We start from the raw sequence: 71927 nt of genomic DNA, 5'->3' as shown, positions 1-71927 counted from the left end.
TTGTCCGCGCATTAATGCACCCCATTTTCTGAACCGAACAATGCACATACTTTCCTGACGCAGCTCTCGGGTGCTGGGGATCCCTTCGGGTGCTGGGGATCCCGGCGTGAGTGGCTGATCTGATCCTTCAAAGGGTACAATAGAAAGGGTGTGCTGGAGGGCCCGGCAGAAGCACCCCCTTCCCCCCCCCGCCCATCTTCTGTCACTCTCTGGTCTGAAGCCATCAACGGGACCCTCCACCCCCACTCAGTCACCCAAGCCAGACTTCCATAAGTCACCCTAGAAGATGCCCCAAGAGTCCGATGGCTTTGGCCATCATGCTGCCCCATCCAGCCACATTGTCACACGGTTCTGCTACACAGAGCTGTTCTCCTTGAAAACAAGCTATTATAATTTGAAAATGCCCTTGTTGATTTTAGTAAGTTTGCTTAAAGTTGGAGGTGACCCTGTCATTTCGTTTTCTTCATTTTTAAAAATAGCAGTTTTATTGAGATCTCATTCATATACAGTAAAATTCACCTTGTTAATGTGTGCAGTTTTTGAAGTATATCCGGAGTTGTGCAACCACTACTAATTTTACACCACTATCTAATTTTACATTTTCATCACTTGTAAAAGCAAGTACTCATTAGCAGTTAACTTTCTTCTCCATACTTCCAGCTCTAGGCAACCACAAATCTACCTTCTATCTCTGCCGACTTGCCTATTCAAAGTCCTATATTAACGCAATCCTATCCAATAGGTGAACTTTTGGTGGCAAACTTTTTCACTTAGCATAATGGTTTTGAGGTTCACCTATGCTATAGCATGGGTCAGAATGTCATTCCTTGTTATAGCGGAATAATATTCCATTATTTTATTATTTTATTTATTTATATATTTTACTTAGCCATTCATCAGTTGAAAGACACTTGGTTGCTTCCACATTTTGGTTATTATGAATAATGCGGCTATGAACATTTGTGTGCAGGGTTTGATATGGACATAGGTTTTCAGTTCTCTTGGGCATATAGGTAGGAGTGGAATTGCTGGGGCTCAAAATATCTATGTTTACGGTTTTGAGTAATTGCCAGACTATTTCTTCTAAAGTGGCTACGTTATTTTACAATTGCATTTATTTTTAAAGTTATGACTGCTTTTGGCCATGAAACACAATTTGTCAGACATTGTCAGGCTAGGAGCGGGAACATGTTTTTGAGAAAACCAGACAAGTTCCTGCCTTCACTGAGCTTACAGTCCAGTAGGAGAGTGAGTGACAGTACACAAGCAAAGGAGCAAGTGAAGGTAAAATTAAAATAAATTACTCAACAAAAGGATCCAAATTAAAATATAAAAAGGATTATGATAAAGTGATATAAAGTGAATACCCACTAAGATAAGACTGGAAGATTAAGATAAAAGGGAAAAATACAGTAGTAGCCAAGTGTCTCCTAGACAATAACCAAATGCCCACAGTCTCAAGTCCCTGCCTGCTGATTCTTTGTGGGTTCTTCTAGTTGACCGGTGGACCCTGGCCTGTGACTGCCTGGCTCCCAGGTTCCTCTGGCGACGTTGCCTACCTACCTGCAGTTCCGGGGAGATAACCCATCGTACTATCTCGCTGAAATGAGGACATACCTTCCCCATTTTGTGTCACCCTCTCCCCAGGCCCTAAGGAGGGTTACCTTATGCTTCGTTTTGTTGAGACTTGAAGAGACCACTATTTAATTTGATTCACTTCTTATTATGATTTCCCTCCCCCTCAGGCTCAGTTTGAGTCCTTGGAGGCTGGGCCCAATTTAAAAATTGCTTCATTAGAAGGCGCCTGGGTGGCTCAGTCAGGTAAACATCCATCTTCGGCTCAGGTCATGATCTTGTGGTTAGTGAGTTCAAGCCCCGCATTGGGCTCTCTGCTTCCTATTCTCTATCCCCCTCTCCCTGCCCGTCCTCCACACATGCTCTCTCTTTCTCTCCTTCAAAAATAAACATTAAAACACAAAATAAAGTAAAAAGTGCTTCATTCCTCCCCACCACACCCTGGACCAGGTTTACACACCTCAACAGCTTTTCCTCAGAGTGGTTAGTTCTCAGCCTTTTTGGTGAACTCAAAGAATTTGAGGAAGACCTCATCCCTGAAAAATATGAACATGTATGCATGCCTGTGCAGTGTTCATACAATCCTAAAGAATTTATAGTCTTTGAAATTCAACTATGGATTTTGTGAATGACTAGACCCCAGACTAAAACCCCCTAGTCTAAGGGTTTAAGTCCTGAGCCTCCTCCCAGAGCGGTTGTGTGTCTGTAGGGTGGGGGTTGGTCCATAGATTGTAGGTATCAGGGTCAGTCTGACTGCCTGTCAAAAAACCAGCCTGACTTGGGGCGCCTGGGTGGCTCAGTCAGTTGAGTGTCTGACCTCAGGTCAGGTCATGATCTCACGGTTTGTGAGTTTGAGCCCCAAGTTGGGCTCTGTGCTGGCAGCTCGGAGCCTGGAGCCTGCTTCTGATTCTGTGTCTCCCTTTCTCTCTGCTCCTCCCCAACTCATGCTCTGTCTCTCTCTCTCAAAAACAAATAATCATTAAAAAATTGTTTTTAATTAAAAAAAAAAACCAGCCCGACTAAATCCAACTCTCTGGGCATGTGTCCTTCGAATCTGCACGGATTCATTTCCTGTGGCTGCTCTAACAAATTACCACAAACTTAATGGCATAAAATAACAGAAATGTATTCCCTTCCTATTCTGAAATCGGGTTCACTGGGCCATGGTCAAGGTGGCAACAAGGCTGCCCCCCGCCCGGGGAACTCTGGAAGGGGAAACTCTGTCTCCCTTCACCCAGCGTCTGGTGGCTTCCAGCACTCCCAGCCTTGCGGCCGCGTCACTTAATCTCTTCCTCCTCGTGGTCACATTTCCCTCTTGTCATGTGCGTGTGTGAAATCTCCCTCTGCCTCTTTGCTATAAAGATTGCCCTGTGACCCACTCGGATAATCTACATTACCCTCCCCATCTCAAGATCCTTATTCATGTCTGTGAACTCTCCCCACAGAAGGTGACAGTTACAGGTTCCAGGGATTAGGACCTGGTATTTTGGGGGGCCATTATTCAGTCCCCTAAACTGCCTTCCTAGAAGCTTCCTGTGTGTTTCTTATGAGAAGCACGGGCTTATGGAGATGGCTCTTGGTGGGCGTGGACAAGCGTGGGGAGCTGTTGCCAGTCACTGGACACACTGGCTTATAGAAAAATGCAACGGGAAGAATGTGGGCTTCGGAGCCCACAAGTGGGACTGCAGTTCTCACTCTGCCTCCTTGCAGCTGTGACTTGGGGCAAAGCACGGACCCTCTGCAACTCCCTCAGGGCTTCTGTGATTAGTAGAAACCCTGGGGACGAGGCATCTGGAAGTTACTATTGCTATTGCCTTTCCTAGGAAGAACCTCAGATGGACTTAAAAAAACAACAATGGTTCAAAGAAAGTATGAATAGCTAATGGTGTGGAGACACAGAGCTCGGTTCTTGGTTCTCTTCTCTTTCCTGGATGCTGGAAGCATGTGAACCTCTAGCTTTAAATGCTGCCCCCATGCCTGTGCCTCCCAAGTGAGCATCTCCAGATCAGACCTCCGTCCCAGGCTGTGGACTCACACACGCCGCTGCCTATCCGATGTCTCCACTCGCGTGTCCGATTGAACATGTCCACAACCAAACTCGTGATCTGCCCTCCTGAGGCGCCGCCACCTGCCGTTTTCCTGCCCAGACGGTGGCTGTGTCCTGGGCCTGCCAGGGGCAGGCACAGTCCCCTGGGCCCGTGCCTCTCCTCAACTAGGGCACCCTCACAGTGTGACAGGTGTTGTCTTGCGACTGGGCTGTGAGCACCTTCAGCCAGGGCCGTTGAGTTCAGATCTGTACCCAGGCACCGACTCCGTGCCTAGCACGTAATAAGGAAAATAGTTACCGACTGAATTGATTTTTAAATAGGCCATAAAAACAGTACTTATCTGTAGTGAGGGCATGTTTACAGTGCTTTGGTGGCCTCTGCCATTGTATGTTGGGAGGGCTTTCGAGAACCCCACGAGCTGGGCTTTGGAGAACAAGTTTGCTTTTGGCAATTAGCGTGGCAGCAATCTTGGGAAGCCGTCCTGGTGAATGGAAGACACTGGCCCGCAGATACCTGCAAATGACAGAGGTCCTGCAGCAAGGGAGGAGATGGGGCGACAGAGGCCGGCAGTCAGCACCCGCCGGGTCTTCACCCTGTGGGGGGCGCTCAGGACGCTGTGTGCTAACCTACTCCCCTCCCTCCTGTTGTTAGGACCCCTCCCTAGTTCTGCCAGGACCTTCCAAAGGGCTTTTTCCATGCAGGCCCTCAGGAAGCGAATCAGTTCCTTTACCAGGCTCCTCTGAGGCCCGGCGGCTGCCCCTCCCAAAAACTAAAGCTAATGTTTCTTTGGCCATAGTCCAGAGTTTGCCCAAAAGAAAAGCTAACAAGAGGACCCCGGCTCATAGGCATTTCCTGTTGGCAGAGGCACTGCACCCGCAGGCATTGTCCCCAAGAAGGAAGGGCTTGGATCAGCCTGGGCTGGGGCTGGCAGGCCAGTTGTGGCCCCAAGTCCTGGCCACCTGGTGGCACAGGCTGGCAGCTCAACAGCTTTCGCTTCTGAGGACATGCTGCCTCCTGCCAACGTTCTTAGAAAATGTGTTATTTAGAGGAAGGGCTTGTGGCCACTAGTCAGTTGGTAACATTAAAAAAGGCTCTATGCCAGTTTGATTTACCTGCTATAAGTAGAGAGAAATCAATTCCTTGAGAATGCATTTTGAAATGATGGCATTTCCAAATCTGAATCAATCCCATTTGTGGACATGTTGGAGTATCATGAGAGAACATGTGGTAGGACTGTTGGGATCCTGGGCTCGTTCTATCCATCCATCCATCCAAGTTTTTATTTTGAGAGAGCGAGCGAGCGAGCGAGCACACTCAAGGGGTATAGAGAATCCCAAGCAGGCTCCCTGCTGTCAGCACAGAGGTCCTGGGTTCTATTTAAAAGTATCATCAGCTCACTGTTTGATCTTATGAAAGTTTCTTTACCTTTTTTACCCTCAAGTGCTTCATTAATAACATCCTGTTGCTGAAAGTGACTTATTTCATGATGCTAGAAGCTGGGCAAGGGCTAATGGAACTCACAGATGTTGGAACGTTACATCAAGGAAAGCCCTATTTTGGGGTTTTTTTCCACATGATCCCTGCCTTCAACATGGGGCTGGAATTCAGGACACATAGTTGCATGCTCAACTGGCTGAGCCAGCCAAGAGCACCAGGCTACTCACCTTTTAAAGAGCCAAGTAAATAGAATTCAGTACTTGAATATCTGCATTGAAATAATTACTTAAAAGAAATGTGTATTTGGGGCACCTGGGTGGCTCAGTCAGTTAGGCGTCCGATTTCGGCTCAGGTCATGATCTTGCAGTCTGTGGGTTCACGCCCCGCATCAGGCTCAGTGCTGACAGCTCAGAGCCTGGAGCCTGCTTCAGATTCTGTGTCTCCCTCTCTCTCTACCCCTGCCTCCCACGCCACTCACGCCGTTTCTCTCTCAAAAATAAACAAACTTAAAAAAAAAAAGTGCTCTCACTGCAGTTTACAATTCAGAAGGAAATCAGCATCCCACCAGGTTCCTGCGGGCCAGTACGGGAGCTGGATAACCCCCTTCCCCAAGGCCAGCCGAGACAGAGTAAAGCCAGGAGCTTCGTTTCTGTCCGTTGTGGTCACTCTTCGATTCTAATCTCCCAGTACAGTTCTATTCTCCTGAATGGCTCCTGAGCCCTTATGGAATTTAACTGTCTGCTTCTATGACCCTTCCTCACTCCCCATTGTTTATTTTGAAAAATTTCAAAACTACAAAAAGGTGAAAACTGCCTACGACCTGCCCACCTACCCACCAGTTGCAGACGTTTTGCCTCATTTGTTTCCTGTCTCTTGCTCCAGGGAAACCATTGGAAATTGCAGCTCTGACACCTTACTCCCAGTGCCTCAGCACGTATCCGGCAGTGTTCTCGATGTCACCACCCTTTTGTCACACTGATAAAGTGCTATCTCTCGTGTAATCCATGTTACATCTTCCTTAATTGCACCAAGAATGTCGACCAGAGTGTGTTTCTGGTTCAGGATTCATTCGTTTAGTTGTGTCTCTTTAGTCCCAGTCTCTTGTGTTCTAGAATGTCCCAAATCTGGAATCGTCTGATTGGTTTCTTGTGATTAGATTGAGCTGAAATGTTTCTGCCAAGGCAGCACAGGGTTATCCTGTGGACTTCCTGTCTCACCACATCGGGGGGTGGAGAACATATTGGCACAGCACTGGCAACAGAGTTTGGTCACTTGTTTAAGGTGGGGTCTGCCGGATCGCGCCACTGTAAAAAGCACTTTCCCTTTGCGGTTAGAAAGCGGTGGGTGGTACTTTAAAAGGGTGCCACTATCCCGCTCCTCAGGGACCTTTCCGTCAGTGGTTTCAGCACTTTGCTGGAACCCATGGTTCTGTTGCTGGTTCCAAAATGGTGGTTCTGTCATCCCTTCTATGTTGTTTCACTTGGGGTGCTTTTGTTTAAAAGTTGCCTTTCCTCTCCTTATTTTGAATACTACTATGGACTCAAGAATCCATTTAAAACAATTTAGTGCCTTATAATACAAATGAAAGATCGTGTTTTGCTACTCTTAGTGACCTGCTTTAGAAGTAGCCAAGATGTAGAAATAATAAATGTGAAATCTACCCCTTTTGTCCCCCACATTCCTGAAATACTTCCCACCATTCTGACCTTTGATTGTTGGGTCAGGCAGGAGTTAAAAGTCATTACTGTTAGCAGTTAACTTCTGAAGTTGTCACTAGCCACATTTAAGTGCTTGGCTGTAGTTATCTACAGGATCACACAGATTATGGCACATTTATTTGCATCACAGCAGAAAGTCCTATTTGACAACACTGTATTATACTATCCATGGAAGCACTATTTTTAAAATTCAAAACCCTTTGGAGAATAATGTGTCAGTGTAGGTTCATTGTTTTCTTAATTTCTTTCGAAGTGTATCCATTTTTGAGAGAGAGACCAGGGGAGGGGCAGAGAGAGGGGAGCCACAGAATCCAAAGCAGCCTCCAGGGTTTGAGTTGTCAGCACAGAGCCCAGGGTGGGGCTCGAACTCACAAACTGTGAGATCCTGACCTGAGCCAAAGTCAGACTCTTAGCCACTTAACCAACTGAGCCCCCCAGGCGCCCAGTGTAGGTTCATTGTTAGCAAACCCACCACTGTGGTGGGGGTTGCGGAGAATGGGGGACGCGGTGCGTGTGTGGAATACAAGAACTCTCTGTACTTTCTGCTTAATTTTGCTGAGAACCTAAAACGGTTCTAAAAAATAAGGTTTAATTAAAAATTAAAACAAACCTGCAAAACACCCACATGGCCATCAATAATGGAACACATGAACTGTGACCTATTCACACCACAGAATATCCTACAGCAATGACAATGACTTGTTGTTTATCATATATGCAAGACTGGATGAATCTCATAATGTTGGATTAAAGAAGCTAGATACAGGAGTACACACTGCAGATTTTTTTTTAAACAATTCTAAGATTTTAGTTTTTAGTAATCTCTACACTCAACATGGGGCTTGAACTCAAATCCTGAGGTCAAAGATTGCACACCCACCTACCAGGCCAGCCAGGCACCCGGTAGATTCTGCGGTGAAAAGGTCAGGATGGCGGCAGCCCTCAGGTGGTCAGTAGCTGCTGGAAGGAAGCAGGAAGTGCAGACCGCGTCTTCTCAGTCCAGGCGCTGGTCACATCGTTGTTCGTGAAAGTCAGTGCTCTCTATTCTGACAGCTGGGTCCCGTGCTGTCTGCTGTGCCCTGCCCACTCTTCGCCTACGTAATGCCCTTCACGTTTAGATTGCTCAAAACTGTTGTTTTCCCTTCACACCAGTCTTCTTGAAAGCAAGATCTTTCCTTTCGGTGTGGCCCTGTCTTCACCCTCAGCTGGTCTGTAGTATGTTGGACACAGCAGACAACAAACTGTTAAGCGTGGATGTGTTGACTGATTTTCCTCACTGCCCCACAGGATTTCGGGGGTGGCATGAGGTAGATTTCTGGCCAGCTGCCACGTTTCCCGGTTTGCCTGCCAAGAAAACCTATATTGCTATTGATGTCTTGACAGAAACCTCCACTTCCTCCTAACTTCCTGAAAAGCAAACAGAGGACAGATGTATAGCGGTACAGTTCTTGTAATAAAATGCTGGGAAAAGTTTTCAAACCAACCAAGCGATAACGCTCATGACCGGAACTTGTAAGTCTGCAGTACTCAGTTCTACAAGGGTGAGGATACTTTAACAAGACACATTCTGGGCAGAAGCAGAGGTGCAAAAGAAACTCCCCTTTCAGCGTGTCCTACTTTGGGTTCTTCAGACTCTAAGCAGAAGACTTTGGTTTAGTTAATTTGGGAGGCAATCCCATGAAGCACAAGTGAGGGTGTGGACAATGAGGGAAGGGAGAAAGACAGCAGGTGAATTAGTGACACGATTTCCACTGAGAATCTAGTGTGGGAAATCTATAGTGCACACACCAAGTGACGGGGGAGCCAGGGCACTGACCATCTAGCCTCTATTCTCAACCAGTTGGGGGGTGCCCTGGGGTGCTGAACCCCAGCCCTTCTGGATTGCCCCGTGAGCGCGGTGAGCAAGCTGCTGTGGTGCAGGAGAGAGGAACGCAGGAAATACGGGGCTTGTGGGAGGAAGGGCTCGCACAGAGACCGTCCACTGGGGCTGCAGGTGAGCTCAAAGCGGGCTGAGGGATGGAGTGGCGTGGGGCATCTGCACAGGAACACATCTTACCAGGAACACTTGCCAGAAGATTGAGTCAGATGCTCTTCACAACTGTTCCACATTCTGGAAGGTTAAATACCAAAGGTATACCTCCAGAAACAAGCCCTGACATTTGCGTTCAATTCCCGACAGAGGCGCTGAAACACTTCAATGGGTAAATACTAGTCTTTTCAACAAACTGTGCTGTGGATACTGGACGCCACATGCAAAAGAATGGAGTTGGTCCATCTTCTACCTCACACCAGATATGAAAACTCAAAATAGACCAGAGACCTAAACATAAGAGGTAAAACTCTAAAACTCTTGGGAGAAAATCTTAATAACCTTGGATCTGTTTCTTAAATTTAACACCAAAAGCACAAGCACCCAAAGAAAACATGGATCTATTGGGACTTCATCAAAATTAAAACTGTGCCTCAAAGGTACTGTAAGAAAATGCAAAGATGACCCACTGAATGGCAGAAACCATTTGCAAATTACCTGATACAGGACCCGTACCTGGAATGTACAAACAACGTTTCTAACTCAGTAACAAGATAAGTAACTCCATTAAGGAGTGGACAAAGAATCTGAGTAGACACTTCCCACCCAAAGATCTACAGGTGGCCAATAAGCACATGAGAAGATGCTCAACATCATTAGCTGTCAAGGGAATGCAAATCAAAACCAGGAGAGACCACTTTCTACCCACTTGTATGGCCAAAACACAAAGACCGTAAGACAGTAACATGTGTTGACAGAATTATGGAGAAACTAAACCCCTACACTGTTGATGGAAAATGCAAAATGGTACAGACATTCTGAAAATCAATCTGGCAGCTACTCAAAGGTTAAATGTATTGCAATTCCACTCCTAGATATGTACCTAAGAATTAAAAACCACACAAAAACTTGTACACAAAGGTTCACTGCAGCATTGTATTCATAATAGACACTAAATGCAAACCAAATGCCTTTTAACTGATGAATGAATAAACAAAATATGGTATGCCCATTCAGTGGAATGTATTATTTGGCAACAAAAAGCAATGAAATACTGAGAGATGTTGGAGCATGGATGAACCTGGAAGACATTAGGCTGGGTGAAAGCCAGTCACGAAAGGTCACATAGCTTATGATTCCTTTATTATGAGCATACAGAATAGGCAAATCCATAGATAAAGTGGATTTGCAGGTGCTTAGGCCCAGTGGGATGGGAGGATTGGGGGCCAATGGCTAACGGGTCCTGGGTTTCTTTTTTGTGGCAGTAATGTAGAACTGGTTGTGGTGATGGTTCTAGAACTCTGAATATGCTAAAAGCCATTGAATTGTATACTTTAAAATTGGTGAACTTGCATGGTATGTATCTCAAAAAATTGTTACAAAAATAATCAGAACTTGGGAGTGTATGTAATTACTTTGTCTAAGAAGTCTCGTGTAAAGCAAACCTTATCCAAAATCGGTACCTGCGCTGTCCACTCAGCATGGCAGTTTCTCCCAGACAACTGTGCCTATTCGGCGGCAAGGAAACAAAGTATGCTTTAACATGCTGATGTCTGTTCCTCTTCTATCATGGGCTTTAGACTGTCCCTTTCCTCAGATCAAAGGGAAGAAGTAGAAGCACACAGTTGCAGATGGACGGACACAACTGCAGAACCTTCTAGCTCTGCCTCAGGCTTGACCTGAAATAACCTTTCATCTGATATTTAAATGAAGACTGAGACCCCTGATTCCTTGCCTGTTTATAAACTCTTCCTTGGCGTGCCCACTGCTTTTGAGCAAACCTCCAGAATCCATCCCCTCAGAGGCGCTAAGGCCGTGTGACGGCTCTTGTTGATTCCTGCATCAGGGCCCTGCTCCTGCGTCACGGTTCTCCAGTGCCCTTCCCGCCACACAGTAGGTGGTCCTTGTTGAAGGGACAAGTGGATGTCTTTATTTTCCAGGGGGGACACATCTTCAAACATCTCTTAAATACACCACAGCTGCCCAGGGCAAGGAAGGCTTAACTGTGAAACCGTGGATGGACCGCAGCTCTGTGATCTTCCCATACATTTCACAAGACTGGGTCCGTGGGCATGGGTGCTTTTCTGGAGAAAGCATCCATAACTTCCATTAGATTTCCAAAAACATCTATCACACAAAACAAGGTAAGTTTCTGAGTTAAATGAATAATGAGGCTCACAGAAAGAGGGAGACAAAAGTAAAGTGAGAGGCTGAAACGCCTCGTGTATTATAAGGAATGGGACTAGAAAAACTACTGCCCATGTCTCCCTCTTGATGGTCTTAAGCACTAAGGAGTTCAGGGATCTACGCCTCAAACAAAACCTGGCCCATTTTCTCACCCCTGTAGTGAGCTATAGAAAAATACATGCTGCCTTCTATAGTAGTGACTCATGCTGACGGGGATTTTCAACAGAAGGTCGGGCTCTCTGAGGCTTTCCAAACTACATACATACACTAGCCCCCTCATTCCAAGACTTGACAGGCCTTCTGCAAAGCCAGCGAGTGCTGGGAATGTGTGTGTATGAGGCTGAGAATCACTAACCTAAATAATGTTCTCAAAGGACTCCATCTAAAACCCCAGTCATGTTTTGGCAAGTTGCAACTGTTTAAAGAATGCAGTGTCCAAATGGCAGTGTATTGACATAAACCAAAAAAAAGTCTCATAGTGACCATTTAATTTTAGTATCTTAAAAAAAACAACCCCAACTTACAAATTATTATGCATGTGCATTTGTCTACACAAACTTCCAGTCAATCATTCATTCCCTTATCTTAAATTCAGCCTTCTAGAGGGCGAGGTTCCTGGGGCTCCGAGATGACTATGCTAGCTCGGTGCTCCAAGGAGCCCCTCCGTCTTGACACTGGCTGGCTGGTGTGGCTGCGTGTCACAAGAAGCAGGGTCCATTCCACAGCATCCGGGCAAGAGCAGCTTCTGGTCTTCTCCAGATGCACGACGCAGATGCCATTTCCGCTGTGGCCCAAGTTCACGTATCCAGGTGCTTATAGAGTCTACGACTCTTCTCTTTTTTATTTCTGTTGCCATGTTTTTTCCAGGCCTTCCCAGCCCTGCTCTCAGAGCTCAGAGCAGCTGCAGTCACCAGGCCACTCCCGGGCTTGTAGCCCATCACAGCCTGGACTCCCTTGGTCAGAGCTCTCACATTTTCCTAGGAAGTGAAGACAGAAGTACGGGAGATGTGAGCACAGTGTTATTTATGCAGAACTCTGAGACAGAGGACTTCCACCTCCTTCACTGCCCCTCTTTCCCCATTCTTAAATAAGTTTCTCCACATTCTGCCTTGAGTGCATTCTCTTTGTCCTCCACTTTGCTTAGTCCCACCACTTCAAATACCATCTGTAACTAGCCACTGAGAGAGCGCTCCCTTTGCTTTCCTCATCTACCACACACAGCCAGCTGCTACTCTCTGTGGGCTGCAGGCTCTCAGATTTTGTGCATCTATCCCCTGCTCTCCACTACCCTGCTCTAACCCCGCTATTCATTAGCTTTCAGTGGACCACCGAAACACTCCACACTTCTACTAGGGTTCAACAATCACGTATCTCTCTTGTCCTCACAGACCTCTGGTGGCTCCCTGTAGCCTGGGGAACCAAGATCATCTTCCCTCAGATGGTGCACAAGGCCACTTGCAGCACGGGCTCCTCACTGAGAGAACCCGCGCTGCCATCACCTTATGCCCTGACTCCCTCTCTGCCTGGAGAATCACCCTCCCCACTCCTTCCAACTGTACGTTCTTATTTGTCCCTTAGAGTCCAGCTTAGATCACCTCCTCTCTGTGGCATTCGCTCACCTACTCACCTCCCAGCCCCAAGGAAGAACTGCTCCCTCCCTGGTCTAGGTTCATAAAGTACTTGACTTATACTTCTGCCCTAGACCTAACATGTCCCGTTACTTGTTAACGTGCCCATCTCCCCTTGGCTAGAATGTGATCTCCCCAAAAACAGCAACTCTGTCTGACTCTTTTTGGTATCCTATGTCCTAGTGCAGAAGCCCAAGTAGTAAGTGCTCAAAAAAGTTTCTGTAAACTTGTGATTTTACTTAAGTAAAGCAAAATGAAACATAAAAACTAAATGACTAAGTTTACTTAGTAAAAATAAAATTAATCCCACGATTCTTATAATTACTATTAGAGACTACAGCTTACATATATGCATTACTGTAATTATAAGTTTCAGCTTTCTTGTATATGACCTTCAAAAACATTTTGTAAACACTGAAAATTACTGTTTATATGTCCTGCACGATAGTAGTAGGCCCAAGAAAGAATCTGTGATCTTTCTGCTTATCAGTAAATTTCCTCCTAAATATTGGCAGACTTGGAAATAATTCAAACCAGAAACCACAACAGTCCAGCTGTATCCCAGTTTTGCCATTTAAGACCTGTGTCCTTAAATTAGTCACTTTGCCTCCCTGAGCCTCAAAGCCCCCAGTGGTGGATAGCACTCTCTGCTTGGCCTCACTGTGTGAAGCACACAAATAAATACAGAAAGTATCACTCTGGATACAGAGGAGCCCCCCCTCCCCCCGGTTTATGGCTGTAATAGTCACAAAAGGATTTAAAAATATATATTTAATACAATTCTAGGATTTAACTGTCTACATATAAATTTTCTTTATTTTCTTAAACTAAAAAAAAGTCTTTTGGAACACCTGGGTGCCTCAGTGGGTTAAGCGTCAGACTTTGGCTCAGGTCATGATTTCATGATTCGTGAGTTTGAGCCCCACGTTGGGCTCTGTGCTAACACCTCAGAGCTGGAGCCTGCTTCAGATTCTGTCTCCCTTTCTCTCTCCTCTTCCCCTGCACATGCTCTGTCTCTCTCAAAAAATAAATACACATTAAAAAAATTAAAAAAAAATCTTTTTATTTAAAACTTTTTTTTAATGTTTTTTATTTATTTTTGAGAGACAGGCAGAGACAACGCAGTCAGGGGAGGGTCAGAGAGAGAGGGAGATACAGAATCCAAGGCAGGCTCCAGGCTCTGAGCTGTCAACACAGAGCCTGACACAGGGCTTGAACCCACAAACTGTGAGATCATGACCTGAGCCGAAGCCGGACGCTTAACCGACTGAGCCACCCAGGCGACCCTAAAAGAAAAATATTTTTAAATGTTTATTTTTGAGACAGAGAGTGCATGGGGGAGGGGCAGAGAGAGAGAGACACACACACATAGACAGACAGACAGAGGATCTGAAGCTGGCTCCTTGCTGATAGCAGAGAGCTTAATGCAGGGCTTAAACTCATGCACTGTGAGATCATAACCTGAGCTGAAGTTGGACAATGAAATGACTGAGCTACCCAGGTACCCCAAAATTTGTGATGTAAACAATGAAAGTTATTAAAATCTATTGGCTCAGAAAACCCACTAAATGGCAGAAAACATTTGCAAGTTGTAAGTATGATAAAGGCTTTTATCAGAATATATAAAGAACTCTAACAACTCAACAATAGATAATTCTCCAAAGATCTACACATGCCAGTGAGCACACAAGATATCAACAACATTAATCCTTAGGGAAATCAAAATCAAAATCATGAGATATCACTTCACATATATTAGGATGATTAAAATAAAGATGGAAAATAAATACTGGCAAGGATATGAAGAAATCAGAACCCTCATACATTGCTGGTGGGAATGTAAAATGGCATAGACACTTCGCAAAGTGTGGAAGTACCTCAAATGTTAAACATGCAGTTAACATATGACCCAGCAATCCCACTCCTGTACCCAAGAGAACTGAAAATCTATGTTCACACAAAAGTCTGTACATGAATATTCATAGCGTTATTGATCATGGAAAGGGGGGCGTGTGGGTGGCTCAGTTGTTAAGTATCCTACTTCAGTTCAGGTCATGCTCTCGTAGTTTGTGAGTTTGAGCCCCGCTTCAGGCACTGTGCTGTGCGCTCAGAGCCTGGAGCCTGCTTCAGACTCTGGGTTTTCCTCTCTTTCTGCCCCTCCATGGCTCATGCTCTGTCTCTGTCTCTCTCAAAAATAAACATTAAAAAAATTTTTTTAAGTCATTTATCTTATAATAGAAAGAGGAAACTACCCAAATTCCATCTATGAGAAATAAACAAAATGTGGCATATCCACTCAATAAAATATTTGGCAATAAAAAGGAATAATGTACTGATAAATGGATGAACCTTGAAGTCACTATACCAAGCTAAAGAGCCAGTCAGAAAAGACCACAGAATGAGTGATTCCATTTATATGAAATGTCCAGAATAGGCAGATCTGTGTAAGAGAAAGCTGATCGGTGGTTGGCAAAGGCTGGGGAGAGAGGGGAACGGTGAGTGACTGCTAATGGGTACAACGTTTCTTTCTGCAGTGATGAAAATGTTCTAAAATTATGGTGATGGCTGCACAACTCTGAATATACTATAAACTACTAAACTATACTTGCAAAGGGTGAATTTTACACTATGTGAATGGTTATTTCAATACAACTACTATGTAAAATGTATGGGATCAGAAATTAAAGAAACACTTTTAAACTTACTTGATGGAAAAAAGTTTTGTCAACTATATTTTCAATCTGTTTTCCTTTTTTATTTCCACCTGGATGTATTTTTAGTTCACCACTATTCGTTTTGTTCTCTAGGAGTCGCTGGTGTTGATGCTGAAAGGTCACAGGGTCTCTTCCAGGAGGAGGATGACAGTACAGAAGTTTACCCTGCGAAGACAAGAAGCATAACAGCACATCAATGTGTCACCTGTGCTATCCCAGAAGAAAGAAAAAGTCCTCATGGAAGACATCTCCACCAAGCACCCTCTGATGTGCTTCCTTTTTTATTAATTAAGAAAAAAAAAAGGTTTATTTATTTACAGAGACAGAGTGTGAACAGAGGAGGGACAGAGACAGAAACACAGAATCCAAAGCAGGCTCCAAGCCCTGAGCTGTCAGCAGAGTGTGATGCAGGGCTCGAACCCATGAACCCTGAGATCATGACCTGAGCGGAAGTCGGCCGCTTAACTGACTGAGCCACTCAGATGCCCCTTCCTGCTTTTCGATTAAATGAGCTCACTTCTGGTCACCTGCAAATGGAGAGTCCTAATGAATACACTGTCATCTTTAAGGGATTCTGGAGCCCAGCCTACCCACAGCCCACAGACCAAAAGGAAATCTTTCTCCTCTGTGCTCCTCTTTACCTTGTTTGCATTTCCACTAGTGTTCTTCAGCACACTTAAGTGACTATACTCAGGATAAGTATTTTCCAAAATGAAAATCAGGACACAACTGCACAGCAGGATTACACCAATGTGGATCTTGGACTCATTGCAGTTGCTCACTGGGTGCAAATTTCCTGCTTCCCACCATAAACTCTATAAACTGGTTTTTAACTCATCTTCTCATCTTCCAGTTTTATAAATGGTAGATGAATAAGTAATTTATCCATACAAATATTCTATTAACTACTCTCTTCCTGAACTGAAGGCAAGAACACAGATACTCAGCTTTACTCCTATGCTTCCAGGAGCCCTGCTCTGTGGCATTCAGAAGAGGGAATAAAGAAAGCCAGATCCTCACAGCCAGTTACTACGGGAGACCCAACAATCTTGTCTGCACAAAGAAATTAAGCTTAATACACAAAAACTATTGGGGGCTAATTATGTGCCAGGCACTGAGTTTAGTGGTGTGTGTGTCTCCACACACGGATTCTCATTTATTTCCCAAAATAATCTCATGAGACAGGTACTGTCAATTCCTATTTTACTGATGACGAAAACCAAAACTTAGCACGTCCTCATTTATTATATGAGGATACTAACCTCACAGACTCGTTATGCAACTGTAACGAAACAAGACACACACAACAGCACTGCTCTCAGCAGGGCTGTGAGCGCGGTTACCAGGGAGGCGCAGGGAGCGAGGCGCACGGCGGCTACGCCACCAGGACTGTGACAGCCGCTGCAGGAGTTGGCGGAAGCAGAGGCACAAATTTATCACTTTTGTTGAGAACGTGCCAACAGCTTTCTCTCTTGTAATTATGCCACGGGGTACATCTATGACTCCTAGGCCGCTAACTCCCCTGGGCCGAGAAGGCCATAGTCCCCTGCCCCAGAAGACCTGGGCAAACCTTGCCAATGCTGGATCTTGCCCATCACAACACACCCGCAACGGGAAACGCCCCCTGGCGTCCAGGCGCTGTGAGAAAGGGGCCGGCTCACTTACACTGACGTAGTCCTTCAGGATGTAGCGAGCCGACCGAGGCTGGTCTGGCTGCCCATGCGCAGTCATGAATCCTCGCATATCTGTGAGGAGAAATGGATCGTGCAAAACTGAAGTTAGAAGACAGAAAATCACAACGAAGACAACTGAGGTGACAGAGGTGAGTTCTGTTACTACACTAACTAGGCATCCTTATTCCCTAGCTTTAAAAAAGCAACTCTCATGGTAGAAGACATTCTGGTAGCGTTATAAAGATATCTGAAATCCAGGTGAACAGACCACACTGTTCCATCGGATATCCTAGCACCAAGCGCTCAGTCTCTCTCAACTCCATTTATTTCTTTCATCTCTTTATTTTAAGCATTTAAACATGGAGGCTACCTATAGAATGCTATGCTGTCACTACAATTAGCAAAACCAAAAGCAATCTATTAATTCTTCTTGTTTAATGATATATCTATGCCTTTTCCAGTTTCCCAAACATACAACAAAGATCCCTCTAATACTAACTCAATTAGAGGGGTAGCAGAGCATAGGAATTAAGAATATGACCTTTGGCAGACAGATTGGGTTAAAAACAGCTCCTTCACCTAGTAGCTGTGTGTTGGCTCCTTCAGTTTAGAAGAAAATAGTTAGAACCCTATATCACATAATACACAAAAATACATTTAGGCAGATTAAAAATCTATAGGTACATAAAAAAAGATATTACAGGAAAATAAAAAGTTTTATCCTTTTAAGATAGGGAAGGCACTCGCAAGTAAAACACCAAACCACATCAAGCCAAAAAGGAGGGGGGGAAGTCTGTTAAAATTGTTAACATATACAGAGCTAAAGAAACCAGAGAAGTTCTATAAATCCTTAAGAGAACAAAAGATGCATAGAAAAAGGTGATTCCCAGAAGAAACAGAAATGTCTAGCATATGCACAGATGTTCCATTTCACTAGTAAAGATATGCAAATTAAGTTATTTAGCAACATCTTATGAAAAGAACTGTCAGAGACTATTCTTTAAAGACCTGCAGATGAGCTTAGAAAATAAACATATGGGGTCAGCCATTTTTATAAACTGGCTTTTTCCTTACTCTGATTTTCACCAGAATTAGATGAAAAATCTTAAAACTATTACTTTTAGTTTTATCTGGAAGTCCAATCAAATGGAAAGTTTGGTGGAAGCCCACCTTTCCCCATCTTTCAGACTATGATACTGGAGAGAAGTCTGGAATATGAAACTTCGGTTCTCATCCAGGGTATCCCACTAATCAGACACTACTGTCGGCAAGTCATTTCACGCTCTGTTTTCAGATTACTCTCTTTAAAAAAGGAAGAGAGAGGCAGGGTGATCTTTAAGGTCTCTTCTATGGTTTTGTGACTATATCAGTCTCATCACAAATGCTTAATATTTATCCTCTTTAAAGTCTCTCAACTAAGTTAAGTTCAAAGTGAGTGTCAAACAAGGTTTCCAAGGGACTAAGGGCAGGGAAGGGAGGGAGGGCTGTTTTATCTCTACCCTGACCAGTCAGCAATGTCCCAATCAGAGGACTTTCCTTTGCAATGCTACCCTCACCACACTCCTACCTGCTCTGACAGCATATTCATTTTCTTCCCAAAATCCCTTTTCTTCCTTGTTTGGGAGAAGACTCCAGAAAGAGCCAAGAGAGCTTTGATCTGAGTCCGTGTCTACACCTGGTTATGTTCTAAACAGTGAATGCCCCATAGCCTTTCCTTAGAAGCTGTGACAGCTGCTGGCTGCCCCCATGCTCTCTGCGCTCTGTGGGAGTTTTCAAGCAGTCTGCACCCAGGCCTCCTACAGGGACGGGCCTTATTACTACAGGGAACACAAAGGGCAGGCCTGAGCAGAGGCAAGGGATTCAAAGGATCCCCTCCTCTAACTCTAGAGAGCGCTTACCACTCTGACATAAAATGCCAGTCCTGGAGCACTCAGCCGCCCCTCCCTTACTGCGGCTCTCTGAACCCACACCAAAGCAGCTACCTGGAGGCCACTCCATAGGCAAGGCTAACAGAGAACAGAAGCATCAACCCTGGAAGATGACATGACAAACGCTTAGGACAAATGAGAATTTCTATCTCTGCAGGAGTAGTTTCTCTCATTAACTATGTTGTTACTTTTTGTTCATTTTTCTCGTTACTATTCTTGTTTTAAAATAAATCACAACTCACATCCATAAGCTGTCAACAGTTCTTCTGATGTTGGAGGTCGATGGGGATCTTCATCCTCTCTAGGCTTTATGATATTGATGCCATAGGTAGCTTCTAAAACATATCTTGGAATATTCTGGCAAACATAAGCTTGTCAAGGAATCCAGTACCTTGAACTGACCTCCCCCCCACCACAGCTTCTGACACATGTCTCAAGTTCTGAGAATATGGTACTTTTAGCACTCCTATGGCCGAAGCTTTTCTATGTCTCCAAAAAAGAAGTACAGTTATTCATTAATTTTCAAATGCTTTCTCTTTCCACACCACTCTACCTTGTGCCGGTTATTCACACACATGTCCCATACGCCCCCACCTCCGACCGAATCCGGAAAGGGCAGGATCCAGGGCCGATTCAGGTTCGTAGCTCTCACAGAACCCAACCTAACCTGGCTTGTAATAGATGCTTAATACACATCTGATTATTAATTCAGAGACAAATGGAAAATATACAAAAAAGCATAAATAATGTCATAGCCATGTTCCCAACTATCCAGGAGGGGTGGCAATTTCACCTGTTAAAAACTGTTATCACAAATGCAAACCCTGCAGACACTGTGCCAGCCTCTCTCGCCACCTGGAGGCAAGCGGTTCGTGTGCGGCAGCCGCCGGTCCACTCCCCCCACTTTCACACTCACTGGTATCTGTTTATGCAAAGTACAGTTCTGTGAGGTGACATTTTTTTTTACAGAAATGGTGTCACCCCATATATGTGATGTTTTGAGATTTACCCAGGTTACCACAGGTAGTCTTAGTGCCATATTTTCAACATTTATATACTATTCTATTTTAGCGGTATACTGTATTTTATGGATCCTGGTAAAAGAATTCTTTCTTATTATTTCTTACAGAAAGAGAAATCAAATTGGGTAAGTAAAATGCTGTGGCCTTCAGGGCAGTCATTAAGAATCTTGTCAAGAACTGTATAGGGCCAGAAATTTTACCTCATAAGTTAACCAAGTGGCGTGCCAGTGTCACGGAGTCTCTGATCCTCCTCTGGCGTCCAGGGGACAGTAACAGACTAACCTGCCGGCTTGTAAGCAGCGTAAGATCTCAAGACACTGTGGTTCGAAACAGGATAGTCTGAGTATGTCAGACACAATCTTCGGTGCTGCACATAAGTTAACTCATTATGCCGGGAGGCAGCAGAGTCCCCAACCCCACACACTTTTTTTTGTAGGTCTACTTGTATACTTTAAAACTTTAAAAGCATGCTGGGATTTTGATTGGGATTGCATTGAAGTTATATATCAACTTGAGGAGAATTGACATTTTAACAATATTAAGTCTTTCAACCATAAACATGTATATCTCTTCAGGTCTTCTTTATCTTAACAATGCTTTGCACTTCTAAGTGTTCAGGAATTACACATTATCAAAGCTATGCCTAGTTGTTTCATTTGTTTAATATTATTATGTTAACAGATTTTAAATTCCAATGTCCTAATTATTGTTGCTAGTAGAGTTCCTAATTAGCTACTTAGTAGCTATTAGATCTTGGCAAATTATTTAACTTCTCGGTGCCTCACTTTCCTCAAGCTTGAAAAAATGGAATAGTAGGACCCACTTCAAGGGTAGTTTTAAGAATTAAATGAGAGATTACTTGATAAGTGTTGTGTAAAGCACACAGTAGGCATGGAGTAAATATTATTAGCTATAACGATTACATTCTCACTATGAATTGTGAAGTAGCTATTGTTACTGGCAATTTTCAGAAAAGAGTGTTTCTGGAAGGTTAAGCAAGCTTATCAAGGTCACACAAATAGCCAAATGGCAGTGTCAGGATTCAGGCATGCAACTAGGGGCTGAGATCCAAGACTGGGCTCTCCCACTGGTACTAGGCGCCGCTGCCGCAGTCAGGACACGAGGGTTTGCAATCCTGACGCTACCTCACGTGTACTTGGGCAGATCACTAGTATTTCAGGTTGTTCTGTTCAACAGCAGACTGACTACATCCAATTCAAAGGAAAGTCCAAAACAAACCTGAAGCCCTAGTATACACATAACAGCCAGTCTTTGCAAAGCAGAAAGGATATTAGTGACACAGGGGGGACATGGTCTCTCATTTGGTCAATTGGGAGGATTCCATTGCAAGTCATCTCTGCCTTGGTAGAGACAAAGGATGGCATCACCAGGCCTGGGCAGTCACATAAGCAGAGGCCAGGTTCCACATAAAGTGTCTGAAAGACAAGTGAGAGGTTTATGTTGGGCACATATCAGAGGAAGGGAAAAAACCGCCACATGAATAGTGAAGCACTTAGATGTAGGAACTGGCCAAGAAGGAAATAGAGAGGCTGATGCTGCAGAAATACCTGAAAATGCTTGGTATGACCAGGTGTAGCCGACACAGATACTTTCTTGTTGCCCATGATGGTGTTGATTGTGGAACTCTTACCAACATTTGGGTAGCCCACCTGCAAAAGACACCCAAGTTACTGGAGAGTCTGACAGTACATCTATCAAACCCAAAGGTAATAAATAAATAGTGCAACCCCAGTGTAGTGTCTGGTTGCCTCAAAAGATTATTTGAACCGATGCTGATCATTGAGTTTTTTCCCCTGCAGTGTGGAGGTACTTATTCGGACATGTCTCCAGTGATGAAGAGTCAAGCTAAGTATATTTTAATTTTTAGAGGTCTTGCTGTAATAGCAGATGATACAGTAAACCTCAGACTCTTGTTCCCAGCTCTCCCCGTGATGTCCTGTCTTACAGCCATTTCAGTTTCTGTTGTATTTTCCACACTGTGGGTGAAGTCCAGCCACAGGTATTTTAATCATCACAACATATAATCACTTTTAATTTCTAAGAACTTACTAGCAAGCTTGTATCTTGGTTAAAAATGTTAACTGGCACATGGACTCGATGTAGGTAATGAGCTACTAAAACTCTTTAATGACTTTTAGCAGGATCATATAAAGGTTTTCAAATAATTGCTCAAATCTTGCCAGCCTTGCTCCAGGCTTTTTCTTAGGCTTTCCCCTGTACCTCTACATCCAATTCCCTCTCACCTATTTCAAAGAATCCTCCATCAGCATGACTGGAAGATTACAAATACTGATTCCATATAACATAAAACCCCAAACCTTCCACCTCTAGTACAGGCCTCGTAACACATCATTTCCATTGCTCCAGTCTTCACTCTTGCCCCTCTCCACGCTTGGCCATACTGCCACCTGCTGGTCCACAGCCATACTGCCATTCCCGGGGCTTGGTTTAAACATTTACATTGTTATGTCTGAAGGTGCTTCCGCTATCACTTTGTCAAAAGCTTACATTATACTTTAAGATGCAACCTCTTAGTAAAGATTTGAGATAACTGCTCATTAATTCCAATATTCTCATGTTTTTTGTTTATCTATATCTTGATTGCATGACATGTCAGGACAATTTGTTGGAGGCAGGGGACTTCTGCTGTCATCTCCCCCACCTCCTGCAGACCAGGCTCATTATACAACTCTTACAGGGCGCTGGATGTCCTCCTCTCTATCAATCCCCACACTTGGAATTAGCAGCTCTGGAGGGTGGAGACTGCGTGTCTGGTCTCCTGAGACACTGTCATGGCCCAGCAGGACGCCTGGCACGTGGCCAGTGATCAGTAAATGTTCACAGAATGAGTAAATTAGCCTCATACTCAAGATTTCTAGAGTAAGACATTCAGAAAGTAGAGAGGCTGCCTAGCTTTTCCATAAATGTGAGAAATAAACTAGCTGTTACGCTTTCTGGTGGCATGTGGAAAACGAATTTTTAGCAATAATATATAGCAATGGAATTGTAAAGCTAAGATGAAATCAGCTACATTTCCCAAGGTTTATAGCAAGTAAATCAGTTCCATCATAAAACTGGGAATTACACTAGATCTGCCTGGCTCGAGGGACAATTCCTCTAACTAGCATTCTAAAGTAAAATACCAATCTGCTATAATAATTTTAAGAATGCTTTGGGAAGGGGACAGTGTTCAAAACAATTAGGATTAGCTCTACTTGGCACGTAACTTAAAAGCTAGAAGGTTTTAAACCTTCCATGATCTACCTTCCTTCACTGTTCTGTTTTCCTGGATGCAAGATCTATAAAACATCTTCTCTAACATCTTACATTTCCTTAGCTAAATAGGGGACTGTCTGGAGCCCTGCACTACACCCCTGAGATCTGGGTTCTTCTCACAGCCACCTCTAGAGTTAGTGTATATGTAGCTAAGGATGTGATCTCCTTTCCCTGTTCTTTTTTGTTTTATTACTTTTATTTTTGAGATTGAGTGCACACATGTGTGCAAGCAGGAGAGGGGCTGAGAGAGGGGACAGAGGATCTTGAAGCAGGTTCCACACCGTAGGCAGTGAGCTGGATATGGGGTTGGAACTCATGAACCTATGAGATCATGACCTGAGCCAAAGTTGGAGGATCAACCAACTGAGCCACCCAGGCGCCCCTCCTTTCCTTGCTTATGCAACCAAAGCACCAGTCACCTTCTGCCTGGCACAAAGATGTTAGGATTCTTTCTAAAATGCATCTGGAACACTTACAGTACAAGTTAGCAAAGATCACATGACAGCAAAAGCCTACAGAAGGTAAGAATATTGACCTGGAAGTGTGAAAACACCTTTACAAGTGCTCTCATCTTAGTTCCTCTTGGGAAGTCACATGACTGGTAGGGCTGAACTGGAAGGAGGTAGGAGAAGATAATTACTCTGAAAAGAGGCATAACCAATATAAGCCTTCAAAGAGCACACTCTTGACTTTTCTTGTCACACTGCCTACTCCCACAATGCCAGTGGGCAACAAGAGGGCAATAATGATCCCAATGATGCCAGAAGCCTGGTTGGTCTCTTAGAGTCCAGTGTAGCCACCACTGGATTAGATATAAAGATACCCATGTGGTAACAATCTAAGGGCCTATTTCTCCTTACCAGTCCAACAGTAAGTTGTCCGTCTTTCACTTTCTTCCCAGTGTGTAGCTGCTTAAAGATCTCCAACAGTTCCTGCCTTGATACCAGGTGGCTAAAATCGCGTGTGTGCGTCTTCTGCAGGGCACTCCTGCCCTGAACCTCGGAATCCACGGCACGGCTTTCCTTCCTGTCCCAGCCACAGGCCTCTTCGTCAGGGCTGCTCTCTTCCTCCGAACACGTCTGCCAAACTTCTTCCTCCTCTTCCTCTTCCTGACAGTCCTCGTACTCACTGTCTTCATCGCTAGTGGCAACCTCACCAAGTGTCGGGGAGCCCTTGTCCAGGAGATGTTCGGTCTCACTGTGAGGATTTTCAGCCTCATCACAACTGGAGTTCTCAGACTCAGTTGTATTGGCTTCTCCGGCACCCTCGTCTACATGTTCCTGATGAAACAACACAAACCACAAAAGCTCAGATGGGTACAACAATGGCATCTTTCATTCCAGTGAGAGTATGCAGAGTTGGTTGTTGAAGAACAGAGGACAAGAAAAGTCATGAAGGAGACCAGAAAAGGTGAAAACAGGGAGACAACGTGAGCCTTTCAGTTTAAGAACATAACCAAACTATCAACCATGGTGCCCTCTGGGAATGGGAGGAACAGCAAACCTTCACTTTATGTTTCTGTATTTGAACTCTGTACAAACATGCATTAATTTTGTAACAGATACATCTTTAAAGAAAACAAGAGTTCAGAAAAGCCCATGTCAAGCTGAATTCTTTGGCAGAAGGCCATTTCACAATGGGCTATAGAACAAAGCATTTCTCATTAACAATAAAACATTTAACATTCTCTTCTCTGCACAAAGCAAGAAGGGCAGACTTTGTAATTTGAGTTTCTTTTTACATTTGCATTTTTAAAGACTGCAGTTTGCATATTTAAGGAAACTCCTATTCCTTTATAATTGCCTTTAATAAATCAAAGTACTGTGGAGCATAGCTCCCTCAGGATGAAATATACAACAAAACTTAACTCCACCGGTGACACTTATTCATATGTGCAAAAAAAAAGGTAAGAACCATTTACTCTTCAGGGATGTGTTAATTCTTCTGAATTCTTACTGATACTAAAGTAAAACTGAGACAATTTACAGTATTACTGTACTGATTTGTATCAACAATAGTGAATTGGTCTGGATTTAGAAGTGATGCAAACCTTGTATCATTTCTAAATTACCTAATGTTAGAACTAGTAACCATCACAGAAGACACAAGGAGTTAAGCAGGTATCCTAAATTTTAGAAAAGTAGAGATATAAACCAAATGTCAGAGAAAATAGGCATGATTTCATGCTCAAACCTGGTAGGTCAAAAAGAAACAGCATGCGGCGCCTATGTGGCTCAGTGGGTTAAGCATTCAACTCTATGATCTCACGGTCCGTGGGTTCAAGAACCACAATGGGCTCTGCGCTGACAGTGCGGAGCCTGCTTGGGATTCTCTCTCTCCCTTTTTCCCTCTATGGCCCTCCCCTGCTCATGCTCTCTCTCAAAAACAAAAACAAAAACAAAAACAAACCACAACTTAACAAAATCCCTAAGGCTTATTAAGAGAACCAAAGACCTGGAAACAATTTCTATGAGAAACAAACAACGAGCATAAAGAAGATGGTGTGTCTTCACCATGAGCTCTTCTGGATCATTTCAAAATATGAAAGAAACAAATAACAATAATGTGATGTTGTTGTTATTGGGGCACCTGGATGGCTCAGTTTGGGGGTTTGTGCATCAGGCTCCGTGATGACAGTGCAGGACCTGCTCGGGAATCTCTCTCTCTCTCTCTCTCTCTCTCTCTCCTTCTCTCTCTGCCCCTCCCAATGCATGCGTGAGCTCTCTCTCTCTCAAAATAAATAAATAGATAAAAACTTTTAAAAAGACCCCACCTTAAACTAGAAGCAGTTTAGGTTCAGGAAAAATCATGAAGACAACATAAGGACTTCATGACAGTTACTGTAAAAAAAAATGAGAAAATGCAGTGCAATTTAACAGATGGCCAAGAAAAAAACTAAGGTACTCAGCTTGAAAACTGTCATATTCTTTCTAATAAGGAGTTTAATAACTGTAAAGGAAGAACCAAGCTTCAGATAGGCGAGAAAAGTGATTTTCAAACTATTTCTAATAAGTTCATGTTTGATACTCAAACGACAGATGTGATTACAGATATATTACAACAGAACCTAGTTACTGGTCTTGAGAAATCATGAAAAACATCAGAGACTTCAGAAGACTTGGGAGGAGCAGATGATGGCTGAGGAAGGAAGAAGGAATATCTGCCATAACCACACACCGTTACCTTAGAAATGGATATGGGAGTAAGTCCACAAGGCAGCTGGTGAGCCCTAAAAAGACAGTCACCAATAGGAGGCAACAAGGGCTTCCTGAGAACAGATCATGCCAAGAAGTAGAATGTACTACTTGGTTAACAGTTCAGGGAATACCTGAAACTCATAGAAACCAATCCTTTTTTCATTTTTGATAATTTAAAAAAAAAACCACAAAAACCTTCAATAAGATGCTGGCTTCCAAGAAAGAGTTACAACAACAAAAATAATGGTTAAGAAGACAAACTATGAAGCCAGATGGAGGATAATAAGCACTTAGGCTTACTGTTAAGAAGACTTAATGAATAAAATTATATATAAAGTGCTTAGGATAGTGGTGCCTGGCACAGAATAAACTTTCTATGGGTTAGTTTTTATTAACAATAGTAACAAGAGAATGATTCTTATTGTTCTATCCTTGCGAGCACATCTGAATTCATCACATCAGAATGCTGGGTACTAAGTGCTCAGGAAGTTCACAATAGGTTATAGAGCTCTTCCCCTGGTCCTGATCTGTTTAACAACATCAATGGCTTGAAAGAGTAAACAGAAGGACAAACATACAAAATCTGCAGATTCAAAGCTAGAAGGAGAGAAAAGCAAATTACACAACCAAAATGAATTCTCTATCTTAGCCCCAAATCGCTAAAAATATTTCAGAGGAACAGTACTGTCCTAAATTGAGCCTGGGTGGCTCACTTGGTTGAGCATCCAAATTCAGCTCAGGTCATGATCTCAGTTTGTGAGTTTGAGCCCTGCACTGGGCTTGCTGCTATCAGTGCGAAGCCCAATTTGGATCCTCTGTTCACTCCCTTTCTCTGCCCCTCCCTCACTTGCTCTCTCTCAAAAACAAGCAAAAAAACAACCACAAACACAAAACCTTTTTCCATATGTAAATATGGGATGAAATTTGCATTAAGTCTTTTCTTTTTAAGAAGATATTTGAGGGATTTGGTTGTTCACAAGACCATAATATAGTTCCTTTGAAAGGGGGTGAATTAACAAAATCTCTGAATTACTAGGAGTATTCTCATCACAAGAAATAATAGCCCTTCTGTATATACCCTGGGCAAACCATATCTAGAGTAACATGTTCAATTAGGTGTCACCAATTTTAAGTGTTATCCTGACACAGGCAAACAGGCACTCGAGATGAAGAGGGCCCCAGACATTGTGTCCATGATGAACAGACAGGCAGAAATACACAGTTTGCAAAAGAGAAAACTAAGGGGACAAAGGAAGAGTCCTTGCATCCAGGGTTAGGGAGGCCAACTTAGCATCACCAAACTGAAGAACTTTCTTTTTTTAAAATATTTTTAATTTGAGAGAGAGCGCATGTGAGCACGAGCGGGGGAGAGGGGCAGAAGGCGAGACAGAATCTTAAGCAGGCTCCACTTTCAGCATGGAGCCCAACACAGAGCTAGACCCATGACCCTGGGATCACGACCTCAGCTAAAATCAAGACTTGGCTGCTGAACCAACTGAGCCACCCTGGCACCCCTGAAGAACTTTCTAACTGTAGATAGAAAGAGTGAGCTACTTGGTTTCTGTTATTTAATGTAGTCACAGAGAGATTATGAGCGTTTGCCATGGAGGTGAGCAAACCTATAAGCTCAGCAGGAGAGGATACTGTATTCACTGACACCCAGCTCAACACACGGTTGACAGAGATAAAAGAGAAGGCTAGGAAAAAAAAATATTACTTTAAGTCCCTTCCAGCTCTAAGATTCTACTAATTTCATTTCATAGTTATATATTTTTTATTCGAAAATAAACCCCAGGGGTACCTGGCTGGCTCAGTTGGTGGAGCATGTGACTCTTGATCTGTGAGTTCAAGCCCTATGCTAGGTGTGGACTAGGGGTAAAGACTACATAAAATACACACATTGGGCGCCTAGGTGGCTCAGTGAGTTAAGCATCTGCCTTCGGCTCAGATCATATTCTTGCAGTTTGTGGGTTCAACACTCAGCACAGAGCCTGCTTGGGATCCTCTCTCTCTGCCTCTACCCAGCTTGTGCTCTCTCTCTTTCAAAATAAATAAACTTAAAAATAAAATAAAATAAAATAAAACCCATATTCACAGACACCCCCTTGCAAACTGTTTCTGTAAAATTTGGGTTAAAATAGAACATGGTATAGTTTTAGAATTACTTTATTTCTTTGTTTTGAAAACAATGTTAAAAGAGATTCTAATCAAATCCTGAAAAGTAGAGGAATAGGCTTTGGTTGTCCCTGCCTCCTGTTAAAATCTATTATAAAGTCACTATAGGACTTTCTATATAACTTCCTGCTGAAAAAAATGGTTTTTTAAATGTTTTATTTATTTTTGAGAGAGACAGAGAGAGACAGCGTGAGCAGGGGAAGGTCTGAGGGAGAGGGAGACACAGAATCCAAAGACAGGCTCCAAGCTCTGAGCTGTCAGCACAGAGCCCGATGTGGGGCTCGAACCCACGAACTGTGAGATCATGACCTGAGCCAAAGTCGTTCGCTTAACGGACTGAGCGACACAGGTGCCTCTAAAAGTAAAAATTACAGCTAGTATCAGTGTGTAACACAGAGTCCCAGAGAGGTCAGACTTTAAATGACAACCAGAGAAAGCAACCTTGTGACTCGTTTTTCTATTATATAGACCACTCTAGTATCAGGGCATTTAGGGAACTGACAAAAATCCCTGAATTCCCACAAAACTCCAAACAAACAAACCCAAAGCTTACTAGCTAGAAACTGAAATCCTCCTCTCAGAAACCTGACCTGAAAAAGCCCCCATGTTACCTCAGAGTCACCAATCAGTTGAATGGCTTCAGTCAAAGCTGACCAGAAAATAATCTTCACATTTTCTTTTTCAAAGTACGTGGCCCAGGCACTCCGTTGCTCAGCAGTCAGCAAGTCTGCCTTATTAATGAGAATGACATTTTCCTTACTGTCATCTATTTCTTTCACGTAACATTCCTAGGCAAGACAAAGGTATTTAATTTAGAAAGGCCTCTTCAAACAAGTAAAAATTGAGCGAATTATACTGAAGACCCCCCAAATATGACTAAATGTTTTTACTGCCCCCAGTCTTAAGTCAATACTGATTTAAAGATTTTTCATCTTGGTATATTCTAACGATCCTTTCGGCAAGCTCCAAGAAAGGTTAGGTCACGTATACTTAGAAATATTCTTGACATAAAAAACTGGAAAGGGTAAAAGGAAATGCTCTCCTGCCCTGTTGAAGGATAATAGACTTTTTTTCTTTAAATAAAGTTGTTCATCTCTTTGATACTGCCGAACTGTTTCTTTTACACAAAGTTAAAGAACTGCAGAACTAGGCAATCTGTCGGCTAGCAGAGATGATTTTTGTAGCTAAACGATGACAGCCAATAATCATCTCATCTTTTAATGTAAAAAATACTTTTTGAGTCTAAAAGAGAAACAAGACTCAATAATTGATATTAATTCCCACTACAGCTCTGCATTAGGGAATACACCAGGCTGTGACTTTGTAAGAGTTTCACAAATAAGACTTTTGTCTCTCACCAATGGATTTAAAAATATTCTGTACCATTACTATCATGGTCCTCAAACACAAATAGGAATGTTTCACATGTGTAGTATTTTATTAATTCAAAGCCTGTATTACATTCTTTAATGTAATCTTCACTCCTTAATTATTACTACCTGTGGTGTTTTACAAACGTAGCTCACTTGTAAAATATCACAAGAGGTAGTAAGGTGGAAGGAGAGAGAACATGACAGGATGGGTAAGAAGGGAATAAAAAGTACAATGCTACTTCAACTGATGTCTCTTAAAAAATGAGAAACATTGGCAAATGTCTATTAACAAACTGGCCTCTAAACTAAAAGCTAGAGAATTCATGTTTGTCCTTTCCAGATGATTGGAAGGCCAACAGCTGTCTAAACAGCAGCAGTGTGCAAGCGCCTGACCCTAGAAGGGGGGGGGGGGTCTACTTACAGCTGGAGGAGAGAACAGAACGCTTGCCTACAGTGAGTGCTCTCAGTGAGGCTGTCCTCCCGCTGCGTCACCAAGAACTACACATTGAATTTTGTCACACTTTACTTACCAAATCCTCACATCTAAACAGGAGTGGGTTTCGAGCATCTACTATCTGGACCACAATATCACTGAAAAAGAAATATGAGATACTCCAATCACTGTGAAGTGAAACACTGACCACATAATAATACCAAACACTGTCCATATATTAAACACTTGGCACATTAATCACTTTCAGGTACAATTATTCCCAGTTTATGTACGAGGAAACTGAAGCTGAGGATAATTAAGTAACCTGTCCAAGGTTACCAGCTACTCCGTGATGGAGCTTGAAGGGAACTTGGTCTGGATGAGAGGATATGCCTGTAATCACAACATTCTCTTGCGGTTTTAGGTCCTCCAGAACCCTGATGATGTTTCACTGCTAAAACTTCAATTGGATCTTCTCCTAAACTCTCCTGGTGAGGCAAAAGACGTATTCCAAATACTTCAATCCAAGATGAGGTCTACTGCATACTCATGTACCTAATCTACACTGGTGTTAAGACCTCAAAAGAAAACTAATAAATCACTTGCTGACAGCAGCCACTATCAAGGCCTGTGTCTTTTTTAAACCCATGGCTGACAAGCAAACATCCAGCAAGTCATTATTCATCAGTTCCAACGATGTGTTTAAATGGCACAAACACAAAATAGGAAAATATTGACTTAAGATGCCACACTGAAGCAGGAACAATGAGTCCAACTTCTGTCACACAGAAGATGCAGCAATATGAGAGCTTTCTGTAGCTGACATGAGCTCCTCAAAACCCTCACACGCATAGTGGGGGCTACCACAGCCTAGCACTGCAGGGATAAGCATCTCACGTCCCTGGGCGGATCCCCCTCCTGTCCTGCCTCTGTGGATAGGAAAGATGCTCTAAGGGTCAGCTGCCACTGCCACTGGAAGGAAAGAGGTCCAGAACTGTGATGCCTCCAGCGTTGGTTTTCTTTTTCAAAATTACTTTGGCTATCTGGGGTCTTTTCTGGTTCCACAGAGATTTCAGAATTGTTCGTTCTAGCTCTGCAAAGAATGCTGGTAGTATTTTGGTAGGGACTGCACTGAATGCATAGATTGCTTTGGGTACTACAAACATTTTGACAATATTTGTTCCTCCAATCCAGGAGCATGAAATGTTTTTCCATTTCTTTGTGTCCTCTTCAATTTCTTTCATAAGCTTTCTATAGTTTTCAGTGTACAGATCATTTACTATTCCTAGGTATTTTATGTTTTTTGGTGCAATTGTAAATGGGATCAATTTTTTGATTTCACTTTCTCCTGCTTCATTACTGGTGTATAGAAGTAATGCAACCAATTTCTGTACATTGATTTTATATCCTGCAATGTTGCTGAATTTATATACCATTTCTAGCAGTTTTTTGGTGGAATCTTTTGGGTTTTCCAAAAGTAGAGTATCATGTTGTTTGCAAAGAGTTAAAGTTTGACTTCTTCCTTGCTAATTTGTATGCCTTTTCTTTTTGCTGTCTGACTGCTGAGGCTAGGGTTTCTAGTACTATGCTGAACAACAGTGGTGAGACTGGACATCCCTGTCATGTTCCTGACCTTAGGTGGAAAGCTCTCAGGTTTTCCCCATTAAGGATGATATTAGCTATGGTCTTTCATATATGGGCTTTATAAAGTTGAGGTATGTTCCTTCTACACTACTTTCTTGAGGTTAAAAAGAAAGGATGATGTATTTTGTCAAATGCTTTTTCTACTATCTACTGAGAGGATCATGTGGTTCTTATCCTTTCTTTTATTAATGTGATATATCACACTGATTGATTTGGGAATACTGAACCACCCTGCAGCCCAGAAATAAATCCCACTTGATCGTGGTAATTTTTAAAAATGTATTGTTATATCTGATTTGCGAGTATCTTGAGAATCTTTGCATCCATGTTCATCAGGGAAATTGGTCTGTAATTCTCCTTTTTAGTGGGGTCTTTGGTTTTGGAATCAAGGTACTGCTGGTCTCTTAGAATGAATTTCGAAGTTTTCCTTTCATTTCTATTTTTTGGACCAGCTTCAAAACAACAGGTATCCTTTAAATGTTTGGTAGAATTCCCCTGGGAAGCCATCTGGCCCTGGACTCTTGTTTGTGGGAGATTTTTGATTACTGATTTAATTTCTTTACTGGTTATGGGTCTGTTCCAATTTTCTATTTTCTTCCTGTTTGGCATATAATTGCTCATAATATTCTCTATTGCTTGTATTTCTGTGGTGTTGGTTGTGATCTCTCCTCCTCCATTTGTGATTTTACTTATTTGGGTCCTTTTCTTCTTCTTTTTGATCAATCTGGCCAGGGGTTTATCAATTTTGTTAATTCTTTCAAAGACTGACTCCTACTTTTATTGATCTATTTTGTTTGTTTTTTTAATTTCAAGATCATTGATTTTTGCTCTAATCTTTATTTCCCTTCTTGTGCTGATTTGGTGCTTTATTTGTTGTTCTTTTTCCAGCTTTATTAGGTGTAAAGTTAGGCTGCATATCATAAGTGTAATCATCAAAGACAGTATGGTACTGTCACAAAATCGACACACAAATCAATGGAACAGAATAGAGAACCCAGAAATGGGCCCACAAATTTATGGCCAACTGATCTTCTACCAAGCAGGAAAAAATATCCAATGAAATAAAGACAGTCTCTTCAGCAAATGGTGCTGGGAAAACTGGACAGTGACATGCAGAAAATGAATCTGGACCACTTCCATACACCATACACAAAAATAAACTCAAAATGGATGAAAGACCTAAACGTAAGAAAGGAAGCCATCAAAATCCTAAAGGAGAAAGCAGACAAAACCTTCTTTAAGCTCGATCCCAGCAACTTCTTACTAGACAGGTCCCTGGAGGCAAGGGAAACAAAAGCAAAAATGAACTACTGGGACCTCATCAAGATAAAAACCTTTGGCACAGCAAAGGAAACAATCAACAAAACTAAACGGCAACTGACTGAATGGAAGAAGATACTTGCAAATGACATATCAGATAAAGAGTTAGTATCCAAAATCTATAAAGAACTTATCAAACTCAACACCTGAAAAACAAATAATCCAGTGAAGAAATGGACAAAAGACATGAACACTTTTCCAAAAAAGACATCTAGATGGCTAACAGACACATGAAAAGATGTTCAACATCACTCATCATCAGGGAAATACAAATCAAAACCATAATAAGATACCACCTCACACCTGTCAGAATGGCTAAAATGAACAGCTCACAAAACAACAGATGTTGATGAGGATGCAGAGAAAGGACACTTTTGCACTCTTGGTGGGAATGCACACCAGTACAGCCACTCTGGAAAACAGCGTGGAGGTTCCTCAAAAAATTAAAAATAGAACTCTCCTATGACCCAGCAATCGCACTACTAGGTATTTATCCAAAGGATACAAAAATGCATATTCGAAGAGGCACATGCGCCCCAATGTTTATAGCAGCGTTATCAACCACTGCCAAATTATGGAAATAGCTCAAATGTCCATCAATTGATGAATGAATAAAGATGCAGTATACCTGTGTGTGTGTGTGTGTGTGTGTGTGTGTGTGTTACACACACAGTGGAATACTACTCGGTGATCAAAAAGAATGAAATCTTGCTATTTGCAATGATGTGGATGGAACTAGGATGGTATTATGCTAAGTGAACTACGAGAAAGATCTGATTTCACTCATGCAGAATTTAAGAAACAAAACAGGTGAAGGGAAGGAAAAATAAGATAACAGGGAGCCAAACTGTAAGATACTCTTAAATACAGAAAACAAATGGAAGGTTGCTGGAGGGTTGCTGGGTGGGGGGATGGCCTAAATAGGTGATGGGCACTGAGAAGGGCACTGTCTGGGATGAACACTGGGTGTTTTGTGTAAGTCATCACTTACATACAACATATGTTACACATAACATCACTAAATTCTATTCCTGAAACCACTATATGTTAACTAACGCGGACTTAAAGGAAAGAAGGAAGGGAGGAAGGAAATAAGCTGCAGACGTACCTGGGGCAGTCTCCTAAAAATCCATGTCTGGCTGGCCTGTTCTGACGTAATGCTCATGCAACTAGGCTGGACACTGAGGAAATGTATTAAGTCAAGCTTACCATTTGACAATCAAATCGCATTTTCTTTCTTTTTTTAAAAGTTTATTTGTGAGAGAGAGACAGAGCACGAGCACGTGTGTATGCACACGTGACAGGGATGAGCAGACAGACAGAGAAAATCTGAAGCAGGACTGACACAGGGCTCAAACTTACAAATAGTAAGATCATGACCTGAGTCAAAATCAAGAATCAGATGTTCAGGGGCGCCTGGGTGGCTCAGTCAGTTAAGTGTCCGACTGTGGCTCAGGTCATGATCTCAGTTTATGAGTTCGAGCCCCACATCAGGCTCTGTGCTGACACCTCAGAGCCTGGAGCCTGCTTGGGATTCTGTCTCCCCCTCTCTCCGCCCCTCCCCTGCTCACCCTCTCAAAAATAAATAAACATGAAAAAAAAAAAAAAAAAAAAAAAGCACTGCTTGCCTCATGTGCTGAATTAGGATGCAAAGTACCGTAGACCAGGAAAGGCTCACACAGCACAATAGAGCCTTATCTTACTGGAATATGGTGTTCTGCCCTCAGTGACCCAGCAGCTTCCTGCATTTCAATGACAGGGTATACATCAAATCTTTTCCAATAACTACTCTCGAAATTAAAGAGGCAGATGGCTTTGCTAGCCTATTACGAAACAGGAGACATCTGCTACACAAAACACATCAATAAATATTTCCTGTTAAGAAATGTGGCAGCAGTCCTTTTATTAATATCTCTAAGTAGTTCAGATCCACTTCCATGTGATGTAAACGACACTGAGCTAGAAACATGCTCTCTTTCATAAACAGAAAAATACCACATAATAAAAGCAACAAAGCAAGTAATACTGTAAATCTGTTGAAGCTACAGGCTTACTCTGGGGAAACCAGTTACTTATTTAGGGACATAAAACGTATGTCAAATGTGAAAGAATGAACACATATGGTTACCTCTGTTCCCTCTTAAAACCCACAAAAATGAAAATTAACTCTGACGCTCATTAGGACAAAGAGAAAGAAAGAACAGCAGCAACTGAGACTTGGTAGAGCAATCAAGAAGCCTGTTCGTGCCTCAGAGCCCTGAAGGAGCCCGGCACTAGAAGCATCAGATGAAGGCCTCTAGGCAAGGGTGAAGAATGGGACCGACTTCAGTCTGGTAAGGAGCTCCTAAGTCCTCTCTCCTGTTCCATCCAGTCTGGCAGCTACACCGCCTGAGTCTCCTATTCCAATGGCAGATGGCTAGGGTTTATTATGGAGAAAATGAACCCGAGAGGCTCCAGAATTGGGCCCTCAAGCAACAAGAGAGGTGGGAAAGAGGTGCCGTACTGGAAAAGGGTGGATTAAATAAGCCTACATACCCAATGGTGAACATGCCCACTCATCTTGCATCAGACCATCACGTCTGGCTGGGTTCTTGGCAGGAGACAATTTTTATCTTTAAGAAACTGACTGGATCTAGGGAAAACACCCATAAGAGTCTAACAGCCTGGGCTACTCGAACAAGATAAAAACCGATCCCTGCTCAGCCCTATACAGTAAAGTCATCAGTTGGCAAATTCGACCCAAACAGGTGGTCTTATCACTCCGCTTCGTAATGCTTCATTCTTAGATATGAACAGACAATAAACCTCACTAGATACCTGAGAAACATCTCTTATGCAGAAGTCAGAAACCAGAATAAAAGGGAAAAAAGGAACAGAGAGGAAAGATAGACAATATACGAAACAGGAGAAAATCTAAAATAAAAACAAACGAACAGAAAAACAAAGCAATACTGTAAATGTGGAGATGGGGGTATTCCAAGATGAGGTTTTAGTATTTTAAAGCTGGTTATTATTTCTCTTTGGAAATAAGAAAACAGGCATTTCAGCAGCACACATCTTCGACTGCTGAGGAGGCCGTGAAGGAGAGACCCACTCTGCTCCACAGAAGTCCCCAGAAGAATCACAGTGGGCCTTCCCAAGCCTTGCTCAAGCCTCACTGAATCTAAGGGGCCTGCACAGAGCCTGGGAGCCAGCAGCAGGCTTCTGCTTTTATTAGACTTAGATCTGCCTTGTTACTCTGACTTCCCCATGTTCTAGCCCAACAGCCCTGTCTCTGCTCCTGAGGGAGCAGGATGGGGAAGGTGTGTAAATGACTTAAAAAAAAAATTGAGGTATAATCCACTGTTTACCTATAATTGAGGTAAAGTTAACCCTTTGAAAAGTATGCAATTCAGTGGTTTTTAGCATGTACACAAGATTGTCTATACAACAAACCACTCCTTGATTTCACCCAGTCCTTATCAGCCCCCCTTCCTCTGTCAGCACACAGCCCACTGCCGTTCTATCTGCAACACAGCAGGAATCGTAAGCACTTTGGATTTACTTTGAATCAAGTCATCTGACAAGACTGAACTTCAGTCCTCTGTGTGTCCCTGACGGCCACTCTGCAACATATTTTCTCTTTGCAGTCAGACACCTACTCCTGTTCACACCTGCATTTTCTGTATTTCCATAGGATTCAACAGACATTTGCTGAAATAACTGAGGTTCTTGAGAACCCATCTTACAGAAAACATTTACCATTTCTACGTGCTATCAATGTACTCACTTAAAAATAAAATCTGTATTTTTAAAGAAATAAAGCAACACATTTTCAGTGTTTATAATAATTCTCAACAGCTTTTTGCATAGCTTAAGGCCCAAGCACCCCAGCCACTGAGCCTGTGAGCATTCATCAACATCCAAATCTAATTCATGTAATACTACTAATGTCTGGGTTACAGAAAAAGAAAACAGTAACTTACCTTCTCTCAATTACCCTCCACAGCTGGCGCCAAAAGTCCAAATTTCTTTCAAATGGAGTCAATAGCAACTTTTGTTCCTCTTCTAGCCTGGCTTTTGAATAAAAAGTTTATATCTTTGCCAGATTATAACTGATGGTTTCAGTAGTATAAACACTCAAATTAATTGCATTAAAAAATAAGCTTCTACACATGTACACAAATACTACCAAATTGTTTTTATATACTTTCCACTGAGTCAATATGAAAATCAGATTTGAAATTTTTTACTTAATCTAGTTAAGCCCTGGAAGATTATCACATAAAATGCCATTTCTCCCACACACCTCTTTCTGGAGGAACGCTCAAGAGAGCGTGATCAACTCTAGAGTGACTAATGACTAGAGAAGGGAATGAAAAGGAGATAAGGCCAGGAATGGAGCAGAGAAATCAAATTACCATCTCTGTGCAAAGATGCACGCGTACCAGCAATGCTGGCTGCACAGAGAAGCTGCACTTGTAAGAAGAATCTACCATTTCCCTTCTAAAAGAGTCAAGCCTTCAAAATGCAAATAGCAGTGCATACACACCAAAACGCCAGACTCAGAATTTCAGGACAAATCTTCCCATCTTCTAATACTCACCAGACAAGTTGACGTCTCCATTCTAGAAAGTTATCTTTCTCTGCCTGTTTGAGTTCTTCAGGACTAGTGTTTTTGTCCCACTTTGGTCTGACACAATCATGGAGGAAAAAAAAATTCCACAAGTTACCAAAATGGGATTTAGATTTAATAATGACAGCTGAGAAAAGGAAACGGGAAAAAATGAGAACACCAAATTAAAAATTTTATACTCAGGGGTCTTGTTATGCCTTACAATGTCCCACATCCTTGTTCAACTCACCTCCGTGGTATACTCAGGAACTGTTTGTTTTTTTCATGGAGTTTCTTAATTCTCTGGCTCTCCTCAAAAGATAGCAGTCCAGTTCTAGCCTCCGGACGTATGAACTTAATATTCAGCTTCTCTGTTTAGAGAAAGGAAAGTACTGTTACTGAAGTGACAATATAAATAGTGAATACTCATCACTACTTGCAAAACTAATATACAGTACCTAAAACAGAATTTAAGCTTGATTTTTTTTTAATTTTTAAAAAATGTTTATATTTGAGAGAGAAAGACACAGAGTATGAGTGGGGGAGGGGCAGAGACAGAATCTGAGGCACAGTCCAGTTCTGATCTGCCAGCAGAGCCGGACGTGGGGCTTGAACCCACAAATCATGAGATCAAGACTTAAGCTGAAGTAAATGCTTAACCAATAGAGCCACCCAGGGGCCCCTTAAAGCTTTCTTGATTTAGATGCCTCCAGCCTTGGATAAATACTTTCTAAGTGAAGTTATCTACCAAAAAACGAATGGGAGAAAAAAATCTTGAAGTGCCTGGGTGGCTAAGTGGGTTAAGCATCCGACTCAGGTCAATCTCATGGTCATGAGATGGAGCCCCATGTAGGGGTTGGTGCTAAGCATGGAGCCTGCTTAAGATTCTGTCCCTCTCCCTCTGCTCGCCCCCTTTGTGCGTGTGCTTGCTTGCTTGCTGGACCTCTCTCTCTCAAATAAAATAAATTTAAAAAATCTTTACTAAAGCTTTCAAAAGGCCAACCATTTTTTCAAGTACTAATTTTATAAAACTCCATATACTGACTGCATTTCATGGAAACAAACAGTAAGAGTGGGAAGGGACTGTGAATATTCAGTACCACCAATCTCATTTTACAAACAGAATAATTAAAGCCAATGGGAGTGGGTGAGGAAGCAAAGATACAGCAAAAAGACTCACTCCAGTTAAAATCAATGAACTACTACACTACAATTTACCTATGATATTTATGATAAATGCTCACATTAATGCTGTATAACAACTGAAAGAAAAAAATAGATGTCAAGTTCATGTATGAACTACAGAGAGCCCTGCTCTAGGGCTCTATCCCCCCATGTTGCTCTAGGTCTATTTCACCACACATAGCCACCTAGTCTCCACGGGCAGATGATTCCACTAAGAGAAGACAGTTAAGCTTCTTACCCAATTGCTAAGGGAAGGTCCTGTTCAGACACAACAGAACATCTTGAGCAATGTTCCTCTTGACCTTTAAGCAAAGACTGCTATCTGCTACCTCTCAGATCACCAACACCATCTACAACCTTGCTCTGCACACGCCAGTGGAGTCCAGTCCACCGAACCATTATTGTCATTCATGCCCTCTTTAACCAACAGTCAAAACACACACCCGTTTAGCCCCATATTTGGTCATTCTTTCACACAAATTCCTTTCCAATGGTGACCTGACGTTCTCTCTTTGCTTTGTCTAATCTCTGTGCATGCCTCTAGCCTCTTCTTTCCTCTTCTCCCATTTCCACAACCAGCTCATAGATTCATTTTCCTCCCTAATTGGCTAAAACCATATGGTACAACCACTCTCCTACTCAACATTAAAATTCCTTACCCTACTGTACCTGCTACCAAACCTCCCAACCTTACACAAAGCCAAGTGTCCCTTCTCATTTCAGTAGCAATGCTCTGAGGATTGCTGCAAGTCACACACAATAATACAGCCACTTGTCTCTGAACTGTTTTTACTCACACTTCTGACACCAAAATGTGTGCACTTTCCCACACTGGCAACCAGCTCTCCAACTCTCCGGACAACAACTCAATGTCCTACAATTCCATCGTATTCTTATACCAACTATCAAGAGTTAAGTGTCAGACTCTACAGGTTTAAAGGCTCAGTCCCACAAGACTGTTCCATTTCAGATGCCAAGTCTCTGAATGGGGTTTTTATGGAAGCTTTATTTCACAGGCATGATGGATTCAATCACTGGTTACTGATGATTAGCCCAATCTCTAGCACTTCTTCTGAGGTCCTGAAAATTGCAACCCATAATCACATAGTTGGTTCCTAATGCAGAAGCTACCCAGGGACCCACAAGTCCCCCAATAGCGTAAACTCAGGAAGTTAGTAAATTGTAAGGAGCTTATTATAAATAACAAAAGACTCCTCTCACCCCTGATGCAGGGAGTTACAAACAAGGGTTTTGGAAGCTCTTGTATCAGGAACCAGGGGGTGATGACCATATATATATTATCACAACATGACATTTTCTCATTTGCTGAAAATAAGGAGTGAACGCTACCTGTGCCGTCTTTTAAAAGTAAAGAGTTCCCAAACAACATTTAGCATCTCTCATTATTCTGCAATCCTGTTAGGTCAGGGACTCATATGAAAACGTACTTAAAAACACTGATCATTAACCCCTCCAAAACACACACACACACACACACACACACACACACACACACACGTAAATTCAGCATGCAACATGCAGGGTTCACACACAGGTGAAATAGGTAGTTTCCAGGTTAAGAATCCCTATCCCAGCGTGTCCAGTGTCTGCAGGCTATAGAGAACTGAAACAAAATTCTACCACCTCTACATTGTTAAGGGAAAAGAACAGAAAGTATAAATTATTTTTTTATTGTAGACAGAGAGTGTAAGCAGGGGACAGGGACAGAGAGAGACAAAAAAGAAGGTATGAAATAAATTTTAATGGAATTTGAAAAGTTTACAGAGGTTTCCTCATGCACGCACACTTGATTAAATCACTGGCCTTTATGACTAGCTTAATCTCCAGTCCCTCTCCCCTTCCCCAAAGGTGAGCTGAGCCCCATGTCAGGCTCTATGCTGACAGCTCAGAACCTGAAGCCTGCTTCAGATTGTGTCTCTGTCTCTCTCTGCCCCTCCCCGGCTCTAAAATAAATATTAAAAAAAATTTTTTTGTTTAATTATACAATATATAAACTCTCCTTATAAAAAATTTCAACAATAAAGTAAGGCAAACATTCTCTATGACCAACTCCCAACCTTCTGCCCATCCCTGCAATCTCGGTTCCGTCCCTTGAGATTATTGATTAAATGTGTGGGCCTCCAAGTTTTTCCTAATACACACTTACACAGAAGATTGGTCGGATTATTTTAATGTAAATGGTAACCTACCATATGCGCCATTCCACAACTTGATCTTTCTTTCTTTTTTTTTTTTTTGTTGAGGGAGAGGGAGAAAGAGAAATAGAGAGAGCAGGGGAGGGGCAGAGAGGAAGATTAAATCAATCCCAAGCAGACTCCACACCATCAGCACAGTACCCTATGCAGGGCTCAAACTTGATGAGCTCTGAGAGATCATGACCTGAGTCAAAATCAAGAGTCAGAACACTATTGACTGAGCCACCCAGGTGCCCCATTTTGGGTCTTTTCAAGATTCTTCACTTTAGTATCCAGAAATTTACCACATTCTTTCTAACTGCCAGAGTATTTTATAGCGTATTTATACCACAGTTTAGCCATTTTCCCACCTACTGAATATTCAGGTTGTTTCCAACTGTCCATTGCTAAAAAATAGCATCATCTGGGAACTTGTCAGAAATGCAAATTCTCTGGCTCAACTCACATTTACTGAATCTCCTGAGGAGGGGCCCAGGAATCTGTTTTCCAGTAACTGTGCTGCTCATTATAATTTGAGAATCACTGCTCTAGCACAGGTATTGAAAAGTGGAAATATCAGGTCATGAAATATGTACTTCAAATTTTTGATACTGCCAAACCAAATGTTGTATATTCAACCTCTCCCTCTGCTGGCTCTCACCCTATAACCTATGTACATGCTGGTATTAACCTAGATTACACACATACACACACACACACACACACACACCCCTCTCCTTGCCACAGTCACATATCTCAAAAGAATACAACATACTCATTAACTCGATTTCCTTACCTTCCCCTCTTTTTAAAAAAAATTTAAAAGTGTTTTTATTTTAGAGAGTGAAAGAGACAGAGCACCAGTGGAGGAAGGGGCAGTGAGAGGCGGAGTCACAGAATTTGAAGCAGACTCCAGGCTCTGAGCTGTCAGCACACAGCCCAACATAGCTCAACAACCGTGAGATCACGCATGACCTGAGCCGAAGTCATCGGCTGAGCCACCCGGGAACCCCAATGCAAGGCCAACTTCTTTAAAAAATTTTTTTTAAAATGTTTTTTATTTTATTTTTGAGAGACAGAGACAGCACGAGCAGGGAAGGGTCAGCGAGAGAGGGAGACACAGAATCCGAAATAGGCTCCAGGCTCTGAGCTAGCTGTCAGCACAGAGCCTGACGCAGGGCTTGAACCCACGAACCATGAGATCATGACCCGAGCTCGATGCTTAACTGACTGAGCCACCCAGGCGCCCCAAGGCCAACTTCTAACCATTTTCTGAATAAAGTAAGCTGCTGCTCACATCTTAGCTTGAGTCCTCTGCCTACTCATGTATGCTGTGCTGTCATCTCATCTGTGTCACCCTTTGAGACTCAGCCCCAGCATAAAGCTTCCCTTGACTGACCCTAGTCTTCTTTCAGACAGAATGAATACTAACTACATCTTTTTTGATCCCATTGTTTGATATAGACTTCTTTCATAGCACCTAAAACAGAATTTTCAGAAATAAAATCAACTTATTCAACACTGCACTCTCAGAAGCTACGATAATCTGTCCCTGCTGGGGCCCAATAAAAGCATTTAAAAAAATCAATGAATTTGCTAAACACCACAATAACACTTATAATAACAAAAGGACAATAGAAATAGTTTACAAAGCAACCTCTTTGCCAGGTACTTTTCCAAGTACTTAGAACACACGAACACACACACACACACACACACACACACACGGAGAGCAGTGACTAAGGCAGATTACATGCATGGATAATTCACTATGTTGTGTCAACAAGTACTTTAAAACACAATTCAAACAGCCTAAGTAACAGCAGCAGGCCCAGAATTTTGCTTCTGACTATGGTATCAGAAAACACTTTCTGGGGGCACCTGGGAGGCTCAGTCGGTTAAGCATCCGCCTTGGGCTCGGGTCATGATCTCGTGGTCCGTGGTTCAAGCCCCATGTCGGGCTGGGCTCTGTGCTGACGGCTGGGAGCCTGGAGTTTGTTTCAGATTCTGTGCCTTCCTGGCTCTCTGTCCCTCCCCTGCTTACACTCTATGTGTGTGTCTCTCTCTCATACACAGAGTAAACTTTAAAAAGGTTTATTTATTCTTGTGAGAAAGAGAGAGGGGGGAGAAGGAGGGGCAGAGAGATGGAGACAGAGGAGCCATCAGCACAGAGCCCAATGCAGGGCTTGAACTTACAAACTGTGAGATCATGACCTGAGCCAAAGTCAGACATTTACCTGACTGCGCCACCCAGGCATCCCCATTTGTGTGTTTAGTAGGGTCCATGGAACACTTCTAAGCAGATGTATTTGCATCCAGTCAGCAAAGATGGAAAGGTGACCAGTGTCCTATGTACTCAGGAATAAACCACTTACCAGCTATGAACTCTGTTCCTGCAAGTTCTGCAGTTGCAAGGAAGTCATCAAGGGAGCTTTGTTCAGTTACTGACTGCAGATTAAGACGACCCCAATCGTAGCCATCATTGAGCTCACTTGTGTGCAACTGTGAATAAAACACAGATAAATAATACAGCTGCTCTCTTCAGCTTCTGACTGACATTTGAACAAACTCTAAACTCCCAAGGAACTATTCTGTGGTCTTGACAGTGGTGTCAGACCCTTCAGAGTCAATACTAATACTGGTTAAGACTTAAAAGAGCACTTTCTTACCTCACAATAGGCACTTTACATTCATTCTTTCATTTAATTTTCAAAACCTTTTGAAATAAATTTTATAGTTATCTCTGTTTTACTGATGAGGAAACAATCTTTTCAAGTAAAAATACCTTGCCTAGAGTTGCTGCTATTAAGTGGTAGAGGTAGGATTTGAATCCAGGCCTCTCCGATCCTGGCAGATGTCAAAAATTCTTGATGGAGACCCACAGTAAAAAATACATGTTATGGGGGCACCTGGGTGGTTCAGTCAGTTGAGTGACCGACTTTGGCTCAGGTCATGATCTCATGGCTCCTAGTTCAAGCCCTGAGTCGGACTCTGTACTGACAGCTCAGAGCCTGGAGCCTGCCTCAGATTCTGTGTCTCCCTCTCTCTCTGCCCCTCCCCTGCTCATACTCTGTCTCTCTTTCTCTCTCTCAAAAATAAACATTTTAAAAAATTTAAAAAACAAAAACATGTTACACAGTGCTCCAAATGCTGTGACGCACAGTGATACAATTCTGTGCCATTCAGTACAGTAAAACAAAATCAACAGAATCTTGAAACAAACTTACTTTATCACATGCAATACACTGCTGTTTTGAATTCTGATATCCTGTTGGGTTAAAAAGCCACTAGATGGGACCCACATAACTGATTTCCAGGTGCAATCCAGAGTCTGATAAACACTATTCTAGCTACATGCTCTGGACAGGTACAAATAAATTACAAAGTTGAAGGTTAAAAGATTAGGTGCTTTGTCTAAGGCCATAGGCCAGGAAAAAAAAAATTCAGAGTAAGGATTAGAATCCAGTTCAGTTCTTTAGAATTCATATTCAATCTTCTTACCATTTCCTAAAGGATATGGAACAAATTGCTTTAAAATCAATTAAAATTCTCAGTAATCTAATGTCCAGGGTAACTTGGACCTGGAGACTACCGAAGAGCCTAGTATGCTGTTTACTCTGCATATGAGGGGAATCAGACGGTGTGAGAGTGGCACGCAGGATGTTAGTCAAAATAACAAGCACAAATCAAACTACCTCATCCGTTTTTCAAGGATCTTAAAATTATGTTCATTCCTAGGCGCAGGGAAATATCAGACCAACTCGCCACATTTTGGAGATGCACTGTTCATGTTAAAGCGAAACCGTTAGGGAATAATGAGGAGGCAGCAAGAATCTGCGCTATTTTGCTTTTTCTGGTCAGGCAGCCGCTCTTGGGAGTTTCCAGTCTTTGAACAATACCACAATTAGTAGCTTTTAGGTCTTTCCTGTTCTGAAACTTTCAGGAGCCCCCAGCATTTGAGATCCTTCAAGCTCTCACTATTGTCCTCTCTTCAAGCCTCTACGTCTGGACCTCGCTAGAAGGATTCGCTTAACGGTCTGACAGTAACTTACACAAACTCATCTCCCTACTTCGGCGTCACTTTCCCTAGGAAACGTTCCTGTGACCCTTGACCCTAGGCTTCATAGCATCCAGGCTCCCCTGACTAGAAAGAAAGGCTGAGAGAACAAGCTCTGGGTTACCCAGGAGTCGGCGTGACGGTGGTTGCGGCTCCGCTGAGTCTTCTGGCGGATAAGGGCACGGCCGAGGGTCCCGGCATCGGGCGCTCTCCTGCGGCCCATGGCAGCACAACCCTCACGCGAGCCCCCTCAGCCTAACACGCGCGTTTTCCGGTATTCCAGAGCTCGAGCCCCGGAAGTGACGTATGAACGAGCCCAAGTGGTGGAGGCCCGAGTTGAAGAGAAAATGTAATAACTTGCTCCACACTCCCCTTTGTACATCTTGCGACCACTATTATAGAATATAAACGAGAAAATGGCCTCAGGACTTAATTTCTATCACTATCTCTACGAATGTCTTAAATTTGGATAAAATGTTTGAGTCAAAAGAATGGTACGTTCCAGGTTCGTGTGTTGACCTTTAGCGTCCGGCGAGGAACTAGGAGGCATGAAATGATGGCCGCTCGTATTCCGGGTCCTCACTCCGCCTCCCAGCTGTTTTTGTAGTTAAAGAGGCGGAGACCCGGGTGAAGAGGTGGAGACTTCTTGTCCCGCAAAGTGGCGTTGTTTCCTGGCGCTGGTTTTTGGCCTGCATCTCGAGGTGTGGTCCTGACGCCTTCAAGTCCAGAATCTAAATAGTTTTTGTTTACTTAGTCTTTCCTAGCTGCAAACTGGGGAGAAAAGTCCTTGCCTGGATGGGAGTTCGGAATGGAGGGATGTTTCCAAAGTTTGGCAAGGTTGCAAAGAGAGCCCACAGGATCTGACTTAAACGGTGTTATTTAAAAAAAAAAGTTCCACTTCGAATTGCATTAATATTTCCTATAATTGAAGTGAAAACACTGCCAGCTCCACTTTTTGCGGCCTGCGCTTTTGATCCTTCTTTCATCGTTAATGTCTCAAAGCTGGGAATGTAGAATGCTGGGTTAGAGTTGTGTGGGCACTGGGCGTTTTACCTGCATTTCATTAGTTGTGAAAACCACCTCAGTGTTACCATGCTCAGAGAGGAAGCAGCTTGCTCAAGTCATAGATGGAATTTATACGGTGTCAGGAGTCATATCCACATGTCATCAACTATCTTTTATGTTCTTGGGGAGAGGGCATTTCGGAACCCAGTGCTTTTCAAACTTGAACATGCCTGTGAATCCTCCCAGGAATCTTGTTAGCAAGTAGTTCTGATTAATAAGGTCTGGGACTGGGCCCAGTACTCTGTACTTCTAACAAGCTTCTGGGTGGTGCTGATGCCAATATTCTGGTCCATTGGCCACACTTTGAGTAGCAGGTGAAGTCCACTCCCTTCCTGCTCAGACGAAGGCACTGGACCAACTAAAAAGTCAATCACAGCAAGTTAGGGGCATGCAAAGCTGGAACCATATCGCCCACCTATCTCTGGATTCCCAGCCCACATGTGCTACACCTCACTGCTGACTCATGCTGAATAGAGCAAACTTTGGGAAACAACCAAGGGATTGCTGAAAAGCCATGTAGTCGTTGATTTCAGGAAGTCAGTGCCCACAAATCAGTAAATGAATAGATCAGAACGTGGTTTCTCCTATTTCCCAGTGTAAAAATGGTATTTCTTTAAAGAACTTGAACATAATCTCCAGAAGTAAGATATGGAAAAGGTCCATGAAGGAGAATAAGCAGACAGTTCCTGGAATTCTCTTGAAGCTGAGTGGATAAAGATAAAACTAACTCATAAAGTAAGATTACATGGATTTTACATTCTAATAATAACAGGAGATGACATGAAGAAACTTGTCATCTCATTACTAAAACTCAGTCAGGAACTTGGGACTTCACCCTCGTCTCCTTTTCCAGATTTTGTCATCTCCAGAGATTTAGTGAAAGCAAACACTTTTGGTTTCTGTTGTTGTTCTTCTCATGGGCTCCAAAATATCTGAACCAAGTAAAGTGATAATTTAATCAAGAGAGTCAGACACATTGTAAGATTATAATAGCAGCAGCTATTCTTGGCTGACAAATAAGGAAGGCATAAATAATTCTAATATTTCCCTCAAGACATTTCTCAAATCTATCACTGAAAATAAATTACCCGGGCCTCTGTTTCATGGGGATTAAAATAATTCCAGTCCTGCCTCTGGAGGAGATAATGCTGAAAGATCATTGCCTGGTAGTTTGGGGAGGGGTACCAGTTTTCACCATTTAGCAGTTCTCTCCCCCACAACTAGATGGTGCCGGTAATAGTTCACATATATAATTGATCCATGTTGTGCGATTATGAGTCTAGTTCATTGAAAAGAACGAGGAGGAAGGGAATTGAAGGTGCTGATGAGATAAGATCATGGGATCCAGATTTGGAGTTACAAAGTGAGATGGAGTGGGGAGTGATGATAGTGGTGGTGGAGGGTGGGGCACAGCACTGGCTGCAAACCGAGGGAGGGGTGTTGCCCGGATGAATCAGCCCAGGTCCCTGCCGGCCCACTGTAGAAGCCGTTCCACCCACACACTACAGGGAACCACACCGCCCAGCCAAACTCCTCTCATCACTCCATCAGGAGAGTGGAAATGCTCATCCACCAGGCCTGTGTCCGAAAACTCGTCAGATCCTCCTGATTGCCTGCTTAGTTGAACTCTTCTGTCAAAGCCAAGATTCTCTGAACAGCTGACCTCTGGAGGAGGTTGCATTGATTTTGACTCATAGCCAGCTTCCAAATAGCAACAGAGAGTGTTCCTCGTTGACAGTGTTGCATAACGCTTGCTCTACTGTGGCTGAACAATGTAGTTGCGAGCCCTGAAACCCACGCCCAGGAACAAATTTTGGGGTGGCTTTCCACCCTCCATCTCCATGCTTCTGTGCCTCTGGGCTCCACATCTGTCTGGGAAGGGGGAAGGGAGTGGGTGGCCCCTTGGCCAAAAAAACGTGTCAGTGGCAGAAGCCCTGTTCAAGGCAAGCTTGAAGCCCTGCTTCTCCCTCTCACCCATTCTCTGCAGTACCTCATTCTAGAAGGCCACGGAAGCGGTTTGCATGAGGCTGAGGGGTGTGAAGATAGAAGTCTGGCGGTCTCCGCAGTCACTGAATCAGTAAGGAAAACTCTCTCTGGTTGTCTGCCATTGTCAATTTATCCCCATTGAAAATGGGTGGATTCTCACACATGAGTGAGTTTCAATAACTTAGCGGCCTTTTATTTGTGGTTCTTATTCATGATTAACTTAAATCACTTCAGTCAACCATTTATTGCCTGCTTATACAAGTCATTTTATGTGGAATGAAAAGTGTAAAAGACCTTTTGCTTTGGTGATAAAGACTGCAAGATTCTATATATACTATATTTGGACTTAATAACTTTCTACCAGTTTCATGCAGGATATCCAGGGTCTTTTTTTTTTACTCACAGATGACTTTGTAATTATTTTTTCCTCACAACAGTCAAGTGAGAAAGGGAACTTTTATTTTTCTGAACTTTTAGTTGTAGAAATTGAGACCCAATAAAGTGAAGCAAAGTAAAGGAGAGGAGAAGTGGAATTAATAATGGCCAACTCTAAAATCTGCAGATAGAAAGTGCCAGGTTTTCCCATTCATTCATTCGTTCATTCACTCGTTCATCATGAAGCTCTGGGGAGTCAGCCTTGGACAAACACCCTGCCTCCCATGAGCTTACATTTTAGTGGTTATCAGCCTGCAGAGGGATTCATCCAAAGTTGAATTGCTCAGGTCAGTGGTGGAGCCATGAACCACACCACCAGTCAGACCCTGCTCTACCAGGATGGCGTTCTGACCACTGGGATTTTACCTTTGTCTCTAAATGTGACCACTCCCCTTAAATCACTCTGTTAAATACACTAACAAGTGTTAGCATGTCAACTCAGATGGTGAGGGAAGGAGAAAAAGGTGAAGGAAGTGTGACTAGCCTCTGGAAAGGGGACCCCAAGACTGTGTGGGAGCCATTTCTATTTATGGGAAGGACTGTTATAGGGAAGGGAGAGAAGACTGCTCTGAGTAGACACAAGGCAAGCAGAACCAGAACAAAGGAGTAGAAAATGTAGAGTTGCAGTTTTAGTTTCAATTTGTTTGAACCTTCTGACAATCAGCGTGATTCAAAGATAGGATGGACAGCTTAATAAGACAGTGAGCTCCCTGCCACCAGGGGTATTTGAGCAAAGGATGTTTGCTTGGTATTTGACCAAGCAAATTTGACACTTGGTATTTGACCAAGTGTCAGGATGTTCTTTTTATTTTTATTTTTATTTTTTATGGTTTTTATTTATTTTTGAGAGACAGAGACAGTGAGAGCAGGGGAGGGTCAGAGAGAGAGGGAGACACCGAATCTGAAGACAGGCTCCAGGCTCTGAGCTAGCTGTCAGCACAGAGCCTGATCCGGGGCTCGAACTCACGAACTGTGAGATCATGACCTGAGCCGAAGCCGGACCTTAACCAACTGAGCCATCCTGGTGCCCCCAGGATGTTCTAAAGCAGGTCCATACTTCAAAGTGGGGGTTGGGAAAGATGACTACTAAGGTGCTTAACAGAGTTCTTACCCTGAGAGTTTCCCTTCCTCTTCACAGTACACTATGCCACCCCAGTATTTGAAGTAACAGGGCAACAGTGATGGTCTCAGAAACAGTGACTAGGGGTCACCTGAGTGGCTCAGTCGATTTAACGTCTGACTCTTGATTTTGGCTCAGGTCATGATCTCATTGTTCGTGAGTTCAAGCCTTGGTGTTGGGCTCTGCACTGATGGCATGGAGCCTGCTTGGGATTCTCTCTCCCTCTCTTCTGCCCCCTCCTTGTTCTCTCTCTCTCTCTCTCTCTCTCTCTCTCTCTCACACACACACACACACACACACACACACACAAATGAATAAATAAATGCAAAAAGAAAAGAAAGGGTGCCTAGACTGGCAGTAGCAGGACAGTGCCTTCACCATGTAGCTCTGAGAAGACTCCATCCTGCCATCCTTGTCATGTGAGCACAAGAGCACTGTGAACCATCAACTAGCAAATTCAGTCATCATTAGTTACAAATTCTATTGTCACAACTGAAACTGTTAGAGTCCTAGGTTTCTGTTTTAAAGCTAACCATGCAGGGGGGAGTGATTTCTCCTCCCTCCAACTTCAGAGGGGACAAACCAATCTGGTTCCCGTCTCTGGTGGTACCGGTAAGAAAGTCTCCCTTGTAAGTGTCAAGGTTTCCCTTCTTTTGACTTCTTCCTCTTGCCTTTGCTCTTCTGCCCTGGGTTTTGTCTGGGTGGTGAACATTCTAAGCAAGCAGTCCATGAAAGGAGGGGCTTCATGCAAGCATGTGCCACAGGATGACCTCCAGAGTTCAGAAGAACTTAGTTGTCTGCTGTTCCTCTCTCCCTCCTGAAATGTCCTGTCCTGGCCTCTGTTTTGAGTTGAATGGTGTTTATAGTCCTACCCCTAGATACCTGTGGCTCTGGCCTTACTTGGAAATAGGGTCTTACAGGTGTAATGAAGTGAAGATGAGGTCATACTGAATTAGGGTGGGTCCTAATGCAGTAACATGTGTTTTTATAAGAGATACAACTTTGGACACAGAGAGAAAACAGAGAGGGGGAATGCCACATGAGGACGGAGGCAGAGATTCTCTAAGTGAAGGATGCATGGAGTGCTGGCAGCTGTCTGAAGCTAAGAGGAGACAAGGAAGGATGCTCCTTTCTTCCAGGCTCCAAAATTGGGAGAGAAAAACTTTCTGTTGTTGTGAGGCACCTGTTTACAGCAATTTGTTATGGTGGCTCTAGGAAACCAATACAGGCTCCTGCAATCTCAGGACTGGAGGGGAATTTGCTTAGCTCACACACTGGGAGGCCAGAGCCCAGAGAGGGGCAGCATCTGGGACCCTCCATGAGTCAGAGCTAGGATGTGGGTGTCCAAGCTCTGGTTCTGATCACAGCAAGTCCCTGCTCAAATGCACAGTGACTCACCACAGCTTGGGAAATAGTGCCATTCAAGGCCCTCCAGAACCCGGTCCTGAGCCACCTTGAACATAAAGAACATAGGCTTTGGTGGCCTTGGGCCAGTTTCTTAACTCCTCCAAGCCTCAGTCCTTTCCTTCTATAGTGAAGAGAATATCATGGACCTCACAACACTCTTATGAGGATGAAACATCTCAATGGATCCAAAGCATTTGTACACATTGTCTGACACATAGTAGGTGTTCAGGATGCTTGAGTTCCTTGCTTTTGGCCCAGCCTTTCAGAGTTCAACAGTGACCACCATTTGCACGGGCCATTTTCTCCCTCTGGACTCTCCTGTCTTTGCCAAAAGCAACCTGCCTATCTTTCAGTGGAGCACCACCTTCACTGCTTGACTAGAAGTTATTTTTTCCTCTGAGGCCCCTGTGCTTTGTGTTAAGCTCAGCCTTTGTTATCTCAGATCACACTTCTTTGCTCCTATGTTTCACCTCCTACCACATACCAAAAGTACCTACTCAAGTTCTTTCTGAATTCTGAATCAATGGACTCAGAACCTCCCTGAAGGTGAGACCATATGCATTTCCACAGCACTTAGTGGGGAGAGGCATTAACATTTGTGACTGAATAGCTGTCACTTTGCCAGCTGATTTGCATAGCCTCGCTAAAGATGTGCCAGGCCCATATGCCCAGAGAGAAGTTCAAAAACAAGAGACAAAGGAAAACATAGATTGTGTAATATCCTTTCTCAATGTGAAAACCTCCAAATATTTACATACACATTAATTTTATTGGTATTTCTTTATGCTATTCTCTGTAAAATAAGAACTGCTACAATTATCATTGTTTCCAAAGTGAAAACCCCAGAGAGATTAAGGGCCAGTGGGAAGAGCCGAGGAGCCCAATGAGCCACCAGGCTCTCATGGACCTGGGCGTGATCTTGACCGCTGGAGAGACCGGAGACTCACTGTGAGGATCCCATGACAGTCATGCTTGATTTTAACCTCTTTGGTGGCAGTGACAGCCAGAAACAAGGGGACTTTCCATTATGGGGTCCATTGAGTGGCAGCTTAGGGAGAAGTGTTTGGTTGATGAGTGCTCCGCCTGCCCAGTCTACCAAATGAAGCCATAAGCCCCCAAAACATAGCCCTTCAAAGAAGGGGAGAGAGCAGAACATGTGTTCTACATATTTGTGTATTTAAAGTCTCTGGCTTTATGTTTAGCTGAAGGAACATGCCCTGAGTTGAGATTCTGGCCACATCGGTCCTAATCTTGGCTTGATGCTGAGTAACAGTATAGCCATGTATATGCACTCTGAGGACCTCAGTTTCCTCATCTGTAAAACCAGGGGAGGGGGCTAACTAGATCATCCTGAAGGGCCCTTCCAGCTCTGACAGCTGGTACCTATGATAGTCCAATTGCTGTGAAAATAAACACACGGTGAATGTTTGTTCATTCTATATACTGACCTGGAGGTAGGTATTGTGCTAGGAACTAAGGACAAAAGGATGGATTAAATATAGTTGCTGCCTTCCAAGAGCTTACAGTCCAGTAAGGGAGGCAGAGTTAAAGACAAGAACACGACAATAAAGCAAGCGCAGAGGTAGAGATACACATAAGGAACATGGAGAAGGAGTTGGGAGGCCGAACCCCTTTCCTGGATGAGATGGTACCCGAGCTGGCTCTTTAGAAATGAGTAGGCATCAGTCAGGGAAGGTGACAGCAGGAGGTCTTTCCAATTAGAATCACTTAAGCAACTGCACGAAGACAAGAAATGGTCTTGTCTTCATGAGAATGGTGAGAAGCAGGGGCGCTTCTCCATGGCTGGAGCAGAACAAGGGAGGCCAGGAAAAGTGGCAATGAGGTAGGCAGGTGCCAGACCCAAAGATTCCCATATCTTATGCTGCAAAGCTGAGGCTGCAACGTGTGGTTGGTGGGAAGCCACTGAATGGTTATAATGAGAGGGGTTGCCAGGTCAGATCTATGGTTCGGTATCAGTGTGGAGGGTGGATTTGAGGGGGCCAGGTCTCAAGAGAGACTTTCAAGCCTGGGGGAAAGGGGCAGGAGAAGGTGTGGATGCAGTCAGTAAATGGGTTATTTCCAATGGAGCATCACCCTGACTGCTTTGGTTTTCTTGAAGAAGCTGTGGGTGCTGTGTTTGGCTCTCCTGGGGAGTAAGCAGCTTTGGAAGAGTGGCAAGGCCCCAGGGGTGCTCACTGCGGGGACCGGAGGAAGTACCAGGCTAAGAGAAGAGATGGCTGGCTGGGAGGCATTCCGAATGGCTGCTGTAACAAATTAACCGTAAACTTGGCATCAGTCAACATGGACTTCTAGTTCTATAGGCTAGAAGTCCAATGCAGATCTCACTGGGCTGGAATCAAGGTGTCATAGGCTCTCTTTTGTGTAAGTTGTAGGGCAGGATTTGTCCTGGCCTTTTCTGGTTTCTAGAGGCTACCTGCATTCTTTGGCTTGTGGTCCCTCCCTCCATCTTCAAAGCCAGCAGGGAAGGGTTGGGTCCTTCTCACCTCACATCACTCTGACCCTCTCTCTGCCTCTTTCTTCCATGTTAAAAAAAAATGGAGATGAGATGCATATATTATACAATTAACCATTTTAAGGTCAACAGTTAAGTGATACTTAGGGCGTTCACAATATTGTGCAACCACTACCTCTATCTAGTTCCAAAACATTTTCATCACCCCAGAAGGAAGCCCCATTTCCATTAAACAGTCATGCCCTATTCTTCCCTCTCTCCAGCCTCCGGCAAACATGAATCTGTGTACTGTCACTATGGATTCACCTAATTCCTATATATAGTTCATATAAATGAACTTCTACAATATGTGACCTTGTATGTCTGGCTTCTTTCACTTAGCATAAAGGTTTTTTTTTACATTATATATTTTTTTGAGAGACAAAGAGAGACAGAGCATGAACAGAAGAGGGGCAGAGAGAAAGAGACACAGAATTAGAAGCAGGCTCCAGGCTCTGAGCTAGCAGTCAGCACAGAGCCTGATGCGGGGCTTGAACCCACGAACCGTGAGATCATGACCTGAGCCAAAGTCGGATGCTCAACTGACTCTGCCACCTAGGCGCCCCCCTTTTTTTAGCATAAAGGTTTTGAGATCCCCACTTTCACTTTGACGGACCCTTGGAAGAGGGTGAAAGGAGGGATAAGCTAGAAAGGAGTTGATAGTGGGAGAAATGAAGTGGGCCAGGGCAGGGTTCTCCAAACTTTAGTATGTGTTCAGTCACAGAGGAGTTTAAGCAGAGATTCTGATTTAAGGGAGCCAGAAATTGGCCCAGGGGATTGTGGTACAGCTAGTGGGTGAGTCCACTATGTGAGGAATGCTCATGTAGACCCTGGAGGTCTTGAGGAGATTAAAGAGTTAATATAAGAGTTAGAAATGAGGAGGGCTGAAGAGTTGGAGGCTGTAATCACACAGCAGGATTTTTGGAGCTGGAGAATCCTTGAATTTGCTGAGCTCATTCCCACCTTCAGGCCTGCACATCAGCTTAGCACAATGCATCCAGATATACAGTTGTAAGTGTTCTAGTGCCCACATTAAAGAGGTAAAAGGAAACAGGCAAAGTTAATTTAAGTTTTAAAAATATTTTTGGTGTTTTATTTATTTTTGGGAGAGAGAGAGAGAGAGAGTGAGAGAGAGAAACTGAATATGAGTTGGGGGGGGGGGAGGCAAAGAGAGAGGGAGACACAGAATCTGAAGCAGGCTCCAGGCTCTGAACTGTCAGCACAGAGCCCGACCCTGGGCCTGAACTAGTGAACCTCGAGATCATGACCTGAGCTGAAGTCGAATACTTAACCAACGAGTCACCCAGCGGCCCCCCAAATTAATTTTAATTATATATTGTATTTAACTCATTAAAGCCAAATTATTGTCATTCAACATATAATTAATATAAATTATTGAGATATTTTATAATATTTTTCCCTAAGTCTTCAAAACCCAGTGTGTATTTCACACTTGCATCAAATCTGAATTTGGACCAACTACATTTCAAGTCCTCAGTAGCCATGTGTGGTTTGGTACGCCTTATTGGTCAGCACAGGCTAGAATGTTCCTGCATAGCTGACTCCATCTTGTTGAGATCTCTGCCCAGAGACACTTTCCCTGGCCATGCCGTCTAAAACCAACCACTTTCTGCTCCTAACACTGCTTTTTTTTGTTTGTTTTGCATTGAGACTTATCACTATTTGATTTTTTATTATTTGTTTGCTTATTAGCTGCCTCCCTGTAGGATATAAATCCCACAAGGGCAAAGACCTGTTTGTCTTCTTTAATGCAATATCCCTAGCAACTACATCACATCCACCATAGACTCAACAAATGTTTGTTGAATGACTTGGAGGATCCCGGATTAGTCATTTGCTGTCTCCGAAGCCAGCATTCATTTAGTGGGATGTTTGGGGAGGAGAACCGAGAGGGAGGATCATTACGTAAGAAATAAGGTGGGAGAAAGCCGGCCTGCAAGTTTTCTATGAGCTCAAAGGCTGACTGTCAAATGTCAAATTAGAGGCCAGGTTTCTTTCCAGCTCTGACTTGGCCATGTGTTGATTCAACCACTGCCTTATCCAGGTCTAGGAGAGACCAGCCCACCGAGTGGCACTTCCGCCTGGCACCGGTAGATGGGGCAGCAACACACAGAAAAGTACAGTCTGGGGGCTGATGAGGTTTCTGACCTGTTTTCTCCCCCTTTTTAAATTATTTTTTAATCTTTTTATTAAAAATTTTTTAAATGTTTTATTTATTTTTGATACAGAGAGAGACAGAGCATGAGAGAGGGAGGGGCAGACAGAGAAGGAGACACAGAACCGGAAGCAGGCTCCAGGCTCTGAGCTAGCTGTCAGCACAGAGCTCCACATGGGGCTCGAACCCAGGAACGTGAGACCTGACCTGAGCCGAAGTTGGAGGCTTAACTGACTGAGCCACCCAGGCACTCCTTTAAATTTTTTTTTAACGTTTATTCTTTTTGTGAGAGAGAGAGAGACAGAGAGCAAGCGGGGGGTGGGGGTAGAGAGAGGGAGATACAGACTCGGAAGCAGGCTCCAGGCTCTGAACTGTCAGCACAGAGCCCGATGCGGGCTCAAACCCACAGACCACAAGATCATGACCTGAGCTGAAGTTGGCCGCTTAACCAACTGAGCCACCCAGGTGCCCCTCTGACCTGTTTCCCAACAGACTCTAATAATGTTTGGTTCTGGAACCGTGTCTCAGATCTGCGGTGTGGGCTCATAAATGGTGTCACCAGCTTTCTCTGCCAAAGAAACCCAGCCCCCAGCCTCAGTTGTGACTTGTGCTTTCTGAGGGGATGGCCAGCTTCTTCACAAGGTGAGGCAGCCTAAGAGGCTGGCCCGGCACCCAGACCGGCAAGAGACAGCCTGGTCTTCCTCCTCCTGGGTCTGTGAGCACCAGCACAGACTGTGACTCACACCTCAGAGTGTCACATTTCTAGAACCTTTCTGTCCTCTTGAGGTTGAAAACAAACTTGGTAAGAAGGTAGTCCCAGATGTAGCAGAGACCAGTCCAAGGGGCAGCTGTGTCTGGAACTGATGTTCTAGCTGCCTCTGAAAAGCCCGGCCTGACAACATGATCCTCACTCTCATTGGGCCCCTCTGACACCCAGTGGGCCCCTTGTAGGAACTGAGACCAGCTTTCGACCCCACCACTGGTCCTTCCTTGTCCTCCCCAAACCCTTCTGACCCTTGGACCTCCGAGCGACTTGGAACATGACATCTACTATTTCAGAGTTTACCCTTCGAGATTATAGATCAGCTAAAGGTTACTTAACCTAGATTAATTTGGTGTGTTTTTACCGGAATTTTTGGTTTGGAGCACATATAGTCTACTTCATTGCCATTGCAAGATATTCCAGAACTTTGAGCAGAAGAGGAATTAACCTTGGCCTAAATGGCTTATTATAATCCTGACTGGTTCATCCCAGTACCAGGCCTGGTATATCCCCACTAGCCCATGAGTGCGGCTGAGGTGTAAGGCATCATAGCTCTGGTCTAAAGACACCCTGGGGTGAGTCAGCCATGAAAAAGCCATTCCTTCCCTCTGAGACTAGGAGGGCTTCAAAAGCAGCATCAGGAAACTTTCTTTGCTCATCGTTATAATCATTAAACTCCATCCCAATTTGCGCATGTGCATGCATTTTCATGTTCTGGAATTTCGCTGTCCTCTTCAATGGTTCCCGGCTTGGAGAAATCCTGTTCATGCTTCAAACACCACCTCCTTTGGAGCCTTTTCTGATTTTCCTACTCGTAAGAAACCCTCCCCTCTTCCAGCTTCTCATAGTACGTTGAGTCTTTCTCAGAGCATTGGGCCTGCTCTATCTTCTTGTTCCCATTGAGTGTCTCATTCATTAAGTCAACAATAGTAGCACATATTTGTACCAGGCACTGGAGGGTACAGGGTGCTCTCACAGTTTCAGTGGAAGCCCAGAGCTGGGTGGAATTTTTACGTCCTTCATTGGACTGGGAGCTTCTTGGAGACAGGAACTGGGTCTGCTCCCAGCTAAGGGCTTGGCACCCAAAAGTGCTCAGAAAAGTTACCTTAGAACTCAGCACCAGTGAGTGAGAACATCGGGTTAGAATTCAAAGAAAAGTGAAAAGTTAACAATGGCGTGGCTCCAGAGTATTTCCAGGAGGGGCTCCAGGGGCTCTGAAGTCAGTGGTTTGGGCATGAAAGCCAGAGACATCCACGATCCCCAGGGGATTGGGCCTGTGGGGTAAGGGGGTCCACTGTCTTCTTCCAGGGCCAGCGTAGGAGTTTGATGCAGGATCAATCTGGACATTCATCACCCACTCCAGCCTGAAGTTTTCTTTGCTTTGACCGAGCAGACCATGGAGGCAAGGGGGTGGTTATGGGGGCCCAGAAATGAGTTACCAGCCAAGGGTCAAGCTGGTCAGATGACTAACACTACACTGTTCCGTTGGCACAAGAGAAAAGCATAATAATGCTATTGTTATTCTTTGTGGAGGGAACTTGGTTATCAGACATTGAAACAAAAAAAAATATCATTTGAATTTTTACTAGGAATTCTCATCCAAAATGTGTCAGTGATGTAATAAAACTGAATGGCCTGCCAAAGTAAAATGAGTTCTAACCACACATAAGCATTATTTAGAAATTGTATGGATCCCACAAAACTGTTCTCCTCTGAGGCCTGAGAGCAGAAGGGGCCACTGGAAGGGATTAGGGTCAGGAAGCACTTTATTTATGCGCTGTATACCATATTGTTCACTCCAATCACCTCATTACGTTCGATCTTATTTTTTACTATCTGCTTGCCTGTGCAGAAAGAGCTCCAAATAGCAAGTGTCAGTGTTTTCTTCGCCTCTATTTCCTTTAATGAAATAAAATTGTAAAAAAAAATATTAAACAGCACTCATTCTCAGTGAGCTACCTTACAAGGAAAGAACCACTATTTCCCCCAACTTTTTTGCATAGAAAGTTAATCTAAATCCCACCTTCCACCACTTCCCCCAGAAGTTTCGATGTAGACATGCGTTTATTCAGTGAGTTGAAATTCAGCCTGTGGGGTGGAGTGACAGAATTCAAGTTGCTTTTCCAGGGGGGTAACCCCAGGTCTTGGTGATATCTGCAGATAAATGAGATGCTGGTAAATTCGAGATGTAATTGAGGGATCAGACCGGTTTCCCCTTTCTCTCGACAAATGGCTGTAGCCAGGTCCCTTTAAGAGACCAGGAACCCGCTGGGCGTCCAAGCCCGAAACGCATCCTCTTCTCTGCTCCTCCCCTGTCCCCGCGCGCCGAATGGTTCGCGCCGGCCTATATTTACCCGAGATCTTCCTCCCAGACCGCAAGGATGTGAGGCTGGCCAGCCGGACACCGCTCGCCGCACGGGACGGACACGGCGCACTGGCGGGGAGCAATCCGAGGGGACCCCGGGAGCGGAGTCAGACACCCCCGAAGGAAAGAAATGAGGTAGCGACCGTCCCCGGAGCCGACCATGCGCGTGCGTCGCCCTCGGCACCCGGTGCTGCCCGGGTCGAGCAAGCCGGGACAGTGAGCCGGCCCAGCCCCAGTACCCCGCGTCGGGCCGGAGCGAAGATGCAGTGAGCCACAGCCGGAGTGCTGCGCCGGGCGCACCGCGGCCAGCCGGAACAGCGTGTGACTGCCCTCGGGGCCAGCAGCTGATTCTGGGACCAGCCGAGCCGAGCTTCTCGGTCTTCAGCACCCCTTGCGGGTGTGGAGCACTGGCCCCTGGGCACACTCGCTATCGAGTTTCCTCGGCTTCTAGTCTCAGCCCAGGAGAGTGTGAGTGAGTGAGTGAGTGAGTGAGTGTGTGTGTGTGTGTGTGTGTGTGTGAGAGAGAGAGAGAGAGAGAGAGCGAGCGAGCGAGAGCGAGCGAGCGGGGGCCCTTTCCACGTTCGCCCAGGAGTTCCTGCATATTCTTGCCCCGTCCCGGCTGCTTTGGCCGGGGTCCCCTCTATTTGCACGCGCGCATCTTTTTTTTTTTCCCATTCACTCTCATTCGGTCTTTCTCTCCTTTTGGCAGCCTAAGACTCTTAGTCCTTGTCCTTGCCCAGCTTGGGGTAAATCTGTGCGCGCTTCCCCCCAACCCCCCCCTCCGCAGCTGAATATTTTCTTTTCTTTAAAAAATTTTACCCATAGCCACTTCGGTGGGGTCCCCGAGCACGCTACTCCCGACCCTCCTCTCTGCCACTGGGCCACTCCCAGCAGACTTTTATTTTTCTGTCTTGCCCGGGCCGAGCGCGGCCAGGGCGGGTGGCCCAGCGAGGCTCGCACCCGGCGCTCCGCCGCCGCCGCCCAGCTGCGCGGGGGCGCCCTCCGGAGATGCTGCCGTGGAAGAAGCACAAGTTCGAGCTGCTGGCCGAGGCGCCGCCAAGGCAGGCGTCTAAACCCAAGGGCTACGCGGTGAGCCTGCACTACTCAGCGCTCAGCTCGCTGGCGCGGGCGTGCCCCGAAGGCGCGCTCAGCCGGGTGGGCAGCATGTTCCGCTCCAAGCGCAAAAAGCTGCACATCACCAGCGAGGACCCCACTTACACCGTGCTCTACCTGGGCAATGCCACCACCATCCAGGCGCGCGGCGACGGCTGCACTGACCTAGCGGTGGGCAAGATCTGGAGCAAGAGCGAGGCGGGCCGTCAGGGCACCAAGATGAAGCTGACTGTGAGTGCGCAGGGTATCCGCATGGTGCACGCCGAGGAGCGCGCACTGCGCCGCCCGGGCCACCTCTACCTGCTGCACCGCGTTACCTATTGCGTGGCGGACGCCCGGCTGCCCAAGGTCTTCGCCTGGGTATACCGGCACGAGCTCAAGCACAAGGCGGTAATGCTGCGCTGCCACGCGGTGTTGGTGTCCAAGCCCGAGAAAGCGCAGGCCATGGCCCTGCTGCTCTACCAGACGTCGGCCAACGCACTCGCGGAATTTAAACGGCTCAAGCGGCGGGACGATGCGCGTCACCAGCAGCAGGAGCTGGTGGGCGCGCACACCATCCCGCTAGTGCCGCTGCGCAAACTGCTTCTGCACGGACCCTGCTGCTACAAGCCGCCGGTGGAACGCAGCCGCAGCGCGCCCAAGCTGGGCTCCATCACCGAGGACTTGCTCGGCGAACAGCAGGAGCAGGAGCTGCAGGAAGAAGAGGAAGAGGAGCACACTGAGGGCTGCCTGGAGGAGGAGGAGGAGGAGGATCGAGGGGATGAGGACACGGCAACTGAAGAGGCCAAGGCGCAGCGGGCGCTAGTGGTGGCCATGCACTTGGAATGCGGGGACTTGCTGGACACGCTGGAGAGTGGCCGCGAGGAGGCGCTAGGGGGCGGCGGGGACTCGGTGGGCCCCGGGGCCGGGCCGAAGTCTCTGCTGCTGGGCAGCGCCTCTGACGTGAAGTCCGAACTGTCGCAGCTTATTAATGACCTTGGCGAGCTCAGCTTCGGCAACGACGTGCGCAGCCTCCAGGCCGACTTGCGGGTGACGCGCCTGCTGTCCGGCGAGAGCACCGGCAGCGAGAGCTCCATCGAAGGTGGGGGCCTGGACGCCACCTCGGCCACCGCCGGGGACCGGTCGGGCCCTGCGGACAGCGCCGGCCCAGAGGACCCCCACTAGGGCTGAGATCCCAGCAGCCTCCTGTGCGCGCCCCTAGCGCCCCACCTTGACTCCCCACCAGTCTTTTCGGACAACCTCCTTACCCGGCCGTCCGCCTCGCCTCTTCCCACCGCACTCCTCATACCCGCAGGAGTGGGGAAATGGGACCTCTGAGGCCCAGAGTTACTCTGCCCCTTCTCCTTCAGCATATTTGCCTCTGTTTGAAGAGGGGCTGAAATTGCCGGTGGAGATGTGGGTGGGGGCAAACCCTGCACGGAGGAGAGAGGCAGGGTTCTGGGGTGGGGTGGGGTGGGGGGGGGTGAGGGAAGCGCCCTCTGGTTAGCAAAGTCCTACAGGCAAGAGGTGCCTGCCGGCCAGTTTCCTGTTTGTGGGGCAGCTGGGGCCTGAGGAGGAGGGGTTAATTTCCTCTCCACCCCACCAACCCTCCGGAATATAACAGTAACAGGGAGCGGCCTAGCGCTGTCCTTGACATGTCATTAAAAAAAAATCTGCGCTCACAATGTTTGAGGCTGTAAATGCCACCTCCTTGCCCCAGTCGTTTTGGTGTGAGAGCTTGGGTTGTTTACCTCAGATTCAGACCCTTGAAATTCTGCCAAATTCCTCAAATAAATGTTTGGGGGTGGGGGGGGTGGAATGAAAGTTGCATTTTGTTTACAGTTAAAGACGTCTAATATCTGAAAAAGGAGTTTTCCTCTCAAAACACATACCTTCCTCCTGCTCAAAAGATCTCCCTCCATGATACTGTGTAAAATATTTTGCACTGTTGTGAAGTATTTTTTGACTTTTTTTTGTACATAACTGTGTTCTCAGAGCTAAACGTTTATATCTTTTGCTGTGCAAAAGGGACATGTAAAATGTTGTTCAGTTGTACATACGGAAATGTGTATAAAACACTTTGTTATTTTTAAAGAGTAGCCCTGCTCTGGTCTATTTGCATGTCCAGTGGGGAGAGAATAAAGAGGACAATGAAACAGAACAGGTGAGCGTCTGAAAGTCCTGCTGAAAACGAGTTGGGCCCTTGGGTCTGTCTGTCGCTGGGATGGTGCCGTAGGGCAGGGTTTGGCCTCTGCGGTGCTTGGAGGTCATTGGAGAAGGAGGACCCACTGGTTGATAGTCCAGGATCTCTGCGGCCCTCCACTATGGTGGGTGCTGGGGCTGGTGACCGCCCTCACCTTCCCTTTGGGTGTATCCTCCACATATTCTTCACTCCGTGAATTGTGGGGGGCGTGGGCCTCTTCTGGTCTCTCTGTGTTAACTCTTGGAGATGCAGGGTGAGTTCTGTACCTCGCTCCCAGACTTGTGAGGTTATTTGGGGGAGGAGTGACTTGCAAGGTCTTCTGAGGTTTTACCACCTTCTTCTGTGGTTCACCTTTTCCTTTACAAACAGCCTAAGGGGCTTTAAAGATCAGCTGGAGACCTAAAGAAAGTGTCCATAGGGGCCCTGGGAGGAGTGGGGCCGCCTCTGTTTTTCCTGGGAGGAAAATCAAGGACAGAGGGAGGGAGGTTGGTAAGTTCTGATCATGGCTGGAATGAGTCATGGCGCAGGTGGGGCAGGTCGAGAGGCCGGCGGAAGAACCTATTTCCTTCCCTTCTACAACCCAGCATGACCCAGAGAGGGGAATGGTGTGGAGGTCAAGGCAGACAAGAGCTGTCAGAGCTGCGTGTGTGCTTGTCTTGGGGTTTTCAGGCTTTCTGTGTGCTTGTTTCTGTTGTAAACTCCAAACAGATGTCTCTGGTTTGGCTACACCCAATCAGCTGGAAGTTGTAATAAGATGCTGCCAAAACTGTGCCTTCCTCAAATTATGTTTTCCCTTCGCCCCTTTGGGCTTTGTTTCCTGTGTTGCAGAAATTGATCCCACTCCCAGCCTTCCTTGCTGTCCTGCGGCCACTGCTTTGTTTTCATCATAATTATGTCTTGTTTTAAAAAAATGTTTTATTTATTTTTGAGAGAGAGAGAGAAAGAGAGAACGAGTGTGGGGGGTGTTGCGCAGAGAGGGAGACACAGAATCTGAAGCAGATTCCAGGCTCTGAGCTCTCAGCACAGAGCCCGACATGGGGCTTGAACTCCTGAACCACGAGATCATGACCTAAACCAAAGTCAGACTCTTAACTGACTGAGCCACCCAGGTGCCCCCAAATCATAATTATGTCTTGAGCAGCTAGACCCAGAGATCCCGAGGAATCTGGAATTTGTTGGAACCATAGAGGAAGGGAGGGTGAAAGATTTTCTTCTTAATTAACAGGAGTGGTTTAGGCATAAGATTAACTTTAGAAACGAAAGCCAAGGGGTGGATGGGTGTGTGGGTGGGAAATAACTAAAAGATACTCAGAATCACTTCTTAAGGGCATCAGGACAAGCTTCAGGTCTTTGAATCTGTTATATTTTGGTTTGGTTGAGTCCTTACCCTCTCCCCCAATACCTCAGATGCACATAACTGCATGACATAAAAACCCCCAGGTAGAGATAGGTGAGGAAAGTCAGATCCCACCCTCCCCAGAAACTCACAGTGTGCCTTCCATACAGCCCTCATCTGAATGGCAGGGAGTTTGTGTGGCCCATCACTGTCTGGGATGACTAGATTTCACATTTCAAATTATTTTCACACATTGCCAAGTCCCTCTGCTCTTTGAACCTGGTGAGAACATTAAACAGGGTGAAGACCACAAAGCTAATACTTGGTGGTGGGGCAGGGTCTGTGAGTCTTCATTCTTTTTTTTTTTTAATATTTTATTTATTTTTGATACAGAGAGAGACAGAGCATGAGAGGGGGAGGGGCAGAGAGAGAAGGAGACACAGAATCTGAAGCAGGCTCCAGGCTCTGAGCTAGAGTCAGCAAAGAGCCTGACGCGGGACTCGAACCCATGAACGTGAGATCTGACCTGAGCCGAAGCCGGAGGCTTAACCAACTGAGCCACCCAGGCGCCCCTGTGAGTCTTCATTCTTAACCAATTTATGTGTCTAGTGACAATGCCCAGGGTTGGCTTTTCCCCTGTGACTGATGGGGGTATGGCCATTGTTTAGAAAGTTAGAGAAATGACATTTAAGCCAATATCATCAATAAATGTAAGGCAACTGTCTCCTTAAAGTCTAATATTTCCACTTATTTGATTTACAAATAGGAAAGGGGGACTTCAGGGTTGAGGAAGGAGGAAGAAGAAAAGCAAACTGTGAAAGAACTGGCTTCCTCCCTCCTGGTGCCCTCTCCTTCCCTCCTTCCTCCCCTCTACTTTTTGGCTTTGATCCCCACTGCACCCCATAGCAACTCTGGCTGATGTAATTCGAGAAGAGATGCGAAGGTGATACATGATTCACCTCTTCTTACATCTCAGTCTTCCAGGGATGATATCACTAGTGTAAGAAGAGAACTTGAATGCAGAAAACAAAAACTGAACACTAATTTGCTCCTGACACTCAGAGGGAAAACAGTGTTGTGACCACAGCACAACCAAGTACTTAGATGAAACACAGGTCCCAGAGAGTACCAGAGGTCTGGTTTACTCGTCCCATTTAGCCTCTCCTTGCAAGGTGAGGCTCACGTTTCTCCTTCGCGTCACCTGATGGCACTTTAAATGCAGTGAGACACTTGGCACATTCTTCCCCAGCCTGAGTAATCCTCCGTGTCCAACAATGCACCATCGATCTGGAGAAACATGAAGTGACTTCCGGTGACAAGAGACGTCATTGCAGGATGGCAGCGTCCACGGAGGAGGCATTCAACTGCAAAAATGTCACCCCATGTTCGTTTGTACAGTTTCTTTTGTGAGTTGATGGGGAGTGAGGGAGAAGTAGGACCACACAAAAGAAACAATAGTATTACCTACCGTCTCAACGGTTAGAGTTTCAGAAAACACCCGCTCTGCACACACATGTGCCTCAAAGCAGACCTCCCCCTCACTGCTCCCACAGCCAGCAGGATGGATTTTAAACAAATTAGAAAAGCTCTGTTACACTAAGAAAGCACAGTTCCCTTCCAGGGACACAGCTGCTTTCAAGGGCCCTGCTCTCGAAAAAAGCGAGAGTTGGCTGGTAGAATCCACCCCTGGCACCACTCTGGAGATGGAAAAACCTCACGGGAGTCGCCAAGGATCACAAGAAACATAAAGATTCTATTAGGAGCAAGTTGCCCTCGTTTCTAGCAGGATTTAGTAATTTAATAAGCAGAACTCTTTCCTCCATGTGGTATGCATCAGCAGTCCTCGCGTCTGCTGGCGAGTGATGCATGACAGAGCTAGGAGTGTGCGTGGACCGGGCACCTGGGAGCCACGTCTCACATGTGGCACGGTTCCAGGAGGGCCAGGAGGCCACGTGGGCCAGGGCACTCTGTACTCGGGGCACCAGGTTTTTTCCCCGCACGGCCACATCTGGATCTGGCTTTATTGTCCACTGAGGCCCGTGCTGCTCTTGCCGGCTCCTCAGTGTTCACAGGCCATGATGTGCCTGGGGCCAGCCAGCACCTCATGCCCCCACACCTGCTCCGAGGGGACCTGATTTTGAGCAACCCCGACTAACCACCATTTTGGTGGCTTGAATGGCTGGGTGGCCCTGGAGCTTGGTTCCCATTCCTTCCCCTCTCTGGGTCTGTGCAGTGCCACCAGCAATGGTCTGCTCACACCTTAAACCTAAAAGGAAAGAAAGCCCAAACCTTAAGGGATGAACAAATCGAACACACAGTCAGCAGTCAGCACCAATCCTGTAGTCCCTGGGCAAGCTCTGGCCCTGTGCTCCACTTACAGATGAGCAGACTGAGCCATAGAGGGGTGAGGTCATGGCCAAGGCTACATAGGAGGGATCAAGACCCAGAGATCTAGACTCTGAAACCCATGCTCTTTTCATGTTCCTGCAGTTTTTATGGCTTCTAACCAGACTTTTAGCTTTGGGATAAGAGAAACTGGCAACTGAAGTTTTCTTTGCTTCGCCCTTTCTTTGGTCCCTCTGCATTTCATCCATGGTAGATGCTCAATGATAAATATTTGTCATGTCGTTCATCAGCATGCCAACTTCTGCCACCATGTGTGAATGAGTATCTACTAGCTGCATGATGCTGGAGGTGGAGAGGGAGGGTGATGTCTTCCTGGCAAGAATGTTCCTGGTGGATGGGTGGTGGCCCCCAGAGGAACCTGGTCTCCTTCTTGCTTCTACCCTGAGATCTGGTCTGGCAAGCTCTCGCCTAGAAGAGCAGGTCTAGTTCGAGGGTGGGGGAGCTCTTCCCATTGCATCATGTTTATTAATCATCTGTATCCTTCCTGGTTGGCTGAATACTCCAAGGACAGGCATATGTTTTTAAGCACCTCTGATTCACCAAACTTAGCACAGAGCCTTGCACCTAGTTAGTACTCAGGAAATGCTAAGGAGCAAAGGAGTGATTCTATGTCGGGCTAGGAGAATAGGTCTGACAAAGCTCAAGGGTATTACCTGGATGGAGGAGTCGAGCTTTTAAAGATATATGTTTATAAAGAGGGAAGATTGGGGTTCAACTGACCCAAAATTTTCCTTAGAACTTCCCTGATCTTCCTAGAGAGGGGTGGTTCTGGTTTGGAGAAGGATGGTGTGTTTGGAATTGGCTCTGGGTGGGATTAAAATCCCATTCCTGCTCATCTCAGCCCCAAGGTTATGGCCCCAACCCTCTAATTTGAGTCAAATGAAGGCTCAAATAATGTGGTGTGGCAGAAAGCCTCCAGGAAGAGCCTTGGATCCAGGCCTTGAAGTGACTTGGAATGCCTTCTCATTGACCTAATCAAGTGACTTTCCCCCCACTGGCCTCAGGATCCTCATGAGTGAAATGGATGGGTTCAATTATATAATAGCAAGACTTTCAGCATTAATGTCCCGACTTGAAGAAGGAGGAAGGGTTAAGGTCAAGTGGATTTCTGCCTTCCTCCATTCCCTAGTGGGACAGAATAGAAGAAGCCTCTGGCCTGGAGCTCTGGGAAAGAGGGCTCATCTTTAGGACACCTTGTGGCCTGGACCCCCCACTGGAGTTTAACTTGGAGGTCTTCTTTAGTGCTTGTTAGGCAGCTCTTTCACTACCTCAAAACTTGGAGGCAACAGTGGGTCCTAAAATGGAGACTGACATTGAATCCAAGGGCCAGTTGGACCAGGTGAGGGGTCATAAAAGGACTTGCCTAAAATGGATCACTCAGCAAGATGGGGCCAGAATTCAGGTCTCCTGAGTTCAAGTCCTCTACCCTTTCCCTTGTGTCTTTTGGGTTGAGGTAAGTTCAGTTTGGAATCAACTCAGCCACTGTCAAGAGAAACCCAGCAGTGCCGAGACATCTAGTCAAAGGTGCCATAAGGGTACCTGGCATCAGAGTGTTTGCTCTCCTAACAGTGGAGACCAGGACCCACTTGCAGCAAGTTTGGGCCTAAGAGGGAGTTGATAACCGGGGGTGTGCTTCCCCACCTCCCCTTGTGGCAGGCTACTTCCTGCTCCAGGCCCCACCCCAATTCCAGATCCTTCTCCTCGGAGAATTTCTTCTTAGCTGCCTCCCCTCTGTTCCAGGACTGGCCAACAACCAACTCAAGCAATCACTACTTCCCCCAATCTCCTCCCAAGACACCACACTGCCCTCTTTCAGAATCTCTCAACAGTAGTAGGGGGAGCCCCTCTCGGTACCATGGGCTAATGGTACGCGTGTGAAGTGCAGGGTTCCCTTCCTTTCTGCAAGTGGTGAGGTTTGCAATTTTGACTCCTCAATCTGTTGTTCCTCAGTCTACAATGGGTGCCTCTGGCCTAAATGGCCTTCTTAGGGAATTGACATCTCAATATGGGACTCTTGAATATTTAAAGCTTTTGAGATGTAAAACGCCAAATAATGAGGGTATTTGGGGCACCATGATGGGAGGAGGCAGGAAGAAATATTTTGGTGCTGGGAGTACCTCTCCTTACATTACAGATGTCCTCCTGATACCATCAGCCATGTTTCTGAAGATTCTACTCTTGCAGCTGAACTCTTATACAGAGAAAGAGAAAGTGGTATTTCCAAGGGCATGTGAAGTCGAGGAGGGAGGGTGGGTAGGGCCACAGGGTCCTGCATCACACACTTTCAGTTCTGTGTTCCAGTTCAGGGCTTGCAAATGATTCCCAGGTACCACTTACAGATCTACAAAACCATCCACGGTTCCTTATTTATGACTATTGTCTGCCCTCCCCTCGGCCTCCTCTGCAGAGAAACTTGTCTTTTTATTTTTTTAATGTTTATTTATTTTTGAGAGAGAGAGTGCGAAAGAGCACACACAAGCAGGGGAAGAGCATAGAGAGAGAGGGACAGAGAGAGAACCCTAAGCAGACTCTGCATTGTCAGCATGGAATCTGATATGGGGCTTGAAGTCATGAACCTGAAGATCATCACCACCCCGAGACCAAGAGGTGACCACCCAGGCGCCCCTGCAGAGAAACTTGTTTTAGCTTTTGCTTGCCTACCTACCCCCAGTGCCCCTGATTCCCAGGGAAAACTGTGTACCTCCTGGTTTCCAGAAGAGGAGCACATCTCCTTAAGAGAACCACGTTAGGTGCTCCTGTTTGTGCTTACACCAAACCACATTGCTTATCCAAAAAAGATGCGTAGACACGCCAAGGTGTAGGGGGCCCTTCCCCTCATATCTACAGCAGTTGTTCCCAACGATGAAAGCTCCCAGAGTCCGTGGCTGGTCAGACGTGTTTGGAGATGTTCACACTGATGAAGTCAAAAGGGGTTTTAGCCTTACACCGTTATTTTCGCCATTCCATCCCTGTGACTCAGGTCTTAGCAAACATCCAGTATTAACTAATGGATGTGGGACTGGGTGGCTGCGGTGGACAGCAGACAGTATTCCTGTGGACAAGGCTGTAGAGTATGGCTGAAAGGGAACTGGGCTTGAGATCCAGTTCCAGCCCGGTTTTCCCGTAGGGTAGCTCTATGACCTTGTGCAAGTCTACCTTTGGGGCCAGTTCTTTCCATACAATGGAGATAGTAATATTTAAACTTTCTCTCGATTCTTTTTGAGTCTTAAATCTAAAAAACTGGATGAGCAAGTGCTTTGTCAAGGGTAGTGCAGGAAAGGAGTGGTTGCTGTTGGGATATTCAGATTGAAATAACACAGTTGAGATGAATGAAGCTCAGTGGGGCTCCCTGTAGTGTGAATGTGTCATGGTCAGGAACATTTTCCATGAAGCATATTCCGGGACCCAAGGAGGAAAACAGGCAAAAAAGAGAAGTAATCTATTAAGAATAGGAAACAGTAGGTGGGTATCTAAATGGCATGCTTTATGTGGAAAGATTATGGGCTAACTTTCCGTCTGAAGCTCTAGATATCCTCATGTGCTGTGTGTCTCTGTCTCCAACCCAATCTCTTCCATCAGGTGTGGCAGCCACTTGTGTCCTCTGGCAGGATTTGTATTTATTCTTTGCAATGGGATTCATTTTGTCAGCATGTGATTATCAGCCCAGATCAGTATTTCTACTGTGATCAGTGTTTTATATTCAGGCATACACACACACACACACACACACACACACACACACACACACACCCTTTCCCAAAACCTTTCCACAAATATTTGCAATTGTAATTTAATTCACCTCTCAGATAGATGTTTCTGAAATGGACCCAGTCCTCTTAAAGTAATTCTGTAGACTGTTTTGTAGAAACGTGGAGATTCTAGGTTTTTACTGAACACACTCTATATAGCTAGAGTACACACAGGAATACTTAGGATCCTCTTGTCCTAATGGAACTGTGGGGTGTGTGTGTGTGTGTGTGTGTGTGTGTGTGTGTTCCCGTGGGTATGCCTGGGACTGTGCTCAAGGGTGAATATGAGCTGTACTGTAAACTCAAGTTGTTGTGGTTGGCATTAGTATGAAATGATCAGTGAAAACTCACAGTGCAATGAGAGAGCTATGCTGATCCTCCCAGATTTCTGCCAAGAAAAACTTCAAATCACATCACGCTTTCCTTTCCATTGTACCCAGAGTTTTCCTTTTTGTTTATTTTTAATCTTAAAAGGTCCTTAACCTAATAGAAATCACCAATGTCCTTTAAGAACACTCTATATTGCCAGAGACCACGATCCAGAGAAGCCTACCGCTGGGATGGCCATGGATTCTGGTTTGCTCCGGATGGTCCCAGTTATGCCCGAGGTCATCATATAATTATAGCAGAGCCACCTTTCACTTTCAAGGTGTCCCAGTTGGGATGATAAATGATATAGTTTCCCAACCTATTACCTAGGTAATCTTGACCTTAACCTTCACATGCCTTCCTTCATTTATTCTTGTTCTCACTCTCACTGAAGAAATATAATGTGTTGACTGTGTGCCTTAAAATGCACCTACTGTGTGCCAAGCACTGTGCTGGTTATGGCGGTGAGGTGAGAGAGTGTGAGGTGGGGGATGGGGGAAGGAAACAAGAAGGAGGAAGTAGGGACTAAAACAAGAAGCTGCCCTTGCCCTCATGGGACTTATAATCTAGTGGAAAAGACCAAAACATGTGATATCTATCCACTATAAATCTGTACACTGCTTATGTGCACAGTAAACACAGGGAGCACGGAGGGGCAGCGAATCCATCCCAATCCATCCAAGGGAGGGAGGTGGTCATAGAGGGCCTCACAAAAGAGATGATCATCCTCCTCAACCATCAAAGTGGTCTCCTCCAAGGCTCTGACTGGGTCATAAAACTTCCCTGATCTAGGTTCTAGAGAAAGCATTGTTTATCAGAAATTTTTTTGGAAGGAAGAGGTGGTTGGAGGATGTGTTTGAAAATCTCCTACTTGCAACCTCTCTCTAACCCTGTACTTCTGTTTTAAAAATTTTTTATTTTAGAGAGAAAAAGGGAGGGGGAGGGAGAGGAGAGGGAGAGAGAGAGAGAGAATGCATGGGGGGAGAGGGGGAGGGAGAGAGGGAGAGAGAGAGAATTTTATGCAGGCTCCATGCTTGCTCAGCACAGAGACTGACATGGGGCTTGATCCCCAATGCTGGGATCATAACTTAAGCTGAAATCAAGAGATGGACACTTAACCGACTAAGACATCCAGATGCTCCTAGCCCTGTACTTCAAAGGCCATTTCAGAAGAATATTTGGGTTTTCTTTCTCATTGGTCCATTTCTTGATCCATGAACTTGGCAACCAGAAGTAATAGAATATGGTGGGTATAATTAAATAAGGAAAAGAATGCTAGCTGCCTTACCAAATCCCATACTCTCACTGGCTTAACGTAGTAAGAGTTTATTGCATGCAATGTTTTGAATGAATAGTCTTAGTTGCTAAACAGTCATTCAGGGGCCCAGGCTCTGTCTGTATTGTAGCTCCACCATTTTCTAGAGCAGGAGTTGTGGACGAAGTTGGGCCTGCTGGCTGTTTTTGTGTATGAAGTTTTATCAGAACACAATCTCACTCATTCATTTACATATTAT

General features: G+C 44.8%; 2 protein-coding genes across 2 annotated transcripts; one reads left to right on the top strand and one right to left on the bottom strand.

The window, feature by feature from the left end:
- Nucleotides 1-11460: 11460 nt before the first annotated feature.
- Nucleotides 11461-45706, bottom strand: LSG1 (large 60S subunit nuclear export GTPase 1). The gene is made up of 14 exons (XM_029939610.1): nucleotides 45554-45706; nucleotides 43748-43874; nucleotides 38243-38363; nucleotides 37984-38070; nucleotides 37364-37450; nucleotides 30532-30592; nucleotides 29240-29416; nucleotides 24117-24536; nucleotides 21528-21629; nucleotides 21252-21395; nucleotides 19180-19303; nucleotides 17002-17081; nucleotides 15328-15501; nucleotides 11461-11971 (listed from the first exon to the last, which is right to left on the bottom strand). The coding sequence occupies exons 1-14, from the start codon at nucleotides 45650-45652 to the stop codon at nucleotides 11792-11794; spliced, it is 1983 nt and encodes a 660-aa protein (XP_029795470.1). The 5' UTR covers nucleotides 45653-45706; the 3' UTR covers nucleotides 11461-11791.
- A 13545-nt stretch (nucleotides 45707-59251) lies between these two features.
- Nucleotides 59252-62511, top strand: FAM43A (family with sequence similarity 43 member A). The gene has a single exon (XM_029940735.1). It carries the CDS (start codon nucleotides 60267-60269, stop codon nucleotides 61533-61535), a length of 1269 nt encoding a protein of 422 aa, XP_029796595.1. The 5' UTR covers nucleotides 59252-60266; the 3' UTR covers nucleotides 61536-62511.
- Nucleotides 62512-71927: the final 9416 nt, after the last annotated feature.

This window comes from Suricata suricatta, chromosome 5, assembly GCF_006229205.1.
Source record: "Suricata suricatta isolate VVHF042 chromosome 5, meerkat_22Aug2017_6uvM2_HiC, whole genome shotgun sequence".
NCBI lineage: Eukaryota > Metazoa > Chordata > Mammalia > Carnivora > Herpestidae > Suricata > Suricata suricatta.
Note: the sequence above shows the minus strand (reverse complement) of the source record. Positions and strands in the feature narration are given on the sequence as shown.

Coding starts and splice junctions, on each gene's coding strand:
- FAM43A (XM_029940735.1), top strand. CDS start 60,267: ATGCTGCCGTGGAAGAAGCACAAGTTCGAGCTGCTGGCCGAGGCGCCG.
- LSG1 (XM_029939610.1), bottom strand. CDS start 45,652: ATGGGCCGCAGGAGAGCGCCCGATGCCGGGACCCTCGGCCGTGCCCTT. Junction 38,071..38,242: donor TTCCTGAGTATACCACGGAG/GTGAGTTGAACA, acceptor TGATTGTGTCAG/ACCAAAGTGGGACAAAAACA. Junction 29,417..30,531: donor TGTTTAGATGTGAGGATTTG/GTAAGTAAAGTG, acceptor TGTCTTGCCTAG/GAATGTTACGTGAAAGAAAT.